Source organism: Schistocerca gregaria, chromosome 5 (genome assembly GCF_023897955.1).
Source record: "Schistocerca gregaria isolate iqSchGreg1 chromosome 5, iqSchGreg1.2, whole genome shotgun sequence".
Classification (NCBI taxonomy): Eukaryota; Metazoa; Arthropoda; class Insecta; order Orthoptera; family Acrididae; genus Schistocerca; species Schistocerca gregaria.
Window position 1 is genome coordinate 160,746,555 of NC_064924.1, and position 72,089 is coordinate 160,818,643.

Sequence of the window (72,089 nt, forward strand, 5' to 3'; positions counted from 1 at the left end):
GTCCCCTTAGAAAAATTATACATGAATGTCCTTAAACTGGCACACAATATTTTTTTAGCGCAACGCAATCTGACTTTCAATAATCTCTACAAGAGAATGGCCCTGACTAAATTAACCTATACGTTTCACAAATCACTTACCACACAAAAATCTTCGTTACTCGAGCTACTGCAATACAGTGAGCGCCAATACTGCCAGCTAAATAAAAGATTCAAACTACTGAAGGCACTAACTACTGATAGGCATAGTTAGCAAAAGAAAGATTTTAATAGAGAACAAACAATGTATCTATCTTAATAGTGTTCAAAAATGGTTCAAATGGCTCTGAGTACTATGCGACTTAACTTCTGAGGCCATCAGTGACCTAGAACTTAGAACTAATTAAACCTAACTTACCTAAGGACATCACACACATCCATGCCCGAGGCAGGATTCGAACCTGCGACCGTAGCGGTCGTTCGGCTCGAGCCTGTAGCGCCCACAACCGCACGGCCACTCTGGCCGGCTTTAATAGTGTTCAAAAGTTATAATATATATATATCAGTCCATGATATACAATGTTACAAATTTACTCTTTCTGATGGACACACGTCCAGATCGTCCGCTCTCAAAATTCCACCATCTCTCTCCCCACATCCACCACTGCTGGCGGCTCACCTCCAAATGCGCAACGCTACGCGCTGTTAACAGCCAACTGCCCATCACTACAATAGCGACTATTGCAACAATGCCACCCAGCCACAGACTGCACACAGCACAGCCAGTGATTTTTATCCAGAGCGCTACGTGGCGGTGGCGTTACAATTATAAGAACCTAAATAGCCTACTTACAAAATCACCGAGTATCAGAGTTAGGTAAGCTGCATGTTTGTACCCCAGCCTGTCCAGTTTGGGTGGCTCAACGACAGCTGATACTTCAAGCCAGAAACGTCAACTCATTCTGGCCACCGGCTACCTCTACCACGTACCCTGCAAACCAGATAGTATCGTCTTAGTAAACCAGACTCATATTTATCACTGTAATCAAAATTAAATGTTGCAACTTCAGCCCCAGTAGGGTAATATGACAATGAGCGAAGTATCTGAAATACCCCTTCTTGACGGCTGTGGCTCTGGAAATATCAGTATACATTTCCTCATTATGACTGGACATAAATTTCCACATAAAATCTTTGATTCTGCTTATGGCTGTCGCTGTGTCAAAATTGTATTTCTCCACATGTGATCCACAACTCCCTTATGATCATGTGTAGTCATTTTCTTTGCACATGTCAGAATACTGACTGCACTAATTTTACACCCCAATACACACTTTATAAGCCTGCTGATCACACACATCCCCTGCTGAGTATACGACTTCGCCAGTAACTGAATGCATGTGGCACCAAACAATACTGGGAGAAAATCCACGATGGATGGACATGTCTCATTTGTTTTTATTGTTAGTGCTACCAGTGTATCTTAGGAAGAGAGACATAATCGTTTTACATGCAAGCGGCTATTTAAATCACAAGTACAATGACTATGTTACTGTCATTCTGCACAAGAAGCAATCTACATCTACATTTATACTCCGCACGCCACCCAACGGTGTGTGGCGGAGGCCACTTTACGTGCCACTATCATTACCTCCCTTTCCTGTTCCAGTCTCGTATGGTTCGCGGGCAGAACGACTGTCTGAAAGCCTCAGTGCGCTCTCTAATCTCTCTAATTTTACATTCGTGATCTCCACGGGAGGTATAAGTAGGGGGAAGCAATATATTCGATACCTCATCCAGAAACGCACCCTCTTGAAACCTGGCGAGCAAGCTACACCGCGATGCAGAGCGCCTCTGTTGCAGAATCTGCCACTAGAGTTTGTCAAACATCTCCGTAACGCTATCACGGTTACCAAATAACCCTGTGACGAAACGCGCCGCTCTTCTTAGTATCGTCTTAGTAAACCAGACTCATATTTATCACTGTAAACTGCAAACTACGCAGACCCCTGGTGTGAGGCGAGGCGAGGAAGCTCACATCGCTACCAGTGGCGCCCTCCAGCACGACACTGCTACACTCCGCACGGGCCCTCCGCTGGACATCAGGGACAAGATGCGTCCTTCGCTAGTGTCGAAGGCTGCACGCGCCCAGCGAATGGCACGAGGTGCAACGAGCAGCAGTGCGTCTCACACTCGCGGCGGCGCGCCCGCTAATTCGACCATCGTTCTGGTACGGATCCCACACTGATGAGCAATACTCAAGTATAGGTCGAACGAGTGTTTTGTAAGCCACCTCCTTTGTTGATGGACTACATTTTCTAAGGACTCTCCCAATGAATCTCAACCTGGTACCCGCCTTACCAACAATTAATTTTATATGATCATTCCACTTCAAATTGTTCCGCACTCATATTCCCAGATATTTTACAGAAGTAACTGCTACCAGTTTTTGTTTCGCTATCATATAATCATACAATAAAGGATCCTTCTTTCCGTGTATTCGCAATACATTACATTTGTCTATGTTAAGGGTCAGTTGCCACTCCATGCACCAAGTGCCTATCCGCTGCAGATCTTCCTGCATTTCGCTACAATTTTCTAATGCTGCAACTTCTCTGTATACTACAGCATCATCCGCGAAAAGCCGCATGGAACTTCCGACACTATCTACTAGGTCATTTATATATATTGTGAAAAGCAGTGGTCCCATAACACTCCCCTGTGGCACGCCTGAGGTTACTTTAACGTCTGTAGACGTCTCTCCATTGATAACAACATGCTGTGTTCTGTTTGCTAAAAACTCTTCAATCCAGCCACACAGCTGGTCTGATATTCCGTAGGCTCTTACTTCGTTTATCAGGCGACAGTGCGGAACTGTATAGAACGCCTTCCGGAAGTCAAGAAAAATAGCATCTACCTGGGAGCCTGTATCTAATATTTTCTGGGTCTCATGAACAAATAAAGCGAGTTGGGTCTCACACGATCGCTGTTTCCGAAATCCATGTTGATTCCTACAGAGTAGATTCTGGGTTTCCAAAAACGACATGATACTCGAGCAAAAAACATGTTCTAAAATTCTACAACAGATCGACGTCAGACATATAGGTCAATAGTTTTGCGCATCTGCTCGACGACCCTTCTTGAAGACTGGGACTACCTGTGCTCTTTTCCAATCATTTGGAACCTTCCGTTCCTCTAGAGACTTGCTGTACACGGCTCTTAGAAGGGGGGCAAGTTCTTTCGAGTACTCTGTGTAGAATCGAATTGGTATCCCTTCAGGTCCAGTGGACTTTCCTCTGTTGAGTGATTCCAGTTGCTTTCCTATTCCTTGTACACTTATTTCGATGTCAGCCATTTTTTCGTTTGTGCGAGGATTTAGAGAAGGAACTGCAGTGCGGTCTTCCTGTGTAAAACAGCTTTGGAAAAAGGTGTTTAGTATTTCAGCTTGGTTCTACATGTGCACACAAGTATTGCTAACGATATCCATGTTAAAAACACAAGTTTTATAAATTGACGTATGGTATTGCTTCAAAATGAAGTGATCTCCCACACAAATACCGCAACATTGAATATAAACGGTGATTGCGGGGTGTGTATTAACTGACCAAAAGCGTGGGAGCATGTCGCCATTGGTGTAAGCTCGTAATAAAATCAGCCTTCTGACCGAATTCACAAAGTCATTCGCCTAAGGAACGTTGTATTGAGCCTATATTTGCAACTCCCTCACGCCACTGCTAGATATATCTCATACTGACGAACAGTGTTTGTAACGTATTCTAACTTGATAACATGTCTATGAAGACAAAGTAACAGATGTTCTGCGATATATCCACTGTGTTATAGGTGTGCTATGTGAGAAATCACTTAAAAAATGGAAGGCTGGATTGAAGTCATAAGAAATGTACAAAATCTTATGACCAATAAACTGGCTTTTCAGATTTATAGTGTCATGCTTTCTGGTAGAAGTGCTGTCTGATATATGGACTCAAGCCTCTCCATATAAGTACACAATTGCATTGGGTCGTACAGAGAAGCCTTTAACAAATACAGCCACTGGTGAATCATATTCGTGACACTCTCTTATGTCGAAATGAGTCGCCTTTTTCTAACCTGTCTGCTAAGGGCCTCAAACAGCAAAAATCTAGCGTCGTTTTAAACAGTCTCTCTGCATCATGTAGCTGTTCCACAGTATCTGCCCCACCCTTCCTGCAGGTTTGTCCATGTGATCATCCCAATTTAATTTGGAACTGAGCATAAGTCAGAGGGTGCTGTATCCACCACCTTCTGTACTCGGTGAAGAAACAGGGCGAGCTGAGTTATTGCAACAGACCATTCAGTGGAAATGGGAACATGTTGTTGCAGCTCACCCAACCATACACAGTGTGTAAGGCCAGCGCCAACTGAAGTTTTCTCCTGCAACATGAGGTAGTAGGAAAGACGGTATGAGCATTTATGGTGGTGTTTCTCATCAGGAAAACTAGGAAGGTTTCACATTATATGGGGACTGGAATAAGGATGAGGATTTGGCTACTGTGTTGCAGTGTTTCCAAAATACGTACAGGCACTGCACTCTGAAGGAGATCTGTGTCCCTCAAGATGCATTCATTTCGTGTCATACACATATTCTCTCCATTCTTGTTAACTTGTACCGTCCAACAGAACAAAACTATGATCTCAAAGATCTTTCCTGAAGTCACCTAGTAGGGAACTCGATAATATATTACCCCATCCCTCACTTCAGATATATCGTAAAGAAATCGTTGAGAAGATCCAACGGAGAGCAGCGTATTTCGTTACAGGATCATTTAGTAATCGCGAAAGCGTCACAGAGATGACAGATAAATTCCAGTGGAAGACTCTGCAGGAGAGACGCTCACTAGCTCGGTACGGGCTGTTGTTGAAGTTTCGAGAACATACCTTCACCGAGGAGTGAAGCAGTATATTCTTCCCTCCTACGTATATCTCGCGAAGAGATCATGGGGATAAAATCAGAGAGATTAGAGCCCAGACAGAGGCATACCGACAATCCTTCTTTCCACGAACAATATGAGACTGGAATAGAAGGAAGAACCGATACAGGTACTCAAGGTACCCTCCGCCACACACCGTCAGGTGGCTTGCGGAGTATGGATGTAGGTGTAGATGTAGAAATGCCATCTGCATGTTGACATCAAGCGTATGTGGCAACCCTATTAAATATACATGTATTGGCCCATTTGAGCAGATGGGCTGTGATCGGACTCGCTTGCACAGACCAGCATGAAGTTTCGTTGCCCATACTCTAGGAGGACCATATGCCACAGATTATCAGTCGCAGCCGGCCGCCGTGACCGAGCGGTTCTAGGGGCTTCAGTCCGGAACCGCACTGCTGCTATGATCGCAGGTTCAAATCCTGCTTCGGGCATGGATGTGTGTGATGTCTTCAGGTTAAGTCACATAGTGCTTAGAGCCTTCTGAACTATCAGTGGCAAGAAAGAATTCCTGTTTCATTGTCTGATACATTGTTTCTTCTCTGTAACATATCCAAGCAGTGCCTGACAGCAGTTTTGTACACTGCCATATATTTTGTTTTCCCATCACGACTTTAAGCTTTGTGTCAGGTGTTAAACGAACATTGGCTGGCTCTGAGCACTATGGGATTTAATATCTATGGTCATCAGTCCCCTAGAACGTAGAACTACTTGAACCTAACTAACCTAAGGACAACATACAACACCCAGCCATCACGAGGCAGAGAAAATCCCTGACCCGCTGGAATCGAACCCGGGAACGCGGGCGCGGGAAGCGAGAACGCTACCGCACGACCACGAGATGCGGGCGTTAAACGAACATTAACTAGTTTTGATCCATGAGCTTTCACAGAAAGCTGGACATTGCATGGTGTGAACTATGCTGCTCACGCAACACACTGGATGGTTGAAATAAGAGACAGAGGTGCTGTTTCTTACTGGAAAGAAATGGAGGACACTACAACAAATGGAAATTAGAAGAGTTTGCGACACTGTGATGCGTTTCCAAACAGCTGCCCAAAGGTGATGATTTCTCATCTTGCACGGTGACACAATAGCAAATGTCTCTGTGATCTGTTTGAAGAAGACCAAGAGCTTTGATTCCTGTACTGCACCCACATACGTGACCACTGTTTTGGCGCTGGACATCCCTGGAAGGAGTTGCTCTCACCAAAGCTCTCTCCATCTCAAACAAGTGGTAGCAGTCAGTCATTATGTGGTAACTAACAATGTACCAGTGGATGGATGGGTAAAAAAAAAAAAAAAAAAAAAAACACCGTCAATATGGGACAATGAACTACAGTAAGCACCACAGCTGACAGTATGATCAGTTTTAGAAATTATGTCAGTTTTTCCATAATTTCAACGCCACACAGTTACACTGTGGCATGCTTCCAAATTTCTGCACCATAGCTAATCAACACCTCCACTACTTTACATGTACCATATACTAGATTGTGAATGATGATCGATAACTGTGCAGTAGATCAATTCGTGATTAATTCTGGAACATATATGCGAAAACATACCAGACCGCGTCCTATAGCGATGCATTTACATTATCCACATATTTCTATCACTTTCATCATAGTGTGTAATTTATGATTAGGATTGCCCATCTTTCTCTACGTGGATGGGAATCAGAGAGCGTTTTCTCATTCTTAGAATGAAGTTCGAGATTGAAAGATCTCTCTGCATTGTCTTTGACCAACCCTCCCTACAACACTGTAACATATTTAATTTGTAGCTGACCAAAAGTAGGAGGGTACGATACCCGCTACAGTCCATGTCTCATGGAGGAGCAGAGTGAGTTGAGTCCATAACTGGCGTTCGGCAAAGACTGTTCCGCAACAATATTACTCACGGTGCGCTTCCAAGTGCACAAGATCATTCCAACTGTGCGCATGTCAAGGAGATTAGCATCCCTTTTCGACATCTAGTAGGCATGGGAGTGTTATGATCATAGAACAGATGGTTAAGAAGAAACGCATGGTTTATGCATGATGGAGCTCTATATTGATGGAGTTGGAAGTGTTTTACATAAATTAACTGCGCTATCAATTGTGAAGTATTGTTCTAATGTCTGGTGTCAGTACCAAGAAGGTACTGGAAGAGAGAAATCATTGTAAAACATAAACACATGCACTCCTAAGGCTACATGGTTCTGTAATTAAACACACTATAATATTAAAGCCAAGTGGTTTTTGATAAATTAGTCATAAGGATTGCAACGCTCTAAATACTGTAATGCAGCGTATGTATGTCCATGTGACATACGTCCACCCTGCAGATTTTCTATCCCAGTCACTTCAGTGACAGACTTGAAGAAGATAAAACTGCTTCCTTCTGCACCAAAGAAAAACAGAATCTTTGTGACACATCCACAGTATAGCTTTCTGGAGGTGTATAGCGCTCACTGTTCATATCCGAGGACAGTTCAGAAATTGTACTATGCTTGCATCAATCCTATAAAACGGTTGTCAGCAACAGACAATGCCTTTTACAAGGAAACAGGCAAACACATTGCAGTGGTGTTTGACATGTGAAATTAAACGCCACGCTGCACAAACTCCATAAACAAGACAACTATCAAGCAAATGCATACATTGGATTGGCAGTACATCACAAATACCAGCCACGAATTTAGAGTCACCATAGTTATAAAAGTGAAGATTCAATTTGTGTCCAAGGTGAGGCAGAGAAATGGAGTACTTCGATAAATCTTCGTTCACCTAGAGGAAGGTGCCGGAACAGGTTTTCCATCGATGGGCATATTTCATCACACCTGTATTGGAAGTCCTCTGCTGACTGTGGTATGGAGAGATTCGCTGTTAACAATCGTAGATGGATAGCGCTCCAAGTCACACACAGAATACGCAATTGTATACGCAGGTTATATCACACAACTGATACACCCTGAAAGAACAACCGAAAAAAGTGGTTAAATTCGTGATAAATAACCGTAATAATATTTCCCTCTCTCATGAATGAATCATTAGTCTGCCATTAAATCATACTTCGCTACTACCCCATCTCAGCCGATCACTCCATCCACTTTCTGTCATCCTTTAACCTAGGTCCAAGTCAGTTTAGAGGTAGATGGTTCTCTTTTTCTGGAAAGCGTCAAAGACAGCAGTCAACTTGCATCTATCACTATTACCTCAGTAGATTGTTGTTAAAAAACCGTACAGCAGCTGTTCTCTAATGTATTTGTAAGCTGAAACCACTTGATTGTGATTGGAGGAGAGTACAGAGAATCACATTGTAAATACTGTTCGTTAGGGCTTAAAACACCTAAAAAATTCTGCATAGGGTCAAACACGCAATCCATTCTGTAGTTGTATATTGCACTCCCCCCAGCTGGTAATACAACGTTCTTTAGCTAAGGACACTTTGTAATAATCTAATAAGTGGTTGCTGATAACTTTGGTGTCACACCTGCTCTTGTGACCCGACACATATATAACTACTCTACACGAAAAGAACCGCTCACCTCCCCCAAGCTGTTACTGTCTTCTTATTGACGGCACTATACTCCCCGCCTGCTTTTATACTATAAGTTCTGCCTCTCTTGGCACCTAGTGTTCAGTTTTGCATTTCATAGGAGTGTCCGAATCATCTTGGTCAGAAAGTGAAGAGTTATGTTTTCCATGCCCTCCATAAATTGAGGTGAATGCTACGATTTCCTTCCGTCATTCAGGCTTGTCTCTAATGATCTCATCCTCGACGGGAGCACAAACAATCTTCCTTCCTTACAAAACCGTAATGTTATTTGGTAAGGATCCCAGAGAGTCGAAACTCTAGAATTGATACTCACTGACCGTATATAACTATGCCAAACCGGCAATAGAGACAGATTCAACTAGGTATTTAGCTATTATCAGTGCTCCCTTTTATCGCGCACTCAAATTGCATCAGTTCTTTTAATTCATTACTGCGCATTAAACGTTGATATTCAGCAGCCAATATTTGTATCAAGTGCTAATCATCTTCAAACCGCCCTGCAGTTCGTAGTAATATCCTAATGATGTAACCTCCGTGTCTTGTCTGCAAAAATCACTATATACATGGTGCACAAAACAAAGCTGCTTTGTAGTGTGCAAATTAATTACAAGTTCATAATTTACGAGGAATTGGAGATGGTTAATTTTAACCAATTTTATCATCCCGCTTGTTGGACTCTTGGCAGACTGCTATTGCATTGACTACGAACAATTGTAGCTCCCCTCCATGACTATAAGAGACATTTCCTGTGTTGCTGGCGTGGTAAAATGTAGTGTTTCAAGACATATTAGGACATATAATTATAGTGCTTCATTGACTATGAAGAGTAGTAGGTCCCCTCCATGGCTATAGCAGATATTGCCTTTGTTGTTGGTGTGGTAAAATCTAGTGTTTCAAGACTTATTAGAACACGTAGTCACGTAGTGATACTGCCTCATATACTACAAAGAGAAAAGGCAAATGTTAACGAAAACGAAAAACTATTTCTACAACTGACAAAAATACAGTAGAATTCATCATCACAAGACAAGGAAGCACCTTCAGAGAGATTTATCGGTCAGTAGGGTTGAATCTGACTTTTCAAAGGTACAGTATAAACTTCTTGATTGTCAGCGGAAGGGACGAAAGCCAATACACAAGGAGCTGTTAAAACGTGAAATGAAGAAACACAGTTTTCATGGGTTAAAATATATAAATCTTGGACCTCCAATTATTGGGAACATGTAACTGTCAACGATTAGCATCGTTTTATTGTTGAAGGTTACAGAGCAAGGGTTGACAGGCGATGCACCCATGAGGCAGTGAGGGCTGAGAATAATGTTTTGGGGTTTATTCACTGTAAGTGGCCCTGTAACATTAGTTCCAGTTGACGGCATGGTGAATTCAACCACACATATGGAAATCCGTAGGCGCAGGATTGTGCCATTCCTGCAAACCTTTGCTGATGGTGGAGAAACGTTTCAACGTGATCTGGCCCGGTATAATACTTCTGAAGCATACGTTCACGGAAGCTTATAACATTAAATATTAATGTGCTTCAGTGGCCTGGTAGTTCATTAGACTCAAATACCTTCGAGAATTTGTGGAATACTGTGAAAAGGCGTCTTGGTAACATGAACTCTTCAACAGATGGCTCTCAGCACTATGGGACTTAACTGCTGAGGTCATCAGTCCCCTAGAACTTACAACTATTTAAACCTAAGTAACCTAAGGACATCACACACATCCATTCCCGAGGCAGGATTCGAATCTGCGACCGTAGCAGCAGCGCGGTTCCAGACTGAAGCGCCTAGAACCGCTCTGCCACAACTGCCGGCGAACTCTTTACCAAAAAACGCTTTTTGTAAATATGGTAAAAGTGTAGTTTCATGACGACAAACTACACAAATGGCAACGAACTACAAAATATTTGCTCTAACCTGTAGAATATATGCGATGAGGTGTTCTGAAGCTCATTAATGCTAAAGGAGAACCCATTAGTTATTAATATTCAGGAAGCTACTAACTGTATTGTGCATATAGTAATAAATGTGTACAATTAATGTTTGATCGTCTGATCCCAACTAATTTGCGCACTACTGCTTACAAGTAATGGAACTGTAGAACCGTCGCATCTGCTTATTTGAACTTGCTAACCTCCAAAACTATTAGATGAATTTTCGTGGCTTTTTCACAGTGAATATGGGCGTATCTTGTCGAACATGTAGGCTTTATTTCATCAAAATCAGAACTCGGAAAAAACTATGTTAAAATTTTGTGTACAGTTGTTTAGTTGTCATGGTATAGTACACCAAAGAAGCTATAGATGATGCTCTTATTATTGAAGTACACCAAAGAACGAATAGACGGTGCTGTTAATATTTTCGTAAATTTACGTCAGTGATAGAATTAAACACTGCAATCTTGTCTTTACAAATACAAATTAACAGCGAATTCACTTGGCTTGGACATATCGATTTACTGAGTTCACTTTGTGTAGTAAGATCTTGACATTGTTTAGCTTCTTTCGATAGGTTCTACTCTTTATTTTTTGCCGTAAAAAATCAGTTTGCTAAGTTTGCTTTGGGATTTTGTTGCGTACTCATTAAATTTTAATTTCGTTACGTTCAAGAATGCTTAGAAAACAGTAGAGTCTTTCTGAATACAACAGCATGGCTAAGAGACCGCTGAATACGCAGTCTCAAAAATGCAATAAAAATCGTGAGGCTAGATGTGCTGCGGCTCGAGAATATCTGACTTTAAGTCGCCCTTTGGAAATTCCTTCCAAAAGTGAGGTGCGACAGAAGTCTGATCAAGAGCATCATGCACTACCTCACTTCTCAGAACCCTCACTCACAGAGGTTCAAAATGGTTCAAATGGCTCTGAGCACTATGGGACTTAACTGCTGAGGTCATCAGTCCCCTAGGACTAAGAACTGTTTAAACCTAAGTAACGTAAGGACATCACACACATCCATGCCCGAGTCAGACTTCGAACGTGCGACCGTAGCGGTCGCGCGGTTCCAGACCGTAGCGCCTAGAACCGCTCGGCCACCGCGGCCGGCACTCACAGCGGCTTAACGTTATTATCTCCAGAATAATGCCATAGAAGAGGAAATTTTGACGGTAAGTGTCACAGGCGAGCGAGTTTTTGTACCCGGAATTCCCAGTGAGACCTGATACTACATATCGTGTTCGTGGATCTTACTGTCACTTCTCTTTCGCGCGGCCAGATGTAAGTGGCTCTTTACAGCTAGTTTACAATAAAACCGAGCCGGGGTTGTCCGTCACTAATGTGCATGTTGCGTGAATCCATGTACCCAGAAGGGCGAGACCAGGCCCCGTTCTAAGAAATGAGAAACAAAGGAGCCAATAGTCCTGATTCCACTTCACTCTGAAACCAGCAGCAGAAATCAACAGGCAGAAAGTTCCTCTGGACCCTTTAACTGACGCGCAACAGTACGTTTATGGGGACACAGATTCAGGTCCTTTTGGTAGTGTTTCGACACGACGATCTCTTTATTTCCACTGGAGCAAATAAATGGCGTTGAGGTTTCGTTGACCTTTGTTCCAGGTTTTCATTCACTCGACCATTGTTTTCTGGTGTTGGAATTCTTTTCGGATACTTACGGATTTTGTAAGTTTTCCATTGCGGATTACGCTGGATGATTTTTCGAAACACTTCCAATCTTAAATTCTCGCACAAACACTTCCGCACTCGTTCTGCACATACTGTGCTTCGCGCAACACTCGACAATGAACACGCGCTTTATCATGAGCACCAGTGAGTTCAACTGCTCCTCTCACTGAGTGAAACGTAATGATACAGCGAACTACTCGTCGCACATCATGTCTGAACGTTTGTGCACAGATGTACGACGGCAACTGAACGGCGCATCGAAGTTACGGTTTCCAGCATTTTCTGTGTTTGGCTGTTCCCCTGTTCATTAACAATGGTGAGTTCCACATCAGTCTCTTAACTGGTTTCGGTTCCAGATTTATTTTGTCCACCCCGGAGCACTGAAACCTGTTGGAGTGTCGATACAAACAGACGCAGGTGCTCCGTTGTTTCTCCAAATCCTTTGTGCACCTACGTCTCTTTCCCGCAAGATGCCGTGCGATGTGTGGTACTAAACTATTGAGTACTAAATTATTCAGCTTAAGTTAGTAAGAAAGTTGGGAAATTGTTTTTTGGTCAGAGGAAGTGTGACGAGTTAGATGCCGCTGTCTAATGTTTGATCAGCTAACAAGAAGCGGACATTGGAGCAACAAGAGGCTAGCAGGGAGCCAAGCAACTTGACCCTTGAACAGTACAGACACCAGCTCCGGAAAGTATACGACAGAAAAGTATCGCAATCGACACAATCACCATGAACACTCTAGAAGGGTGGTGCAGTGTGCATCGGCTCCTTATAGATAGGCCAACCACCTTGGAAGGGGAGAGAAGATATGTTGTTACCTGGGGCACTACCTCCAGGTCTCTCGAGGTCAAGGGTTGGACTTTTATTATTTGGAACAGGCAGTGCTTAGAAAGATTCACTAACCTCGGCCACAGTAGGCCTTGTACTTGGAAGACAACAATAGTACGATCTAATATGAGCACTTCTATACACTTGTAAATAATAACTTATACATAGAGAATGTGTCAGCGGTTCCTTCCAGGGAATGTATTCCTTCCTATATATGATATACATCCAACACCTACCGAGATCAGTGCCCTACACCACTCGGTTGTCTAGTTTCAGTCAAGGTCGGGGTAACAACAGGTGGTTCACAAGCAGTTGCTCATCGAAGTCTTCGAACGAGATGTGCCCGTGCCGCACTTTGAGCGTGTCTTTCTAACTCCCTCTCATCACACGACAGGTTGCAAGTTGGCGTTTTCTCTAACATTGCTCAAGCGGGTATTACTAGAGCGAGCCGTTGTATGTATTAGCTAATTTGTAGGACCATATTCATGTACCAACCCTTGGGTGTGGACCACCACACGCTACACGCTACATATCTATTATGATGAAATATTGAAGAAGAGTCTATGAATATGTATATGTGCAATAAAGCAAGGAATAATGAGTAGTGGTTAGGGACTCTGGTTTGTGAAAAAGGATGTTGGAAACCGAGAATCGTACGTTAAGAGTTATGAAATGTGTGTATATGCGTGAATGTATCACTATGCTGTCGAAAATTTTTTGGACACTGTTACATTTACAGGATTTTATTTCTACAGATTTGTAACACAAATTCTCCACCTGTGAAATTTTTTATATGAGACTGTCATTGTAGTGCAAACTGCTGTCGTAAATATTTCGGTAAGAAAGTTAACTGACCACTTGCACATAATGCGTTTTGGGCGCCCAGCTGAGAGATAGTCGTCTGACAAAAGAAAGCCAGGTGGAGAAAAAAAAAAGGCCATTATCCTCGCTATTGACATTTCTTTGTCGAAAGCATCGCAAATACGACACGCTGAAACTTGAAAACATAGGATTACATTGTGGAGCTCTTAATTTATGATATTTACTAAAATGCCTAATGAAATGATGAGAAACATATTTACATCTATTGTCTTTCTAGTTGAGAGATTGCTCAATTTGTTTAATATCTAGTTTCTAGCTGCCCTGCAGCATTGGTTAAGAGAAAATTTTATAGATGTGCTAATATAAATATTTTATGCCTACAGATCCAGACAATAATAAACTCATGATCTACTTCCAAGAAAATGTGGGAACATAAACAGACATTTCCCTTCACAGGAATTTCATAAATAATTTTTTTTACTATTTGGTAACTTCTCTGCTAGAGTAAGTTCTCGTGAAGCATCACTCTAGTGATAAGATGTGACATAGGTATTAAACATGGCCATTTTTTCTGTAATATTTTTTTCTGCTTGAGCTTTGTCATGTTTAGATATAAGTTATTGCATTTGCTGCTGCTTGCTTTGCCAATTTCGATTTTTTTGTCATTGCTGTTTGTGTTAATTGTTTTGTGCTGCTGCATTGCCTCGTGCCTTAATTTAGCATCTGAGCTCAGTAGATTTAAGTTAGCTTAAGAGGGAGTAGACTATATAAGAGAATGAGTTGCGATGAATTGGAAGGAATGCATTGAGAAGCTATAAGAAAATGGTTTGGCCAAAAAAGTATTTTGAAAGAGGATAGGAACAAAAATAGTATGGTTTAGGGACAACAGGTTTAGGTAGGATTTTCATGGAAAATAAATAATGAGGTAAGAAATATGTGAACATATAAATACAGAAAGCAAGCTTGGATTGGATTTTTTTGGTGGAAACAAATGTCGAAATATGAGGGACGATCTATGGAATGAAGTTTTGGGTTGGACCGCAATACCAAATGTTACACTGAAAACAAACCCTGTCCTTTCCTTTTGTGTTATCCCACTATGTGCTTGTGTACCCTTGTGTCTCATAGAATTTTTTCTCTTCTAATACAAAGCTAAATTCACTATGATGAGGAATACTGTTATCCTCAAAAATAATATGAATTAATAATTTGTTATTTACTTCGTAAACATGTTTAGCCTTTATTTGTTCTGTTTTGTTTTAATGCTCACGTGTGAAGTTGACGTTTCAAAAGTCATTAGCCTCTATTGCTATACATGTTATCTGTATTGTTACGTTCTTTAATGATGTATTTTGTACCTTTGTTATTGTATTCTTATGTTATAAAATGTAATTGACACTAGTTCATCAAATTAAGTAACTTGTAAGTTACATTTCACTGCACACGTTTCTGTTGGTCATAGTATATGGACACTGTGTGAGAAGTAGGGACTGATAGTGTTTGCACATGTGTTAATAATTCAGCAAGGGACTGGATAACAACATTGCTGGTTCTAAGGACATTTCAAAAAAAAGATTTGTAAGTGGTGGTTTATGGGCTTGCTGTATTCTTCGCGAGACTCTTTGATGGTGATTGTGCACCTGCACAGTCGCAACAGATGGCTGCTGGCCATCTCTACAAGGACTACAGTGGGTCTACACCTTTGACGACCCACCGATACCATTATTTCTACAAGGACTGCAGTGGGTCTGCACCTCTGGTGGCCCACCAATACCGTAATCTCTACCAGGACTACAGTGGGTCTGCTCTGTGATGACCTACCTACAAATATTCTTCAAAACGTCGACAGACTCTGCTGTGGGTTTGCTCTGTTGTGGCCCATTACCTGTCTGCATATCAAGAGTCAGCACTGTCTTTCCGTTGAAAGGACAACACTACTTCTTCAAGACTGCATGGAAATCCACTACTTCCGTGTGCATTTTCTTTTACTGCTCAGATTTTGAAAAAAAAAAAAACAATGCAATTTTACTGTGATGAATGGTCAGGACTGTGAGAAAATTTTAGCTTTTGACCAACATTGTATCAATAAGTGTGTGCATTTGATATCTTTGTTATTGTAATTATGAAAAAAATTTTCAAATCTGTATTGGCCAGTGCCCAAAACAATTTGTAAAAATTTTTGTGGAGAGCATGGGGGCTATGTAAGTAGGCTGTTTAGGTTTTTTTATTGGTAACGCTACGTAGCGCTCTGTTTAAAAATCACTGGCTGGGCTGTGGGCAGTCTGTGGCTGGTTGGCATTGTTGAAATACTCGCCATTGTAGCGTTGGACAGATGGATGGTAATAGCGCGTAGCGTTGCGCAGTTGGAGGTGAGCCGCCAGCAGTGGTGGATGTGGGGAGAGAAATGGCGGAGTTTTGAAATTTGTAAGCCTGGATGTCATGAACTGCTATATATATTATGACTTTTGAACACTATTAAGGTAAATACATTGTTTGTTCTCTATCAAAATCTTTCATTTGCTAACTATGCCTATCAGTAGTTAGTGCCTTAAGTAGTTTGAATCTTTTATTTAGCTGGCGTTAGTGGCGCTCGCTGTGTTGCTGTAGTTCGAGTAACGAAGATTTTTGTGAGGTAAGTGATTTGTGAAACGTATAGGTTAATGTTAGTCAGGGCCATTCTTTTGTAGGGATTTTTGAAAGTCAAATTGCGTTGCGCTAAAATTATTGTGTGTCAGTTTAAGCACAATCTTGTATAACTGTTCAAAGGGAACGTTTCATGACAGCACCCACTATGTGCAGTTTGCTTACATTACCACAGCTGTAACGATAAAAGCTACTAGTGGTCAATGATTCAGTGAGCTCGGGATTTTGACAATCTAGTACACCAATTGGACAGAATTTGGTACAATATTCTTCAGGAGGAAGTCCATGACTCTCTCAATCAACGCCAAGCCGAATAACTGCTGGCATTAGGGCCGGAGGTGGACCTACACGTCATTGGCTTTCTCACTTTGTGAATCTTTTGCTCCTGAATGCATCACCCAATTTTTCTGAAATTTTTAGCATTTGTTTATCTGTACATATACATCACATCTACCAGCTTCCGTCGCATTCGAATAATCCATCGTGGAGCGCCGGTTCCCTTTCTCTCTCTTTTTTTTTTTTTTTTTTTTTTTTTTTTTTTTTTTTTTTTTTTTTAGGGTATGTAACGACTCTTCCTTCGTATTACGCCTTATACTGCGTTACAGCATTGAGGAAACTACATACAAGGAAATTTTACAGAGTGCACCAACTCACATGTCAGGACTGGGATATGATTAGGTACGGCATACAGAAAACATAAAATAAACAATGGAAAAGGAAAAAAACATCTGCTGTACACTTAACTCGGACAAATATAACTATTAGTATAACAAAATAATCCACGGTTATACTACTCGTTAATGGTGTCCCATTCGCACAATATTTCGGTTCTCATGTTTGTCGCACTGGTGAGTTGACAGTGATGACTGGGTTATTTGCCGAAATATTGTGCCCACTGGATGCCAACTATTGGCAGTACACCCGTGGCTTACTTTGTCTAAAAACTCTACTAGGACTCCAACAGCAACAATTTAAGTATGTTTGGATTTCCAAAGAGAGGAAATAATTATATTAAAAACAGATCTTGTTGTAAGCAGGTCCTACAAAATAACGACTGTAATCTATTTAAATGCAAAATCCACAACAGTTTGTTGAAAAACTATGTGTTTTAATGGCAGTACTACTGTGTAACTATTCCAAAGTTGCATTTAAATAATTAAGTTTAATTATGCAGTCCCCTGATTATGTAAAATATCCAGCAAGTTCTGTTAATGTGACTAAATCGAGTCTACAGGTTTCGTCTACAGGTAAGATCAGCGCGAAAGAGGGAACAGCAGTCTGTTGCAATTACATATATTTAATGGTTATTATGCTGATGATAAAACAACTCCACGACAGCTTAGCTCCATTTAGAAAGACTGTCACCACTATTTACGTAACCATATTAGCATGCTTCTCGCCGTCAAGATTGTGAGGACTAATGCAACACAGCGTACTTAAGTTGTCAACAAATCGTGATACACATTTATTTTCTATAGTGTTTTCCTTGTTATCCTTTTATTATGTCTATCAACTGGGACATTTTATAGGAAATCGCTTAGCTCATTCAATTACGAAAGAGGTACTATAGGAATATCAACTGTTTGATATATTATGTAATGAAAGCGAAATTTGTACTTTCTTTCCAAATCTGAAGTATTATCAAGGGATGCAGCTTATGTTTCATCTCTGGGGGAAAAGACATGGCATGTATATGCTGAAATTTACTGTGGATTTTTTCCACTAATTTTTCTTCTCTTGTGAAGTATTATTACGGTATATTTATTTAACAGCTTCTCTTACTGCTAGTTAATTTCAATCCTTTCACTGTTTCTTACCAATATGCAATGATGACATATGTTCTAACTGTAAACAAAGCTTTTGAATTCGTATATCATCCCTTATGAGACGGACACACTTAACTTGCGTCGAATCTCGTTTCCAGAACCCGAATACAACTGACTGTCACCAGTCATGAATTTGTCATCGCTTTATTTTATTTCTCAATGTCGTATTTATTACCGCCGCATTGCGAGGCCACTGCACAAACGTCATCATCATCGGAAATGTTCTGGCAACAGGCAGATTATCGCGTGACAGCTCTCCGAGTCCTTCTGTCTTCTTTTCAGGTCTGTGTTCTTTTTGCTTCCCTTTATATCGTCTATCATCTTGTGTCTGTCACTTCTTCTCATTCTCCTCCCTCTAAATAGATAATCCAAAGCGTCTGTTAGCAGGCACTCTCTTCTCAACGAGTATCCCATCGAGTTCTTCTTCCTTTCTTTTATAACCTGCTGCAGTCTTCTCCTCTCACCGACGCTTTCCAACACTGTTTCGTTAATTACTCCTTCCATTCAGCTTATTCTCTTCATTCTCCTTCACATCCACATCTCGAATGCGTCGGGCCTTTTCTCATTCTCTAGTCTAAGTGTTCATGTTTCTGCCCCATAGAGTGCCATATTCCAGACGAAACACTTGCCAAGTCTTTCCCACAGTCCTTCATCTAACTAGACACATCACATTGTATTGAATACTCCGTTCGGTATAGCAATGCGAGGCCTGACCTCCTGATGTCCTCTTAAGTCTACCATCAATCGCACTTCAAAGATATTTAGATGTTTTTACTAGGTTAATGACAAACGTCTTCCTTTGACGATCACAATACTCCTTGTTTCTGCCGCACTGAGTCTCATACCGTATTCCACCCAAGCATCAATCAGATCTCTAAGCGTTTTATTTACAGTTAGTTCACTTTCTGCCATTAGTACCAGGTCATCAGCAAATCATATACATTCTGTTCTCATTCCACCAACACACACTCCTCTTTTTCCATCTAAGCTTTTCGCATTGATTTCTTCCAGGTATAAGTTGAACAATAAAGGGGAGAGGCACAACGTTGTTTAACGCCCCTTCCACTGCTGCTTCACTAAAATATTTCTTATCCAATCTGTATCTTACTTTCAGTTATAAATGTAGGATCTATACGAATTGTCTCTCCTTGCAATCTAGTCCTTTCCTTTTCAAAATTCCCATCAGCTTGTTCCGTTGTACTCTGTTGAAAGTTTTTTTCAAAGTCAATAAAAAAAGCCGGCTGGAGTGGCCGAGCGGTTCTGGGCACTTCAGTCTGGAAGCGCGCGACCGCTACGACCGCAGGATCCAATCTGCCTCCGGCATGGATGTATGCGATGTCCTTACGTTAGTTAGGTGTAAGTAGTTCTAAGTTCTAGGGGACTGATGACCTCAGATGTTAAGTCCTATAGTGCTCAGAGCCATTTGAACCATTTCATAAAAAGAAAACAAAGATTTCTCTACCTTTCTCAATATATCTTTCCCCTATGATTCTTGTTCCTTTTCCTCTTCTAAATCCGAACTCTCTCTCCCCATTCCATCTATCCAACTTGCCCTGTAGTCTTCTCTTCACCACTCTCAGCAATATGAGAAATTAGGCTGATACTCCTATGCTCTTCACATTTTTTGGTATTTCTCTTTCCCTCAATCGGTATCATTAGGGTGTCATTACTGTTACATCTTAAGCCAAGCGCGGGCACACAGTCGGGAATGACAGGGAAGAGAAGGCTGTGAGAAGAAGTCAGCCAATAGCACGCTGATCGACTTCTCTGCAGGATGACAACGCGACTGCAGCGGCCTCTAGATGAAGACGATACAAGCGCCGCGCCCAACTGGTGGGGCCCACTTGGATACAGCGTCACCGTTAAGCAGCTTCAAGGTTACCCACTTCGGTAAGAGTTCCCGACAGACTTTTGTCAGTTAGACATCAGCAGTCATTGTAAAGACTGATTGTTTCGTATGTCGCCCTTTGCTTGCGGCACATCTGTGTAATTGCCGAAGTTAAGTATTTTATTTGATTAATTGTAATAAGTCATTAACACGAGTTGTTTGACTGTTTGTCTAACGAACCGAATAGGCAGGATTGATAGACACAACGAGTTGGCAGACGAGGTGAACAACCTGTTATCGGAGCCACCCGCTGCCTCTGATTTTGTTTTGTCGTTGGCTTTTGTGTTTTGCTGGCGCCTTAATACTACATTCTCTTTTCTTTGCAGTGGTGTGTTTACATGTTTTAACAGTGTCTTTCCTATTCAGTGTTTTCAGGTGGGCGTTGCAGAAATTTTCTTTGTTTGTGTGATTCTTTTTCTTGCTTGCACTGTCTGCTTATTGCATTTGACTATTCCAAAACGAGCAACCCACTTCTCCTATCACCTGCTCAGATACCTCTGCTGCAAACGATGGGTGCAACGCACCTAAACCAAATGTTTCAGTTTCAGATCCAGGAGATTGCAACCCTTCTCAATACTGTGCAACTGTTACTCGGAAACCACGTAAACAATACTACGCAATATGCACAAACTGTAGCTCCCAGTGCCTTACCGCCTTTTCGCCAGTTTAACGGTAAAGAAGAGGAATAGCTCGAGTTGTTTGCAACCGTATGAAGCCCACATCATTTCTCACACAGTACCAGGTACTGTTAAACATCACTTTTTGTCAACAGTAGGAAGTGCAGTCTTTCGTCTCATTCAGAAATTGTTCGCTAACGCAACTCCGAGTGAACTTTCCTATGGTCAGCCGGCCGGGGTGGCCGAGCGGTTCCAGGCGCTTCAGTCTGGAACTGCGCGACCGCTACGAATCCTGCCTCGGGCATGGGTGTGTGTGATGTCCTTAGGTTAGTTCGGTTTAGGTAGGTCTAGGTTCAAGGGGCTGATGACCTCAGATGTTAAGTCCCACAGTGCTCAGAGCCAGTTTTTCCCATGGTCAGGCTGTAGAATTTCTAACTATTATGACCAGCAAGTGAATATGTTGGTATCTAGGTACCGTTTCTTTCATCGCAAGAAAGGGCTAGTACAAACTTACCGCGCGTGGGCAACAGATTTTCAGGGTATGATCAGGAAATGCAAGTTCAAATGTGCTTGTGGCGCTTTATATTCAGATATTATGTTGCCTGATGCGATCGTGTACAATGTAACTGATGTCAAACTTAGAGAACAGATTCTGAAACAGTTAGATACATCATTTCATCCCGCAGTGCAAATTCTATATCAGGATGATTCAGGTGCCGTGTCGGCGGATCAATTTGAGCAGCCACCAGTTGTAAGTAGGCTGTTTAGGTTTTTATGTTGGTAACGCCACTTAGTGCTATGTATGAAAATCACTGACTGCGCTGTCTGCAGTCTATGACTGGTTACTCATTGTTGGAATATTCGCTAGTGTAGCGATGGACAGTTGGATGAGAGCCGCCAGCAGTAATGGATGTTGGGAGAGAGATGCCAGAGTTTCAGAGGTTGCTATGAGCGGACGATATGGACGTGTGTCCGTCAGAAACAGAAAATTTGAAAGACTGGATGTCGTAAACTGATATATATATATATTATGACTTTTGAACATTATTAAGGTAAATACATTGTTTGTTCTCTATCAAAATCGTTCATTTGCTGACTATGCCTATCAGTAGTCAGTACCTTTTATTTAGCTGGCAGTATTGGCGCTCGCTGTATTGCAGTAGTTGGAGTAACATAGATTTTTGTGAGGTAAGTGATTCATGAAAGGTGTAAGTTATTGTTAGTCAGGGCTATTCTTTTGTAGGGATTATTGAAAATCAGATTGCGTTGCGCTAAAATATTGTGTGTCAATTTAGAAATGATTAGAATATGTAAAGAGAAAACACTCACTACTTTCAGTTTTACTGAGCTGTTTCAGTATCAAATAACGTATGAGTTTTTCCAGCACTGTCATTCTTAATTTTCGAAGGGGAAGTTTCACAATTTGTCAGGTTGAGTCGTCCCTCGCTCACAACCAGCCCATTAGGTAGCAACATCACGTGAGCGCTAAGTCCTGTAGACAGTTCTCTAAACAGGTGGCTACAGTGGTTAATAGAATTAAGCCATGCCCTCGGTCCCATTCACGGCACAAACGCCAAGATTCCTCGTCCAGACATGCGAAGTGCTATGCTTGTAGCAAGAAAGGTCACGCACAATCCATATGTTTTCAACAGGACAAGCATAAGAATTCTGCCCACACACAAAAATCTAGTCACAAGGCCCGTGTAATCAATGGAGTGTATTCAAAGCCTGCTGCAGGCATTAGCAAAACTAGCAAGCAAACAGTCTCTTCAATGCTGTGCCAGTACAACAAACATTTTGTTCATCTGCATCTTAGCGGAAAACGTGTGAAATTTCAGTTGGACACGGGTGCCTCTGTTACACTGCTGAATCGTAACACATATGAACTGTTTGGATCCCCACGCCTGTCTAAACCTAGCACGCATGTGACGGCTTGCAATGGAGAAGACATTCACGTTCTCGGAAAATGTACTTTGCCTGCCATGTATCGCTCGCATAGGCGAACTGTGACTTTCACTGTGCTACAATCAATTGATTGCGAGAACTTATTTGGCCTTGAATTGTTTGATTTGTTTGGCTTTCAAATTCAGGACAATGTGTTGTCAGTGACTGCATTCAATGCCAAAGACAGTGTTGCTGAAAGAATTCGATACACTCTTATCTGTAGGTTAGGCAAGGCTAACAATTTTATTGCACATATTTCCACGAAAGAAAATGCTCAGCCTAAATTTTGCCAGGCCAGGACTGTTCCCATTGTATTACGAGACCAAGTTCTCTTTCCCCGGTAGCTCAGTGGTCAGCGCGACAGAATGTCAATCCTAATGGCCCGGGTTCGATTCTCGGCTTGGACGGAGATTTTCTCCGGTCAGGGACTTGGTGTTGTATTGTCCTAATCATCATTATTTCATTCTCATTGACTCCCAAGCCGCCGAAGTGGCGTCAAATCGAAAGACCTGCACCCGGCGAACGGTCTATCCGACGGGAGGCCCTAATCACACGACATTAGAATTCTACGAGACAAAGTGACTGCTGAACTTCAAGAATTGCAAGATAGCGGAGCTATTGCACCCATACAAGCTAATCAATGGGCAAGTCCACTGGTTTTGCTCCCCAAATCTTCAGGTCGCATTAGCCTCTGTGTTGATTTAACGTCAACACACAAACTGTGACTGATACTTATCCATTGCCACACCCAGATGATCTCATGGACAGGTTAGGCACTGGACGCCAATTTTCAAAAATTGGTTTGCGCAACACATCTTTAAATGCCAGTAGATGGATAAACTCAAACCGTCTATGTTGTGAAGACTTATTTTGGGCTTGGTCATATATTTGCGTTGGCCTTTTGGTAATGGTTCCGCACAGGCCATTTTCCAACGGTATTCGAAAAAGCTCACTGCTCAAGTACCAAACTGTTCAAACTATTTGGACGATATTGCCGTAGCAAGTCGTATACCTGAAGATCTCATTGCAGATTTGCGTGCTTTGTTTCGTGTGTTCTCTGGTGCAGGACTAATGTGTCGACTGGACAAGTGTGATTTTTTTTTTTTAAATCTGTGTTGCAATATCTTGGTCATGTCATCAACAGTCAGTGTACCTCCTCTTCAGTTAAATTTGTTAGACATACGCGACCTGCCAGTTCCTCGCAATGCCACAGAATTTCTGTCAGTTTTAGGAAAAATGAACTATTATATTCGGTTCATAGTGAATGGTGCAAAAATCGCAGCTCCATTGCATCGCTTACGTCGCACCAGTGACCCCTTTGTTTGGACAGATGAGTGCCAAGTAGCTTTCCAAAAACTTAAAGATGCATTGCTCAGTAACCGATGCTTAATTCACTTTCATCCTGACAAGTCAGTTGTACTGCAAGTTAATGCATCCTCTTACGAATTGGTGCCGTGCTTTCGCACAGAATTGGTGATACAGACCTATTGCTTTAACATCAAAGGTGTTATCCAAAGCTCAGTGTAACAACTGACAAATCGAGAAAGGGCGTTTGGCTATTGTGTATGGTGTCACAAAATTCCACCATTATTTGTGTGGGAAAATTCTACTTACTAACGGATCACAAGCCTCTGCAGTCCTTGTTTCATCCGACGAAACCGGTTCCTGTGAGAACCGCCCAAAAATTGTAAAGATGGGCTTTGTTGTTGTCTCAATAGCAGTACGAGATTTTGTATCGTCCAACAACTCATCATTGTAATGCGGACGCACTTTCAAGCCTTCCGATTAGCCCTGACACAGACTTTGACGCTTCTGCTGCATCTTGTCACGCTCAGGAGTCTGAATTACTTCAATCGTTTCCTTTGAAATACGTGGAAATTGCACAAGCCGCGGAAGCTGATTCTGATTTGAACATTTTGCTAAAATACATTCGCACATCTTGGCCTCGCTCATTGCATAGCATAAAGAACTATGTAGTGCTCAGATACTTGGCACGTTGGCATATCCTCGCTGTACAGCCAGGTATAATTCTTGTTCAAAATGACAGTGGGCTGCCACGCGTCTCGATCTCCAAAGCTTTGCAAAAAGAAGTGCTGCAATTACTTCACCAAGGACACTGGAAGATTGTTCGTACGAAACAGTTAGCGCATCGACATTTTACTTGTCAGGATGTGGACACCCAAATACAACAGAAGACGTCAGTGTCACGCTTGTGCGGAAAATCAGTCCGCTCCGCCACCAAAATTCTCTGCTTGGCTTACGTCGCAATCTCCATGGCAACCTATGCACATTGACTTTGCACGACCTTTTTGGAACATTTGTTGCTTGATTGTGGTAGACTCTTATAGCAAGTTTCCTTTTGCTGTGCCAATGGATCCACAACGTGACGTAGCACACTTCAGGTGTTGTCCTCTATTATTCACATTCTGTGAACGCAGTGGCATACAGCATTTAACTAGTTCACCGTTCCATACACAGTACAACGGCGAAGCGGAACGTTTCGTCAGAACCTTGAAGCAGCAGATGGCCAGACTTCGTACCTCACACACCAGCGATCAATCACTGCAACTGTTTCTCGCATACTATCGTTCGCATCCACGAAATGGAGCATCGCCGGTGGAATTGCTTCACGGTCGCCACCATCGGACACTGCTCCATCTTCCTCAGCATGCAGTGCCGAAGGAAGGTCGCAAGGATCTCTTCGCCCCTCATGATATTGACTTTTTCATGATTTTTAGCAGCAGGAGACGGACGCAAGCAACGATCCTTAGCAGCTCTTGCATGTATCTCGTTTCAGTCCCAGACGGATTGCAGCGCCGACACCTCAATCAAATTCGCCACTGCCACGTGCGCGGTGATCCTTCTGTATCTCTTCCCTCAGATTCACGGATCCCGAGGACAGCGGGGCCACACAGAGACGGAGTCTTGGCTTTTTCTGCCTCTGCCCACGCCGCAGCGGCTGAAGCCTTCTACATCGTGGTATTGGCCTCAGGAGGTGGCCGCTTATCCTTTTGGGCATTTTCCGGGTGATGTTTCCACCAGAGCGAAAGCCGGATGGCAGGGTACGACCGGAAGTCTGACGTTCCCTGCAGCCACAGCTTCCGGTCCATCAGAGCGTCCATGCTCCTGCCTCTCCTCCGTTGTTGTGCCCATTATACGACGATGGTGTGTCGCTTTTGTTGGTGTGGAGGGGGAAGGGGGGAGGGGGGAGGGGGGAGGGGGAGAAGTGTTACGGCGCAGAGTCAAGCGCCGGCACTCCAGTTGGGAGAATAAATCAGCGAATCGTATGCTGACCGACCTCTCTCCAGAACGACAACGCGATAGCACGGGCCTCTAGATAAGCGCCGCGCCCGACTGGTGAGGCACACTTCTCCACAAGCCGCCTCGTTACTCCACAAGGCTCCTTCATGAGGAAGCTGCCGTCCCGTTGCTGCGGGATCTCTTCAGGCAGTCCGCCAGGGTGTTCTATGCCTCTGCAGAACACTCTGCCAGTCGTCTTATCCGCGGACTGGGACACCAAGTCCACCGCAGGCCATCCACGCGTTGGCCTGGTCTGCTGCGGTAGTAGTTTCTTCCGCAGCCTCTGTGACGCATTTGACGCAGCGTCCGCCCCCACGCGGCCACTCCCATAGGCCAATCCTAACCGTGAGGCCCCACAATAGTTCTTGAGGTCCACGCAGGAACAGCAGCTTCGCTGCTTAGCCTGTCTCCCTCCTGATAGATGTAACCAGAGATTTGCAGTGCAGTGGTGAGGCACACTTCGATTGCAGCGTCAACGTTAGGCACGTGCATAGCAGTGTAAGTAGCCTGTTTATAAGTTTGTATCTTGGCAGCGCTATAGACTGTAATTAATATCGCTGACAACGCTCTGTACCCTCGGTAAAAGACTCCGTGTTGGACTGACTAGAAGCTAGCAGTTACTGAGCGAACGGCTTGGACATGTGTCCTTCGTGAAGACTCAGTGGTGGTAGGACATGCGTTGTAAAATGATGGATGGAGTTGCTAATCTTTAGGTAGTGCAATTATTGACGATTATATAATTTTTGGAATTGGATATCACATGAGTAAGGTAAAATCTGCTAAGTACATGGTTTGTAACCATATGCCTCCAAGTAGTAGGCTACTGGTTAGAATCCTTTTATTTAGCTGGCTGTATTTGCTGCTTGCTGTAATTGCTGTAGTTCGTGTTATGAAGATTTCCTGTGAGGTAAGTGACTTATGTAAAGTATGGGTTATTGTTAGGATTTCTTCCAATTCAAGGCCATTCTTTTGAATTAATTATTTGAAGTCATGTTGTCGTTGTAGAGCAGTCAGATTGAGTTGGGCTTGTATACTGTGGGTAATAAATGAATAGGTTAAATTTGGGTTGTCACTGTCAGGGAAAATTCAATAGGTCAGTGCTTAAATGATAAACATAAGAAACGAGACCGTAGGTTCAGTTTTACTCAGCAGTTTAAGTAAACGCCAAGACGTTTCACAGACACTAAAAAGTTTCAGCAGCATCAAGATTAGCCACTTCGATAGCAGTTCACGGCAGACTTTTGTCAGTTAGAGATCAGCAGTCACTATAAAGACTGATTATTTCGTATGTCGCCCTTTGCTTGAGACACATCTGTCTAATATGAAAAAGTTAAGTATTGTTTTTTGATTACTTGTAATAAAACTCATTGATACGAGTTATTTTAGTGTTTCTCTGCCGCACCGAGTAGGCAAGATTCCTAGACACAACAATTACCGGTCCCAGAAAAGCATCAGGCCATTCCCCATTGTCGTATATCTCATTACAGAAGTAGACAATTCCCTTTCTTCCCCTGTTTACTAAACTCAACACTTCTGCTGGCAAGTTAATGATTAAATATGCCTTCCGATTCTTTCTCTTTCAGTGCCTTTTCTGCTTCCAAATGCTGTAACCCTTTCCATCTTCCGGCACAAACTCCTTATTTTCAAGCTTGATTTCACTTGGTATTTGATCCATCTTATGGAAGCATTCCATACATTTTTGGTTCAAATGGTTGAAATGGATCTGAGCACTATGGGACTTAACATATGAGGTCATCAGTCTCCTAGAACCTAGAACTACTTAAATCTAACTAACCTAAGGACATCACACACATCCATGCCCAGGCAGGATTCGAACCTGCGACCGTTGCAGTCGCGCGGTTACGGACTAAAGCGCCTAGAACCGCTCGGCCACCGCGGCCGGCTCCATGTATTCTTGCCAACAGCTTAAAACTTTCTGTGCTTCTCAAGCTAACGTGTTGTACACTCATTCTGTTTTCATGACAATCTTTAGCCATCTGAAAATCACTTCCTATTTACCCTTTCTCTCCATTTTCTCTAGTTCCTAGCATTTCACTTTCATCCATCTTTCTCTCGCCTCTTCGATTTATCTTCTTGCAGAGCTAACAAATAACATAACGTGGAAGCGACCCGAAGAGGTCAAAAGTGACCATTTTTTTAGGCTAAAGCGTCCTTTGAAAACAGCTGGAAGCTACGAAATTAGGGCACAAATTAATGTAAACCGTTTCAGAGATAAACTAATGATATTTAAGGACTTCATAAAGTAAATGACACTTCTTGCCCACGCTTAAGGCCTTACGGAGCAAATGTAGTGCAACATCAGAAGAGAATACATGTTACAGCTGTCTTCCTGTGACGATTCTAATACGATACAGATAATTCATTGAAACGCCAAAGAACCTGGTATAGGCATATTTATTCAAATACGGAGATATGTAAACAAGCAGAGTACGGCGCTGCCGTCGGCAACGCCTATGTAAGACAAAAGTGTCTGGCGCAGTTGTTAGATCGGTTACTGTTGCAACAATGGCAGGTTATCGGGGGTACACAAAGAGATAATTGAAATGCCTTTAATGTTTAAAATACGATTAACTTTCTGGTTACAGAAGGAGTTGCAGTCGAAAACACCGGCACGAGTAGTGTAACAAGTATTTAGCCTATACTTCAGGTGAGTCAAATGGTGGCTACCTCTTTAAGATTCGTTGTTGTCGTTGTCGTCTTCAGTCCTGACACTGCTTTGATGCAGCTCTCCATGCTACTCTATCCTGTGCAAGCTTCTTCAGCTCCCAGTACTTACTGCAACCGACATCCTTCTGAATCTGCTTAGTGTTTCATTCCTTGGTCTCCCTCTACGATTTTTACACTCCACGCTGCTCTCCAATGCTAAATTTGTGATCCCCTGATGCCGCAGAACATGTCCTACCAACCGGTCCCTTCTTCTTGTCAAGTTGTGCCACAAACTCCTCTTCTCCCCAATTCTATTCAATACCTCCTCATTAGTTATGTGATCTACACATCTAATCTACAACAAAAGAGAAATTCGGAGTAGACATTAAAATCCATGGAGAAGAAATAAAAATTTTGAGGTTCGCCGATGACATTGTAATGCTGTCAGAGACAGCAAAGGACATGGAAGAGCAGTTGAACAGAATGGACAGTGTCTTGAAAGGAGGCTATAAGATCAGCATCAACAAAAGAAAAACGAGGATAGTGGAATGTAGTCGAATTAAGTCGGGTGATGCTGAGGGAATTAGATTAGGAAATGAGACACTTAAACTAGTGAAGGAGTTGCTATTTGGGAGCAAAATAACTGATAATGGTCGAAGTAGAGAGGATATAAAATGTAGACTGGCAATGGCAAGGAAAGCGTTTCTGAAGAAGAGAAATTTGTTAACATCGAGTATAGATTTAAGTGGCAGGAATTCGTTTCTGAAGGTATTTGTATGGAGTGTAGCCATGTTTGGAAGTGAAACGTGGATGATAAATAGTTTAGACAAGAGAATATAAGCTTTCGAAATGTGGTGCTACAGAAGAATGCTGAAGATTAGATGGGTAGATCACATAACTAATGAGGTATTGAATAGAATTGGGGAGATGAGGAATTGGTGGCACAACTTGACTAGAAGAAAGGATCGGTTGGTAGGACATGTTCTAAGGCATGAAGGGGTCACCAATTTAGTACTGGAGGGCATAGTGGAGGGTAAACGTTGCAGAGGGAGACCAAGAGATGAATACACTAAGCAGATTCAGAAGGATGTAGGCTGCAGTAGGTACTGGGAGATGAAGAAGCTTGCACGGGATAGAGTAGCATGGAGAGCTGCATCAAACCAGTCTCAGGACTGAAGACAACAACAACATTACAAAATGTAAAATAGAAGTGTATAGTTATCAGTAACAGTATTTCATTTAAAACTAAAAACACGGGGCAGCACACTATGGCTAAGTGAGTCACACACTCTCTAGTCACATTAACGTGACCAGCTTTCAAATCATATTTCTCAGCGCGGACCACTGCTAGACGTGCAGGAAGAGTCAGTGGGTCTTAGATGTTACCGCCAGGGATGTGGAGCCATGCCGACTGCAGCGCTGTGGCCAGCTGCGCCATGTTTCTCGGCTGAGGATCCATGCCGAGTACTGCCCAACCGAGGTGGTCCCACAGGTTCTCAGGTTCCAAATTCGGAGAGTATGATGGTCAGGGGAGCATGTTGAACTGATCCCGGTACTCTTCGAACCACGCACGCGCGCTGGGAACTGTACGATGCGTTGTATTTTCCTGCTGGTAGATGTCAGAACGGACTGCATGTAGCAGTGGATAGATGCATACTTGTGTTCAGCCATTGTGCCTTCAGAACTACGAGATCACCCAGGAAAAGCCACAAAAACATTGCACAGACAATGATGCTCTCTCCTCCGACGTGGACGCTTCTGACGACCGTTGCAGGGTGTTTTCTTTCAGACGTTTCACGCCCTACTCGCCAACGGCCATCTGTTCGATGCAGCATAAAAGGCTATTCATCTGAAAAGGGCACCTGTAGCCAATTTGCGGACGTCCATTTGCAGTACTCTCATGCAAATTGCAATCTTCGTCGCCAGTGAACATCACTCAGCATGTGTGCACGATCAAGGCACCTGCTGCGGAAGTCCACACGCAGCAACGGTCGTCGGACCGTTATTGAGAAGACACTGTTTTTGACCTCTTGATTCATCTGGGCTCTCAGTCGGTCACCAAGTAAGTGTACGTCTATTCGCCCGTACATCTTTCCATTGGCGTCGTTAAACCTGTCTTGTATGGTCCGAAGTGCACCGCAGTTGCCTCGGCGCCGGTTTTGGATAGTGCCGTTTTGCCGTGCACGATATAATGTAACTTCGCCGGCACACGCTAAGTTTACAAACTTAGCCGTTTCCGAAATGCTTCCACCCCTGGCCTGAAAGCCAAATATCGTGCCCTTCTGGACATCAGATAATTTACTCCGTTCCCGAATTACGACAACGAAGGCACTACTTCCCGCGCCCCCTTGACATACGAGGATGGGTCAAATGAAAACCTTAAATATTATTTATTGTGCAGAAGTGGTACAAAGCTGTACCAGTTTTCAACATAATCTCTCCAACGCTCAATGCAAGTCCCCCAGTGCTTACAAAGAGCATAAATTCCTTTAGAAAAAAATTCTTTTCGTAGTCCACGCACCCACTCATGCGCTGCGTGGCGTACCTCTTCATCAGAACGGAACTTCTTTCCTTCCATTGCGTCTTTGAGTGATCCAGACATATGGAAATCACCTGGGGAAAGGTCTGGTGGATGATGAAGACACTCAAAATGCAGGTCTGTGATCGTTGCAACTGTTGTACTCACACTGTGGGCCTTGCATTGTCATGTTGCAAAAAGGGCACCTGCTGACAGCAATCCATGTCTCTTTGATTGGATTGCAGGCCTCAGATGATTTTTTAGGAGATCAGTGTATGATGCACTGGTGATTGTGGTCCCTCTAGGCATGTAATGCTCCAAAATGACGCCTTTTTCGTCCCGATAAGAGTGTCAGCATAACCTTCCCTGCTGATGGTTCTGTTCTGAACTTCTTTCGTTTTGGTGAGGAGGAATGGCGCCATTCCTTGCTCGCTCTCTTCATTTCCGGTTGGTGGAAGTGAACCCAGGTTTCGTTCCCAGTAACGATTCTTGCAAGGAAGCTATCACCTTCTCGTTCAAAGGGCCAAAGAAGCTCTTCACAAGCATCAACACATCGTTCTCTTATTTCAGGAGTCAGCTGACGTGGCACCCTTCTTGCAGACACTTTGTGAAACTTGAGCACATCATGCACAATGTGGTGTGCTGACCCATAACTAGTCTGTAAACATGCTACAATGTCACTCGGTGGTTCTCCTTCACTATGGCTTCAACTGCTGTAATGTTCTATGGAGTCACAACTCGTTTCGCCTGCACGAGGAGCATCGTCCACTGAAGTCACACGATTTGCGAACTTCCTTTTCCATTTGTAGACTTGCTGCCATCACAGGCATGCATCACCGTACTGAACCTTCATTCGTGGATGAATTTCAATAGGTTTCACATCCTCACTACGGAAAAATCGAATAACAGAACGCTGTTCTTCCCTGGTGCAAGTCGGAAGAGGGCGGCCATCTTGATACTGATACTGCGACGGTATGTGTGCATCTGCACTATGCTGCCTCCTACAGGCGCACGCTGTTTGTAGCACGTTTATCAACTTAAAAGGCAACGGTGCGAAATTTCGATTTGTTATTACAACTTTAAGGTTTTCATTTGGCTCACCCTTGTACTTTGTATAATCTGCACTGCTAGTGCTGCCAGATGTTGCCTGCGAGTGGTTATTGCCTGTTGACGTCGAACATAGGCAGTGATCACATAGATGTGACTGGTCTGTCTAGGAAGGATGCTGTTTATTTCAGTGGTTTCCACCTACGATCTGGAAGGACAATCTCTGCCTTGTCTTGGTGAAACGTCTCTCTGTTTTGCATTATTAAACCTCCTGTGATTTGCCAGTTTTCCCACTGGCCTCACGAATGAGAAGGATTTGTTGTTGGCAGCAGGCACAGTCAGATTATGTCCATGCACCGTGATCTGGTTGGAACGTTATCTGGATGTAGCTGGGCCAGAAGCCCAACCTCTTGTGCAACTTCTCAAGAAAATACTGAAAGGTATTTCGTATTAAGCACAGCTTGTCATTTTCCTGCTTTGACATTTCACATCCCATAGTTTTCATGCCTCTTTATTTTCCTAAACTTAGCCTGGAAATTTGGAAATTAATGTATGTAAGAATATATAAAAACGTTTTGAGGGAGAGGTTGGTTGTGACAAACAGGACGACTACTCTTCCTTGTCTCCTGCGTCTGCACCTGAACGACTGAAAACTGTAAAGCATTCCGCTCGTCCATCCACATCTTTATAATGACGAAAGGTGCATACCAGATATGGATCAGAATCGAGGAGCGTAAATGGAATTCGGGTTACAAACAAAATCTTTGAACATACAAGACGAATGAGTTCAATATCCGTCTCTTTTTTAAGAATTTCTGAATTCTGAATATAACAGATCGTTGAGACATACCTATAAACTCAGATACGGAAATGACAACAATTCTATTTGAGAAACACACATATCTTCAATAACAATCAAATACTCAACTTCAAAAGGTCGTTGTGCAATCTTCCTAGACACTGTGCAGAACGATAACGTCACAGGGAGAACAGCAAGGTGGGGGGTGCACCAGCTTACATTTATTATTAGGTCGTCTAATCGTTGAAAAGTTGTAGACAATGCAAATGATCTTGGAATCTAGACCAAGACTGAGATTAACAGATGTTTATTTGCTCTAATCGCTGACAAAAGTCACAACGAAAACATCAACGGCGAACAAAGTTCTTTAAAACTCAAATTTAATTACAACATGACTCTAACACTGGAGAAGGGTACCAAAAACTGTGGAAGATTGTATGGGAAAGCACAACAAGATCTCCTCATTTAGCGAGCTCGCAAAATCAAAGTTAGTTTTACAACAGCATGGCGAAAATTGTAACCAAATTAAGCAACGTAACTTGCACGACGAAGTAAGCAAGCACTGAAATACAGCAGTTGCGATACTTAAAATTTACCAAAATCTGCCAACTCTGCGCTCATCAGCACCTAACGGTAGCTAAGACACAAGTGATCATCAAGGCAGGCGAAACTCGAATGATCTGGAAAAAGATAGAGGGAACAACGCAATACTGTTTCCAATGTGATGGACTAGAATATTGCTTATTTCAGGAAAAAATGGTAGAATGTTGCAGAAACTTCCCACTCTTGACGTACAAAACGACCTTAACAATAAGAGATTTGTATTTGGATGGAGCAGTGTTCCATCGATGGGTTGATTCTTCTTCGCGCCAAGCGTCATGGCAGCGTGGTTGAAATCGACTGGATACACCAACCCTTGGATCAAAAGCAATGGACCTTCCCTTGCTCGTAGACTTGCACCTCGGTGTATCTTTCCGTAATGCCCGAACAGAAACGGCAAAAATATCGTGCTGAGTTATTCCCTGGTGAGTGTGGTGCCATGGCATATTCCACTCTGGGCTAGGAGGCGCGCCGGCTCTACCGACGAAAGCTCGATACAGGCTGAATCCTTACTTTGAGAAAAGTGTCCAACCTCAGTAGATCTCCCCTGATTGCCTCCTGCCGACTAAGAGGAACGAGAGACTCACCAGGAGCACACCTGTCCAGTAAGGAAAAGCAAAGCTTTCCTCTTGGTAGGCGTCCCCAGTACACTCTAAGTAAAAAATAACCACATAATGGTTGCAAAAATGAATCAGTATCTCGCAACAATCTGTGACGGTATTGTCACAATAGGCTAACATCAGATGAGGATACCACACGCCAATTGTTAGGTAACGTAGATATTGGGTTCATGAGGAGTGGAAACACGTAGAGTACGGAATTTATTCACGAATATAAGTTACAATGACATGTATGCTGCAGCCAGCCCGACATCAGTGTGTCTGTCACCCCAATCCGAATAATTATAGACTTACTGAGACTCGGCAGTGTGAAGTCGAGTACGACTCATACTTGGTCCGATCCTCGAGTGCTTAAACAACTGTCTGATGACAGTTTACCGTGTGCGGGTGGCCAGCGATCCAGACAACCACAACGCGGCGGGCGTCCACTTGTACTGATACAAGTAGTAGGACAGGGTTTCCGAGAAGGCTACTCGTGCGTGTGCATACGAGTTGCTGCTTGCGTAAAGATTGCCCTTACATCTAAATCTACGCATATACTACGCAAACCACTATACCGTGCATGGCGCAGGTTAACTTGTACCTCTGGGCCATATTCTTCAAGTATCAGAATGCGAACTATTCAACGACATATCGTTGATATGAGCTTTCGGAACCGAAGGCCCACTCGTCTATCCTTGATGACTGCACGACCGGAACCTTTACGCCTCGCCTGGGCCAATCAACACCGAAATTGGACTGTTGCTGACTGGAGACATGTTGCATGGTCGGACGAGTTCCGTTTCAAATTGTACGGGTTTAGATGCAACCTTATGAATCCATGGACCCTTCATGTGAGCAGAGAAATGTTGAGGCTGGTGGAGGCTCTGTAATGGTGTGGGGTGTGTGCAGTTCGAGTGATATATGACCCCTGACACGTGCAGTTCGACTCTCACAGGTGACACATACGTAAGCATCCTGTCTGATCACCTGCATTCATTCATGTCCATAGTGCATCCCGACGGACTTGTCCAATTGCAGCGGAACAATGCGACACCCCACACATTCAGAATTGCTGGAGATTGGCGCCAGGAACACTCTTCTGTGTTTAAACACTTCCGCTGGCCACCAAACTCAACAGACACGAACATTATTGAGCATATCTGGCATGCCTTGCAACGTGCTATTCAGAGGCGATCTCAACCCCCACGTACTCCGATGATACAGTTGCGGAACAGTTCAGAGAAAGTTTGAGTCTCGTAACAAATAAATATCCCACTCATACGGTTATAGTTGGAGGGGACTTCAACCTACCCTCGGTATGTTGCCAAAAATACTTGTTCAAAACCGGTGGTAGGCAGAAAACGTCTTCCGAGATTGTCCTAAATGCTTTTTCTTAAATTCATTTCGAGCAGTTAGTCCACGAACCCACGCGAATTGTAAATGGTTGCGAAAACACACTTGACCTCTTAGCCACAAACAGTCCAGAGCTGATAGAGAGCATCATGACTGATATAAGGATTAATGATCACAAGGTCATTGTAGCTAGGTTCAATACCATTTCTTCCAAATCCATCAGAAACAAACGCAAAATAATTTTATTTAAAAAAGCGGATAAAGTGCCACTAGAAGCCTTCCTAAAAGTCAACTTCCATTCCTTCCGAACGGACTATGCGAATGTAGACGAGATGTGGCTCAAATTCAAAGATATAGTAGCAACAGCAATTGAGATATTCATACCTCATAAATTGGTAAGAGATGGAACGGATCCCCCGTGGTACACAAAAAAGGTCCGAACGCTGTTGCAGAGGCAACGGAAAAAGCATGCGAAGTTCAGAAGAACGCGAAATCCCGAAGATGGGCTAAAATTTACAGACGCGCGAAATTTGGCACGTACTTCGATGCGAGGTGCCTTTAATAGGTTCCACAACGAAACGTTGTCTCGAAATTTGGTAGAAAATCCGAAGAAATTCTGGTCGTATGTAAAGTACACAAGCGGCAAGACGCAGTCAATACCTTCGCTGCGCAGTGCCGATGGTACTGTTATCGACGAATCTGCCGCTAAAGCGGAGTTATTGAACGCAGTTTTCCGAAATTCCTTCACCAGGGAAGACGAATGGAATATTCCAGAATTTGAAACACGAACATCTGCTAGCATGAGTTTCTTAGAAGTAGATACCTTAGGGGTTGCGAAGCAACTCAAATCGCTTGATACGGGCAAGTCTTCAGGTCCAGATTGTATACCGATTAGGTTCCTTCCAGATTACGCTGATACTATAGCTCCCTACTTAGCACTCATATACAACCGCTCGCTCACCGATAGATATGTACCTACAGATTGGAAAATTGCGCAGGTCGCACCAGTGTTCAAGAAGGGTAGTAGGAGTAATCCATTTAACTACAGACCTATATCATTGACGTCGGTTTGCAGTAGGGTTTTGGAGCATATACTGCATTCAAACATTATGAATCACCTCGAAGGGAACGATCTATTGACACGTAATCAGCATGGCTTCAGAAAACATCGCTCTTGTGCAACGCAGCTAGCTCTTTATTTGCACGAAGTAATGGCCGCTATCGACAGGGGATCTCAAGTTGATTCCGTATTTCTAGATTTCCGGAAAGCTTTTGACACCGTTCCTCACAAGCGACTTCTAATCAAGCTGCAGAGCTATGGGGTATCCTCTCAGTTGTGCGGCTGGATTCGTGATTTCCTGTCAGGAAGGTCGCAGTTCGTAGTAATAGACGGCAAATCATCGAGTAAAACGGAAGTGATATCAGGTGTTCCCCAGGGAAGCGTCCTGGGACCTCTACTGTTCCTGATCTATATAAATGACCTGGGTGATAATCTGAGCAGTTCTCTTAGGTTGTTCGCAGATGATGCTGTAATTTACCGTCTGGTAAGGTCATCCGAAGACCAGTATCAGTTGCAAAGTGATTTAGAAAAGATTGCTGTATGGTGTGTCAGGTGGCAGTTGACGCTAAACAACGAAAAGTGTGAGATGATCCACATGAGTTCCAAAAGAAATCCGTTGGAATTCGATTACTCGATAAATAGTACAATTCTCAAGGCTGTCAATTCAACTAAGTACCTGGGTGTTAAAATTACGAACAACTTCAGTTGGAAGGACCACATAGATAATATTGGCGGGAAGGCGAGCCAAAGGTTGCGTTTCATTGACAGGACACTTAGAAGACGCAACAAGTCCACTAAAGAGACAGCTTACACTACACTCGTTCGTCCTCTGTTAGAATATTGCTGCGCGGTGTGGGATCGTTACCAGGTGGGATTGACGGAGGACATCGAAAGGGTGCAAAAAAGGGCAGCTCGTTTTGTATTATCACGTTATAGGGGAGAGAGTGTGGCAGATATGATACACGAGTTGGGATGGAAGTCATTACAGCATAGACGTTTTTCGTCGCGGCGAGACCTATTTACGAAATTTCAGTCACCAACTTTCTCTTCCGAATGCGAAAATATTTTGTTGAGCCCAACCTACATAGATAGGAATGATCATCAAAATAAAATAAGAGAAATCAGAGCTCGAACAGAAAGGTTTAGGTGTTTGATTTTCCCGCTCGGTGTTCGGGAGTGGAATAGTAGAGAGATAGTATGATTGTGGTTCGATGAACCCTCTGCCGAGCACTTAAATGTGAATTGCAGAGTAGTCATGTAGATGTAGATGGACTCTTACGGGTGTATGGACAGCCCTGCAGGATTCATGGTTCAGTTCTCTCCAGTACTACTTCAGACGTTACTGGAGTTCATTCCACGCCGTGTTGCGGAACTTCCTCGTGCTCGCGGTGGCCCCACTCGATATTACGCAGGTGTACCGGTTTCTTCGGCTCTTCACTGTATATTCGAACATTACAGGATTGTTTTGTCCACTTATTTGTACACGAATGGCCATTAAAATTGCTACACCAAGAAGAAATGCAGATGATGAATGGATATTCATTGGACAAATATATTATACTGTAACTGACATGTGATTACATTTTCACGCAATTTGGGTGCATAGAATCTGAGAAATCAGTACCCAGAACAACCACCTCTGGCCGTCATAACGGCCTTGATACGCCTGGGGATTGAGTCAAACAGAGCTTGGATGGCGTGTACAGGTACAGCTCCCCATGCAGCTTCACCACGATACCACAGTTCATCAAGAGTAAATACTTGCGTATTGTGACGAGCCGATTGCTCGGCCACCGTTGACCAGACATTTTCAGATGGTGAGAGATCGGGAGAATGTGCTGGCCAGGGCAGCAGTCGAACATTTTCTGTATACAGAAAGGCCCGAACAGGACCTGCAACATCCGGTCGTGCATTATGCTGCTGCAATGTAGGTTTTCGCAGGGATCGAATGAAGGGTTGAGCCACGGGTCGTAACACATCTCAAATGTAACGTCCACTGTTCAAAGTGCCGTCAATGCGAACAAGAGGTGACCGAGACGTGTAACCAGTGGCACCCCAAACCATCACCTCTGGTGATACGCCAGTATGGCGATGACAAATACACGGTTCTAATGTGCGATCACAGCCATGTCGCCAATCACGGATACGACCATCATGATGCTGTAAACAGAACCTGGATTCATCCGAAAAAATTACGTTTTGCCATTCGTGCACCCAGGTTCGTCGTTGAGTACACCGTCGCAGGCGCTCCTGTCTGTGGTGCAGTGTCAAGGGTAACCGCAGCCATGGTCTCCGAGCTGATAGTCCATGCTGCTGCAAACGTCGTCGAACTGTTCCTGCAGATGTTGTCTTGCGAACTTCTCCATATGTTGACTCAGGGATCGAGATGTGGCTGCACGATCCGTTACAGCCATGCGGATAAGATGCCTGTCATTTCGACTGCTAGTGATACGAGGCCGTTGAGATCAAGTGCGGAGTTTGTATTACCCTCCTGAACCCACAGATTCCACATTTTCTGCTAACTGTCATTGAATCTCGACCAACGCGAGCAACAGTGGCCCGATACGATAAACCGCAATCGCGATAGGATACAATCCGACCTTACACGAGGCATCACAACGTTTCACCAGGCAACGCCGGGTAACTGCTGTTTTTGTATGAGAAATCGGCTTTAAACTTTCCTCATGTTGTAGGTGTCGCCGCCGGCGCCAACCTTGTGTGAATGCTCTGAAAAGCTAATCATTTGCATATCACAGCATCTTCTTCCTGTTGGTTAAATTTAGCGTCTGTAGCACATCATCTTCTTATAATGGCCAGTAGTGTATTAACCTACATTTTTCTACATTTAGAACGAGCTGCCATTCATTACACCAAATATGACTTACGCCGATGTCATCCTGTACGCTTGTAGTCGACCAATCATGAAAGTTCCAAAGCGTCAGTCATGAGAAGCGACGAAATGTGTTGCAGTACGCGAGATACCTATTTATGGCGGTCGAGTGAGCTCGTAAATAGAACGACGTGCTGCCTAGTCTAGCGAGGTAGCCCCTCCGCCAGCCCACGACGACTATTGGAAGCAAATAGGCTGACGTCTGGCGCGCCGAGCGTCGAGTTAAGGCCTGGTAGCCGCTGCCTGTCGACGCGGGTAACGGGCAGCGACAAATGAAAAGCGCCGGGGCGGCCTGCATTAATGAGGGAGCGCGGGGCGCTCGTGTTGCGCGGATGCCGCGCCGGCCGGGCGCGAACGCCGCCGCGAATTATTTAGAGTCGTGTCAGGGGGGCGACCGGCCCCCGACGACGACGGCGTCGGCTCTTCCTTTTTTCAATTACGCGGCCACCCCGGGAATTTAAACCGACAGGACCGCACATCTCATGCAGCGTTCCCTTTCCCGCTGTTCCTTTTCTTTCAGTCTGCTGCGGAGTCGAGAGCGTGGCGCCGCCGAAAAAAGAAATAAAGCGAAGGGAACGAAATGTGTGCACCAAACCGCGACGCAGCTACCTGCCTGCCACTGGACAGCTCGGGATTTAGGGATTACAGCCTCGCGAGGATCGCGTGATGACACTACTCTGTCTCTCTTAAAGAGTCCGACGTTACGAGAATTTGTCCAGAAGAGAGCGTCCTGCAATTGCGCTCAAATCCTATCGCTTCTTACGAAGAGAAGCCACCTTGAAAAATACCAGTTGCGACATTAATCACGATTTTAGGTTCAAAATGGTTCAAATGGCTCTGAGCACTATGTGACTTAACTTCTAAGGTCATCACCGAGCGAGGTGGCGCAGTGGTTAGCACACTGGACTCGCATTCGGGAGGACGACGGTTCAATCCCGTCTCCGGCCATCCTGATTTAGGTTTTCCGTGATTTCCCTAAATCGCTTCAGGCAAATGCCGGGATGGTTCCTTCGAAAGGGCACGGCCGATTTCCTTCCCCATCCTTCCCTCACCCGAGCTTGCGCTCCGTCTCTAATGACCTCGTTGTCGACGGGACGTTAAACACTAAGATCCTCCTCCTCATCCTCTCTAAGGTCATCAGTCCCCTAGAACTTAGAATTACTTCAACCTAACTAACCTAAGGACATCACACACATCCATGCCCGAAGCAGGATTCGGGCCTGCGACCGTAGCGGTCGCACGGTTCCAGACTGTAGCTCCTAGAACCGCTCGGCCACCCCGGCTGGCCGATGATTTTACTTCTTGTCTGTGTAGTCGCTGGTCCGCCACGATAGCTGTGTGGTCAGCGCGGTGATCTATCACGCGGAGGGGCCCGAGTTCGATTATCTATAGTGTTATCCGAGGCTTAAGTGCACCCATGGATGCACTTATAGTTACGGCACATTCTGAAGAGTAGCGAGGCACATCACGTTCGACTAACGACTATGAAATCAATGCTCTCTGATGCCATTATGTAGCTCATTATATACTATCGATGCGGACGGCAAACGTAACACGTGCAGTTAGAACGCCTCCAGCGTCTGTAGCCACTCTATGACTGGTTGATTCGTTCCCTGCAGGTTTTTCGGTATCTGTGATCGGAGACGAGACAGATTGGACTTCAGACAGAAGTTACTGATCCGCGGAAGAGTCGACTTGCTGTACAGGAGAGAACGACGTCTGTATTTAAAAGAGAATTAGATTATGGAAGAGAACTTTGTTTAACTTTAAAAGTATTTTTAGAAGCACTACGGGGTTCTCACGAGGGATAATTTTGCTGTCATTCAACTAAATATATGTGGGGCAGAACTTGCTCTTAAACCGATCACGATTCACTTCATGCATCGTTATGGTTATTACGTTTCGTGTTTTTGTTGCGTCTGTGCGACCATTGCTCGTTATCTACTGACAGGCGATTCCAGGGGCTCTATCGTTGACTTTGCTTGCCTTGTTAAGTCTTACTGCAACTTGTGGGAAAACCTTGGAGCAGGTTCGTGTCGATATTGTATGGATGTTGTTTCTTTTATTGCCTAGTTTTTGGTTTTTATTGCAATACCCTTTCGTATCTATATTTAGCTACGCTAAAGGATTTATATAAGCGTACTATCTGATGTTGTTTGTAATATTGGATGACAAATCTGCGTGTAAGGTGGAAGGCTGTAAAGGTGTCAATTAATATAATAATGTGGCAAACCCAGAATTGTGCTGTGCGTTTTTGGTTACTAAATATTCTATTTAATCTTTGTAGTTTACGTTTTACGCGTAAGAGAATCTTATGCCTCTTAGGTTAAAGTTTTTACCTTTGATTTTTGATTTATTCTCTGTTTAATGGTTTCTTGTATAGTTCAACCAGAACTCAATTATAAAGTGTGAGATTTGTTAAGATACGAGAAACAGTGATTTTTTTACCTTTGGTAAATTACTGATTATTTCGTTTCACTCACTGACCATTATTTGTATTATTGTTATTAATGTTGTTATTGCTAAATGCGAACTAGTACGTTTTTTGTAATTATTGCCTCCTTTTAGTTATTGTTTAGGAATCGTTTTCCTTATTATTTAATGATTGTGTTACGTAGTAGTGTTGTAATATTGTACAGGATAATAAAAATAATAATAGTGAGTGCAGTGTTGTACAAAACATATATAAATTAGAGTGTAAGGCACTACCGGCCATTAAAATTGCTACACCACGAAAATGACGTGCTACAGACCCGAAATTTAACCGACAGGAAGAAGATGCTCTGATATGCAAATGATTAGGTTTTCAGAGCATTAACACAAGGTTGGCGCCGATGGCGACACCTACAACGTGCTGACATGAGGAAAGTTTCCAACCGATTTCTAATACACAAACAACAGTTGACGGGCGTTGTCTGGTGAAACGTTGTTGTGATGCTTCGTGTAAGGAGGAGAAATGCGTACCATCACGTTTCCGACTTTGATAAAGGTCGGATTGTAGCCTATCGCGATTGCGGTTTATCGTATCGCGACATTGCTGCTCGCATTGGTCGAGTTCCAATGACTGTTAGCAGGATATGGAATCGTTGGGTTCAGAAGGGTAATACGGAACGCCGTTCTGGATCCCAACTGCCTCGTATCACTAGCAGTCGAGATGGCAGGCATCTTATCCGCTGGGCTGTAACGGATCGTGCAGCCACGTCTCGACGCTTGCAAGACAACAACCATCTGCAGGAACAGTTCGACGACGTTTGCAGCAGCATGGACTATCAGCTCGGAGACCATGGCTGCGGTTACCCTTGACACTGCACCACAGACAGGAGCGCCTGCGATGGTGTACTCACCGACTAACCTGTTGTGCACGAATGGCAAAACGTGATTTTTTCGGAAGAATCCAGGTTCTGTTTACAGCATCATGATGGTCGCATCCGTGTTTGGCGACATCGCGGTGAACGCACATTGGAAACGTGTATTCGTCATCGCCGTACTGGCGTATCACCCAGCGTGATGGTATGGGGTGCCATTGGTTAACCGTCTCGGTCACCTCTTGTTCGCATTGACGGCACTTTGAACTGTGGACGTTACATTTCAGATGTGTTACGACCTGTGGTTCTACCCTTCATTCGATACCTGCGAAACCCTACATTTCAGCAGGATAATGCACGACCGCTTATTGCAGGTCTTGTACGGACCTCTCTGCATACAGAAAATGTTAGACTGCTGAACTGTGGTATCGTGTTGAAGCTGCATGGGCAGCTGTACCTTTACCCGCCATCCAAGCTCTGTTTGTCCAGGCTTATCAAGGCCGTTATTACGGCCAGATGTGGTTGTTCTGGGTTGTGATTTCTCGGGATCTATGCACCCAAATTGCGTGAAAATGTAATCACATGTCAGTTCCAGTATTATATATTTGTCCAGTGAATACCCATTTATCATCTGCATTTCTTGGTGTAACAATTTTAATGGCCAGTTGTGTATATTTAAAACGTACTAAAATTTTTTGTAGGTAGGAAGGTTAAGTAACTTAACGAAGTAGTTATAGAAGTTAGGAAACTCTGTATGTGCTTTCATTGCAGCCATGGCGTACCCCCTTATAGCCATGGTGAGCTGAAGGGTAGCACAGACAAAGCCGAAAGTGGGACATTGTCCATTGACAAATGGATTTCTCTTAAACCGCGAAGAGTCACCAGTATTTCACATTCGTGGAACACAGCTGTCGACATGACCTATTTTAATTTTTGTTAAATACCAACCTGACGGCATACCTGGATCTACCACACGACAGGACCTCTGTTTTAACTGATATTGAGGCGAGTATTGTTCGTGACTTAACGTTTTGTGAGATGTCAGGATACCTTCTCAAAATACTGCCTGTGCGATTTTAGTGTATCAAAGAGTTATCTGGTCATCCATAACTTCTGACACCCGGCCATACTAAGCTGGTCCCCTTCTAAATGTGTCTACACGGGTATTTCATACCTTATTTTATCTATTTACCCTGCTTTGTTCCTTCTACATTTCTTGCATACTGTTCTATGAATCTCCTGATGACAATGTTCTGTTTTAACACCTGTTGCTTGAGACAGCTTTATTTTAAGATACATTATTTTTTTAAATAGATTTTCACCACCTTCATCTCTGTATCATACAACGGCGCTGATGACTTCAGAGCGATCTAAGACATTAATCACACTAAATCACACCTCTTGCTAGAAATAAGAATATATGGAGACAGAGAGAAATAAGAATTCATGCTTTCTCAAGAAAGACCATGAGTGCAGCTTATAATAAGTTCCAAAGTCAGATTCTGGAGGAAGATCTCTCAGTAAACATTAGTAATTTGTAATCCTAGATAAGGCCAATGAACCAATCCCACGTACAGGTCTTAGTGAAAAATATATCTTTAGTCTTGGACATTGCTGTTAAGAAGTACAGACAATGAAGGGATCCAAACCTTTCCTTCAGTCTTTCGTGCATCAGTCTCGCGTTGAAATTTAATGCAGCACTGAGAGTGAAAGACGAAACACTAAATTTCGTAGCTGAAAACGCATTCAGGCTAGTTGACTAGAGGATACTTCTTTCAAACCAATATCCGACAACCACATGTACAAATGATATTGTAATAAGAACTGTGGGTACCGAAAAAGATTTGACTCTACTCGAAAGAAACAATGCTTCAAACCCTAACGGAATTCCTTTAGAAATTAAACTTAATATGGTGAGGATTTTGCAAATGGAATTCGGTCACTGCGTACCTCATTTCGTCGGGCTTGGTGGTCTACTTTGAAAGCGTGTGCCTGAAACCCAAGAGGTGGCGTCATCGAATCCTGAGCGGACCACGGAAATTTTCAGTCCAGCTTTAATCTAGACTTTATCTTCCGACGACATGAGAAGTCCCTAGGAACGCCTACGTGATTCCGGTTCCACTGTAGGTCTCCTTTCCCCAACTGGATAACAGGGGAGGTTAGGGACATGTAGTCGTCGAAACGGCGTCCTAATGACATACTTGCGCTAGGCCTTTGAGCCATACGAAATTATTTATATGGCTCCTTTTTATAATCTAACAAGCAAAAAACTTCCCTTGTGATTCGAAAAGAGCGCAGATGACTTCCATGAATAAATGAACAGATGTATAGTATTGCAGAAAAAACCAATTGCACACAAAATTCTAGAACACTATTCCTATGACGTTCTTGGTGGGAGACGAAACTTCTTTCCAAGAATCAGCATGTATTCCGAAAAAATGACTGTTGTGGAACACAGTTCGTGAAACACTGGAAAGCATTTACAGAAGAGGTGAATAGATTACAAAAAGTTGTTAGAATTGTCGGAAGTTCAGTGAATTTGTAAAGCGAAGGGCATTTAGTAAGACAGCGCTACTAATTCTAGATTACTGGTCCGCTGGCCGCAATCCCCATGAAATAGTCTGGGGGCAGATACTGAACAATGCAATGCTACGGGAGAGGTCATTACTGTGCACATGAACGTGTAATTGCGACGTAAACGACTGTCTGTGGACGACAGATGACGTCCCTCTCTCGAAACCCAAATGGGCAAATGTATAGTTTTGGAGGGAAAGTGTGCAATAATTCTGCTGTCTCTATCATGTATGGCACGTATAGACCAAGCAAATAGTTTAAGGTGCCTACTGAGGAACACAGACAGTTATTATTCCTTTGTTCGTGTGGCTCAAATGGCTCTGAGCACTATGGAACTTAACATCTGTGGTCATCAGCCCCCTAGAACTTAGAACTACTTAAACCTAACTAACCTAAGGACATCACACAACACCCAGTCATCACGAGGCAGAGAAAATCCCTGAACCCGCCGAGAATCGAACCCGGGAACCCGGGCGCGGGTAGCGACAACGCTACCGCACGACCACGAGCTGCGGACTTTGTTCGTGTGACGTGAGCGTGTAGCTGCCAGTTGGCGTCAGTTCGATATCGATATTCCGCGCACGTACTCCTTGATTTGGACGGTGAATTAAGCCGTGAGAGGGAGTGGTCATCGGTCACAAACATATTCGGACGAACACTGTTCTGGTTCCGGAACAAGTCGACTCGGGGAAATAAGAATTGCGTAGCTCATGGATGGAGCATGTTGCAGAATGATGCAGACACGAAGCAGGCCGGGTTTGGTGAAGAACATGCGATGCCGCTACGAGTTGTCCGTGCGACCGGGGCCCGTGGGCAGTTGGCGTTGATACGACGCGTGGCCAGCGCAGCAACAACAGTTGCGGAACCTGCACTCCGTTCGGCATCGAGAGAGACTACTGTCGATTGAAGATGTATTTGTTCGTGTAAGAGAGTCCCTTATGTTTTGGGTCTGACTATGTGCCGCTCAAATACGTTACGGGTTTAGTAGTGAAGGCATCTGTCCAGTGTATTTCGATTAAGATTAAGCTGAAGTCATTTGAGTGCCTGAATCGACCTTTGCGTATTCAAGAGAAGTGTTACTTACAAATCAGTACGGATTGTTACTCCTTAAATGTCTGCCTGCGGGATTATTTTGGCACTTGCGTTTACATTTTGTGAGCCTATCCCTTCCATTCGATATCGGATCCTGAATACACATGTGTTTACCGAGTTTGCATGTTGAGTTTCTTAAATTACATGTTTTAATAGTTTCATTGTAAAGTTTTTTTTGTTTTCACAATTTTGAACATTCACAAAATTACAGCTTCCTGCTTGGTTTATGCATTCTTATTGCTACGGAATATTATTACGAGGTGTGGTTTTCTTGACGATAACAAAATTGGATGAAACATATTCCTTCAAATTTTAAGGCAAGTCCTGCTAATAACGAATTAAAATTTCTGCATCCTGTAGCAAATAAAACTGCGAGCTCTAAGCAGAATGGGACTTAACAACGGAGGTTATCAGTCCCCTACGCCGGCCGCTGTGGCGGAGCGGTTCTAGGCGCTACAGTCTGAAACATCGAGTTCTTCTTCCTTTCTTTTATAACCTGCTGCAGTCTTCTCCTCTCACCGACGCTTTCCAACACTGTTTCGTTAATTACTCTTTCCATCCAGCTTATTCTCTTCATTCTCCTTCACATCCACATCTCGAATGCTTCAGGCCTTTTCTCATCCTCTAGTCTAAGTGTTAACTTTTCTGCCCCATAGAGTGCCATATTCCAGACGAAACACTTGCCAAGACTTTCCCACAGACCTTCATCTAACTAGACACATCACATTGTATTGAATACTTCCTTCGCTATAGCAATGCGAGGACTGTCCTCCTGATGTCCTCTTAAGTCTACCATTAATCGCACTTCACAGAGATTTAGATGCTTTTACTAGGTTCATAACAATTTTCCCCGTCTTCCTTTGACGATCACAATACTCTCTGTTTCTGCCGCACTGAGTCTCATACCGTATTCCACCCAAGCATCAATCAGATCTTTAAGCGTTTTATTTACAGTTAGTTCACTTTCTGCCATTAGTACCAGGTCATCAGCAAATCATATAATTCTATTCTCATTCCACCAACACACACTCCTTTTTTTCCATCTAAGCTTTTCGCATTGATTTCTTCCAGATATAAGTTGAACAATAAAGGGGAGAGGCACAACGTTGTTCAAAGCCCCTTCCAATGCTGCTTCAATAAAATATTTCTTATCCAATCCGTATCTTACTTTCAGTTATAAATGCAGGATCTATACAAATTGTCTCTCCTTGCAATCTACTCCTTTCCTTTTCAAAATTCCCATCAGCTTGTTCCGTTGTACTCTGTTGAAAGTTTTTTTCAAAGTCCATAAAAAATGCCGGCCGGAGTGACCGAGCGGTTCTGGGCACTTCAGTCTGGAACCGCGCGACCGCAGGTACGAATCCTGCCTCGGGCATGGCTGTGTGGGATGTCGTGATGACCTCAGATGTTAAGTCCCATAATGCTCAGAGCCATTTGAACAATCAGTCCCCTACAGTTAGAACTACTTAAGCCTAACTAACATACGAACATCACACAGATCCATGCCCGAGGCAGGATTCGAACCTGCGACCGTAGCAGCAGCGCGGTTCCGGACTGAAGCGCCTAGAACCGCTCGGCCACGCCGACCGGTGATCGTAAGAGTTCAAAAATGGCTCTGAGCACTATGGGACTTAACATCTATGGTCATCAGTCCTCTAGAACTTAGAACTACTTAAACCTAACTAATGTAAGGACATCACACAACTCCCAGTCATCACGAGGCATAGAAAATCCCTGACCCCGCCGGGAATCGAACCCGGGAAACCGGGTGAAGGAAACGAGAACGCTACCGCACGACCACGAGCTCCGGACGATCATACGAGTAACACAGGGTAAGAACAGTGTGTGTCAATAATCGAGCCCTGTCGAAACACCACCATTATAATGTCTCCTCATACAGGATGTAACTGTGTGAGCTCCTATCGTAGTGCAGCTTTGTATACCCCTCTTTTTTAGTTCAGTAAACCAGGAAATGATGACCCATGTCGTCTCTAAAAACTTGGCATCCCTATTGGATGTCTGTGATCAACACAGTCAAATACACGTAGTGGAAAACCTCATCTCGTTAAGTGCTTAGTGAATGCCTTGTTCATTAGAGTGGTTTTTTTTAAAATTCCAGACTGTGATTAAGGCGTGTGTCAAAAGTTTAGTGAGCTACACTTTGTGATCAAAAGTATCCGGACACCTGGCTAAAAATGACTTACAAGTTCATGGCCCGCTCCATTCGTAATGCTGGAAATCAATACGGTGTTAGCCCGCGTTGATAACAGCTTCCACTCTCGAAACGCATACGTTTAATCAGGTGCTGAAAGGTTTCTTGGAGAATCGCAGCCCATTCTTCACGGCGCGCTGCACTGAGCAGAGGTACCGACGTCGGTCGTTGAGGTCTGGCACAAAGTCGGCGTCCCAAAACATCACAAACGAGTTCGATAGGACTCAGGTCAGGACTCTGTTCAGGCCAGTCAATTACAGGGATGTTATTGTCGTGTAACCACTCCGCCATAGGCAGTACATTATGAACAGGTGCTCGATCGTGTTGAAAGATGCAATCGCCATCACCGAATTGCTCTTCAATAGTGGGAAGCAAGAAGTTGCTTAAAATATCAATGTAGGCCTGTGCTGTGATAGTGCCACGCTAAACAAGAAGAGGTGCAGACCCCCTCCATGAAAAACACGACCACACCTTGACACCACCGCCTCCGAATTTTACTATTGACACTACACTCGCTGGCAGATGACTTTCACCGGGCATTCGTCATACCCACACCCTGCCATCGGATCGCCACATTGTGTACCGTGATTCGTCTCTCCACATAACGTTTTTCCACTGTTCAGTCGTCCAATGTTTACGCTCCTTACACCAAGTGGTGCGTCGTTTGGCATTTACAGGCGTGATGTGTGGCTTATGAGCAGCCGCTCGACCAGGAAATCCAAGTTTTCACACCTACCGCCTAACTGTGATAGTACCTGCAGTGGATCTTGATGCGGTTTGGAATTCCTGTGTGATAGTCGGAATAGGAGTCTGCCTATAACACATTACGACCCTCTTCAACTGTCGGCTATCTCTGTCAGTGAACAGATGAGTTCGGCCTGTACGCTTTAGTGCCGTATGTGTCCCTTCATGTTTCCACTTCATTATCACGTCAGAAGTATTGGATCTAGTAATGTTTAGGATTTTGGATATCTCGCGTACAGACGTATGAACAAGTGACACACAATCACCTGACCATGTTCAAAGTCCTTGCGTACCGCGGAGCGCCCCATTTTGCTTTCTCAGAATGTCTAATGACTACTGAGGTCGCTGATATGGAGTACCTGGCAGTAGGTGGCGTGGCAGCACAATACACCTAATATGAAATATGTGTGTTTTAGGGGTGTCCGGATGCTTTTGCGAAGAGAGAGAGTGCCTAATGGTTACTGACGACTGTGGAACAACTTTTCTTATTGACAGACCTAACCACGCCATAATTTAATTTACCGGCTAAATGAAATGAAATGAAATGAACGTTTGGCATCGTTGGTCGGTAGCCCACATACGGGGAATTTCGGCTATCAAGTGCATGTCTTATCTTAGTCAACGCCACACTGGGCGACTTGCGCGGCGGCGATGAGGATATAACAATGATGAGGACAACACAACGCCCACTGCCGGAGCGGAGAAAATCTCCAACCCGGCCGGGAATCGAACCCAGGTCCGCTTGCATGGGAGGCGAGTACGTTACCACCCAGATAAGCAGGCGAACGGTTTACCGGCATTAGCATGGTACGGCAAAATATTAATTTATTTGATGGTGAAGTCAGTCCATCGAATCCATCGAACATGTAAATACGACAGGGTCATCAGCGTATCTTGTGTTGTTGAGATTGTCATCAGTTTTATTGATGGGGAATTCATCTGGACACCACAACCAGTAGAAACGATGCGCATTCAAGTTTTCAAATAGCTTTATTGCAAGAGTGTCTTCGGGATCCTTCTGAAGTAGTTTTGTGACCTCGGTAATGTCAATGCTGAGATTGGTAATTTATCCTGTACTCAGTTACTTGGACAGGGATGGCTACCGGTAAGGCTACCGTTCTTCCATTCTGGAAAAGTGGAGTTTCCAATTTCCCATTCACATTCCAGCGAAAATTTTCGTGGCTATTCCAAATCAAGAATAGGCGTAATTGACTTTAAGATCGCACTGCCACTGCTTTCACCTTGTCGAGATGTAATCTTCACTGCACTCATACGATTTGCAGCCGTCTGGACACACAAACTCTGCGATACAATCGACGTAAGGCTTACTGAGCGCACTTAGTAGTGACGTCGGTGGAAACACTTTTTGGTCACATTAGGCTGTTGTCCAATGTGTATTCATCGAGCGAGGTTGCGCAGTGGTTAGCACACTGGACTCGCATTCGCAGGGACGACGGTTCAAACCCACGTCTGGCCATCCTGATTTAGGCTTTCCGTGATTTCCGTAAATCGCTTCATACAAATATGCAATTACCGGGATGGTTCCTTTGAAATGGCACGGCCGATGTCCTTCCCCCATCCTTCCTTAATCCAATGGGACCGATGACCTCCCTGTTAGCCGTCGCCTCCCCCCCCCCCCCCTTCCCCCGAAATCATCCAACCAACCAATGTATGTTACTGTCAGATATGCTCTCTTTACTGGTTTCGCAAAGGGATTCTTCCCAATTCGAGGAAATCAGTGATCAGTAAATACCCATCAAACTAGAGGTAAAGTTACGAAAAGTGCATCAGTGACAAAGAGACTGAGACAATAAGACAACAGGTCGCAGAGGATATGACGTATTTCCAAACATCTGGGAGAGGATGCTTATGAGCTATATAAATTCATGTAGAGGCGTGATTCACTGCCTGAAAGGCCATGGACAGCATCCTGAACATTTATATCCGACAAATTATGTGTGAATATGGTGCTAATGGTAAACATACCATATGTACTGGGTCCTGTTTATGAAGATCTTAGAACACAAATGGGCGGTCAAGTACTTGCAGTAGCGGTCTTAATTTTCAATATGAATTTTTTTATTTGTCTAGAGCGCAGATTAATACAACGATGTGACCAGTTTCAGTTGCGCTAGCAATCATCTGCTGGTTATAAAATTATCGTTACTGCGCGTAACTCGTTACTTGTTGTACAAACAAGTACTGAGTGATTAAAAATATTATATTGAAACACTAAGTTATTTTATTAGAGGGAGGAAACTTTGAAACTATAGGCAGTATAGGAGACCATCCAACTGTACGTCACAGTGCTGAACTGAAAATAGGGCGCGCAGTGAATATCACCCCGAACACACTGACGCTGGAATTAACTCACACACAGAACACGACGGGAACAGAGCACATGTGGCCAACAAGACGACAGCTATTGCAGAACCAACAGAATTAATGAGAAGTTGTGACGTGTGAAGAGCGACGAGAGGGGGGGGGGGGGGCTAGGGGATGTTGTGGATCCTCTAGGTCCAATTGGTTGACCCCATTAGGACTGCAGAGGATGGCAGTCTCATCTCTGCTTTCATCTCTGGGCTGACGTGCGGTCGTGCTGGATTCTCTGAGGATGGTATGTGTTACCTGCATCTCTGGTTCTAAAGATTTAACATGTCCCCTGCAGTCTCAGACTCACTTGCATAAACATAAGTAATGTTAGCATAGGTCATAGATATAGAATTCCACACCAGGGGCTTCCTGAAGAACGTAACTTTCTTAACTCTGAGGCGTCCCAGTTATTAAAATCAGAGACTGTCAGTAAGGCATGAGTTCCGGTGGTAGAGCATCAGATAAAAAAAAGTTCCATAGTTTAAGAATTTCCGGTGATTTTACCTTTTTAACTTTGTATTGAATTTCAGCAATTGTTGTATATTTTTAAACTGCATTACAAACTAGGAAGATAATGTTTAATTAAATTTGCATACAGTGGAACACAACCTTGTTTAAACTACTTTACAAATCAGGAAGCTAATGTTTAATTACGTTTGTATACAGTGGTAGACAACTTCTGTAGCTATGCGTAAATACGACACGCATTTGCTTCTAAATGGCTTGTGTCGAGATCGCAGGTAATAATACATAAATTAATATTCCAAATCAGTAAAAATTTATGCACAAATTTGATTACAACTAATTTGCTGCTGTAGATTATAAATTAAGTTGCTTACAAGACAAAATTAGCTTAGGAACATTTACATCTGAGGAATCGGGGTGATACGGTGCAGTTAACGAGAGCAATTCAGCAGGATTGTATTTTGAACATAAGTTTCTCATTTTGCTGATATCAGGAACCACTACAAGTAGGAATTATAATTTTCAGTAGCAGATTATCAGGATTTACATGTAACCTTTTAACATTTTCTCGTAGAAGAGAAAACACACATATTTAACTAGTTCATCGAAATAATGTTATAATTCAAGTAACAGTAGGGATCGTATGGCAAAATGTTAGTATATTTTCATTTTCTATAGCAGTGAGGTTGGTTTGACAGAGTACATCAGAAACTAATTTAATGCCAAATACATAAAAAAGTGGCATAAAACAATTTAGCCCCCCATTCTTGTCCAGTTATAACTGGTGTTTCGTTTATTATCATTACAATTTTTACAGGACATTGGCCAATAACATTCCATCGGTTCAATAGCAGAGTTGTCAAACTGAACCGTTTTATTCGATTCATAAAACAGCTACCACCTAATACATTAAATATCGAAATAATTATATTCCTCACTAACTTTGTTAGCTCTGTACTGAGAGAGTTCATCTTCAGCAACTGCTTGAATGTAAGTACACCATTCATACACTTACAAACACTTCTGTTGTTAGCGATACTGAACCTCTGTCTCGTTATAAAATTTCATCACTTAAAACTGCGTTTCATTGAAAGTGGTGATCGTATAAGAAACAGTCAATCGATGATTTCACGTTCATAAACGTACTGCAAGCCAATATAATGCGAAAACTCTTACATCTAAATCATTAATGGGGATGCTCAACGAAAGGATTTAAGCATTAATTCTTTTCAATGGCTGTACGCCCATTTCACCAATTTCTTACCTTAATATGCAGCCTCGGTCATTAAAATACGTCAGCTATTAACGAAGTAGTTTTAATGGTAAATAAATAAAGAAATGAAGGCTTTTTCGCTGATTCGGAAGCCTCTTAATTTGTAACTAGAAAATGTCTTTGTTGTAATACTTTCCTACCTCCTTTGTAATTGCTTCTGTTCCCACTGCAGAAAGACAATATATCTTCACAACGTAATATTTAGGAACGAATGTGTTGTGTGTGTTTGGGGGGGGGGGGGGCGAAGGGGGAGCGGAGAGGGGAGGGAGCGGGGTCGAGCGAAGGACGGAAACCACAGGGGAGAATTAGATGAATCACTCCGAGAAGTCGAACAAAAGAAGCGGCGGGTCGCAGCAGCTGCCGGGCGAACTTGGTTGCAGAGGACGCAGAAATGTGACGAAAGGCAAAAACGGCAAGAACGCCGATCGTGCACTTCGCCTTTTTTTTTTTCCTTTGCTTCACGATGTGCACGCGAGGCGCAGCCCGGAATGGTGAGCAGGAAATGCGAGTCCCTTTTGTCTTCTGCCTGCCCCCTTTTTACTTCTTCCTTGCCGTTTGTGAAACAGAGAGCGTCCAGTCGGAGAAGGAATGCACGTTGCGCTTCTCCGACACCAAAAGCCTCCAGACGGCTCTGAATGGCCAGTTCTATACTTACTGCAGTCGAATGAGCAAGCCTGGTAGGCTTCTAAGGAATGATGGGAATCTTTGCTAAACTGGTCTGCTGATGGTAGGATTGATTATTAGAGCGTATGATTCCTTGACCCACACGACTGTCCATTGTTTGTTGGTAATTATTGTATTGTGACTGATGTCAAAGTTGTAGTACAAGTTATTAAAAACGATCACAGTGCGGCGGTAATATATACTTACTTCTTAAAAAAAATATATAGATTGCGACCCAGATGGAACGTGCGTTGACAGTGCCTCATCGGTGCTCTGTATCAGTCGTTTACTATCACGGAAAGGATTAAACTCGTTCATGCAGACTTGGCATGTTAAGTTCACCCTACGGTTCGTCTGAAGAGACGGTTAACAAAATAAATTATATCGAGATACAAGATGGCCCCATAACGATTCGTCAGATTATTCAGATTCTAACACTATACTAACGGTAACATAGTCCCCATTACCATAATCAGCCACTTGCTATCCGCTACTGCATAAAAGACCGCTTCAGTCTTTTCTCTTCACTGAAGTCTCAACATGTGCGTATCCGTGTTGACGCCTAATTTTTTTTAATGTCATCTACCCACCTTACATCTAGTTCCCTTCCTCGTCTTTTCTTGCCACTTTCAACCTATCTAAGACTTTTATGGACCTCTTATCCATTCACCTGGCAAGCATTACAATCGTAATTACACCTTCCATCTAGAGTCTAGCATGTAGGTTTTTCTGTTGCTCCAAGTAATCTCTAACTACTATTGTCTGCTGATCAACCCTCAGCTCATAACTGGTCTTTAAACTGAAAGTTTATGTGTTGTTGCCTAAGTCAACACTAGTAATACAGTCTCACTGTTAGTCTTCCGTTTCAGAATCATTACAGGTTTAGTTTCTAAATCCCTCTTTCGTTTACCAGGAATATGACATGTCACTTCTTTTCCTCTGTTCCTTTCTTTCTTTTCGTGTCGATCCCATTGCTGGCTTCTGCTGATTTAAATATGAGAAATCAATTCAGTCTCAATTCGTAATATTTGCTCTTCGAATTGTTGATTCTATTCTGTTTGAGAAAGTCGAAGTGCAGAACTGAGGACAGAGTCATTAGGAAGGTCAGTTGAACGGATGGATGATGTTTTGAATAGAAGTTTTGAGATGAACATCAACAAAAGTAGAATATGCATAATGGACTGTAGTTAAGTTAAACCAGACGATGCTCAGGCAATTAGAATAGGAAATGAGACACTAAATGTACTAGATGTGTTTTAGTGTTTCGGCAGCGAGTAATAGCGGATATAAAATGCATGCTTACATTAACAAAGAAAAGCATATCTGAGGAAGAGAAATTTGTTAACTTCGGCAATAAACTGAAATGTTTGGACGTCTTTCGAGAAAGTATTTGCTGGAGTGTAGCCTTGTATGGAAGGGAAACGTGGACGATAAACAGTTCAGAAAAGAAAAGAGTCGAAGCTCTGCAAATTTGGTGCTACGGAATATTAGACGGAGAATTTGAATAACTAGTGAACGGGTTCTGAATCGATTTGGAGAAAAAAATTAAGGAGTTAAGTTGAATGAAAGACAGGATAGGTTGAGCGGACACGTCCCGAGGCATCACGGAATCGTAAATATCTTAATGGAAGGAATGTGGGATGTATAAATTGTTGAGGGAATCAAAAGCTTGAATACGGTAAGCAGGTATAAATGGATGCAGTAGTTACAACACTTGCCCGCAGATGAAAAGGCGTGCGCAACTTCGCCTTGTGTAAATAGCTGCATCAAACCACTCATCGACTGAAGACCGCAACATCTCTCTATAGGCGTAAAGGTATTGCGCCTTTAAGATAAAAGTGTATTACAGAGGATATATTGACGAAGGTGGAAGTCCACCGACAGTCAGTATTTTTTATTTTTATTCCTCCTCCTACAAAGACCCGGTGACATGATTCGGACTTACACGGTATCACATAAATTTGATACATGTAAAAGGTAAAACCACGGTAGTCTGTTATCACACAGTGCACATAGACCGTTTGCAAATTAAATACACTCCTGGAAATTGAAATAAGAACACCTTGAATTCATTGTCCCAGGAAGGGGAAACTTTATTGACACATTCCTGGGGTCAGATACATTACATGATCACACTGACAGAACCATAGGCACATAGACACAGGCAACAGAGCATGCACAATGTCGGCACTAGTACAGTGTATATCCACCTTTCGCAGCAATGCAGGCTGCTATTCTCCCATGGAGACGATCGTAGAGATGCTGGATGTAGTCCTGTGGAACGGCTTGCCATACCATTTCCACCTGCGGACGTGCATTGTCCTGTTGGAACAGCAAGTTCCCTTGCCGGTCTAGGAATGGTAGAACGATGGGTTCGATGACGGTTTGGATGTACCGTACACTATTCAGTATCCCCTCCACGATCACCAGAGGTGTACGGCCAGTGTAGGAGATCGCTCCCCACACCATGATGCCGGGTGTTGGCCCTGTGTGCCTCGGTCGTATGCAGTCCTGATTGTGGCGCTCACCTGCACGGCGCCTAACACGCATACGACCATCATTGGCACCAAGGCAGAAGCGACTCTCATCGCTGAAGACGACACGTCTCCATTCGTCCCTCCATTCACGCCTGTCGCGACACCACTGGAGGCGGGCTGCACGATGTTGGGGCGTGAGCGGAAGACGGCCTAATGGTGTGCGGGACCGTAGCCCAGCTTCATGGAGACGGTTGCGAATGGTCCTCGCCGATACCCCAGGAGCAACAGTGTCCCTAATTTCCTGGGAAGTGGCGGTGCGGTCCCCTACGGCACTGCGTAGGATCCTACGGTCTTGGCGTGCATCCGTGCGTCGCTGCGGTCCGGTCCCAGGTCGACGGGCACGTGCACCTTCCGCCGACCACTGGCGACAACATCGATGTACTATGGAGACCTCACGCCCCACGTGTTGAGCAATGCGGCGGTACGTCCACCCGGCCTCCCGCATGCCCACTATATGCCCTCGCTCAAAGTCCGTCAACTGCACATACGGTTCACGTCCAGGCTGTCGCGGCATGCTACCAGTGTTAAAGACTGCGATGGAGCTCCGTATGCCACGGCAAACTGGCTGACACTGACGGCGGCGGTGCACAAATGCTGCGCAGCTAGCGCCATTCGACGACCAACACCGCGGTTCCTGGTGTGTCCGCTGTGCCGTGCGTGTGATCATTGCTTGTACAGCCCTCTCGCAGTGTCCGGAGCAAGTATGGTGGGTCTGACACACCGGTGTCAATGTGTTCTTTTTTCCATTTCCAGGAGTGTACAAAAGGTTTCATGCTTAACATTCATATATAACACGATGCATCACAAATTCTTATGAGTTGGAAAATAACTGTAGACTCCACATATGTCCAGAGATATTAACTGTAATACACACCCGGCGGCCAGAGTGGCCGTGCGGTTCTAGGCGCTACAGTCTGGAACCGAGCGACCGCTACGGTCGCAGATTCGAGTCCTGCCTCTGGCATGAATGTGTGTGATGTCCTTTGTTTAGTTAGGTTTAATTAGTTCAAAGTTCTACTCGACTGATGACCTCAGAAATTAAGTTGCATAGTGCTCAGAGCCCATTTGTAATACACACTGTTCAGAACTTAGATTGCTGGCATATTTATAGTAACAGTAAGCATAACAAAGATGACAGTGGCACATTGTGGCAAAGACTCGAACTGATAGCAGACAGATCCCGGACCGAGACGACCACTAACAACTGACGTGGAGTGGTGCGAACTGTATGCTTGGCTCTCACCTCTCATTCGAAGGCGTCCAATACATCACCCATAGACAGAGATCAAGTGAGCCGAGAATCTGCACTAGCATCCCTGAGTCCGTGGACTCGTCGTCAATCCAAACCATCAGGAATCGGCAGGATTGTATTGTTACATTGCCTTCCTGAAAGTTCAGTTCGATAAAAAGCATCCGTTTACTCCTATTTAATGCGATATTAATCACCAACACAAAACGGAGATTGCTGTGTTGTCAGTAGAGAAGCAGTAACAATGGAATGGGGCAGTCAAACGATCTCATTGACGTCTGACGCCGACTGATCATTTCTAGTCGCCCGAATAACAACTCCACCAGGAGTATTTCAACCCTTTTACACCTGCCAAAATCGACTGTTGGTAATGTAATTGTGAGCTGGAAATGCAAAGAAGTGAGCAATCTAAACCAAGACCAGGCAGACGCCTTGCACTGACAAAAAGGGACTGTTGAGCTTAGACGAGGTTTGTTGTAGAGAATCGCATGCAGTCAACGGAAGGAATCACACTCGAGTTCCTAAGAGCTACAAGTAGTGCAGATGACGCAACGGCTGTGCGCAGGAATTAGAAGCAATGGGGTTTGAGGTGGACAGTGGATGAATGGATATAAGTGATTTGGAATGATGAATCACGTCATAGACTGTGGCATTTAGGCGGAAGGTTTCCGCTACCATGTGTCGTACCAATACCAGTACGAAAGAAGTGATCTTACAGTTTGGGATTGTTTTTCGTAGTAGCGTGTGGTCGCTTATTGGGATTAAAAACCGCTAAATGCAGAAGGAAACCATTACACTTTACAACACTGTGTACTGCATACAGTTGAGGAATATGAAACCTCCTGGCAGATTAAAACTGTGTGGTGAGCTGAGACTCGAACTCGGACCTTTGCCTTCACTCCTGCTGCAGAGTGAAAATTTCCTTCTGGAAACATCTCCCCAGGCTGTGGCTAAGCCATGTCTCCACAATATCATTTCTTCCAGAAGTGCTAATCTTGCAAGGTTCGGAGGAGATCTTCTGTAAAGTTTGGAAGACAGGAGACGAGGTACTGGCGGAAGTACAGCTGTGAGGACGGGTCGTGAGTCCTGCTTGGGTAGATCAGTTGGTAGAGCACTTGCCCGCGAAAAGCACAGATCCCGAGTTCGAGTCTCGGTCCGGCACACAGTTTTAATGTAGCAGGGAGTTCCATATCAGCGCAAACTCCGCTGCAGAGTGAAAATATCATTCAGTAGAGGAATAGTTTACCGACGATGGCTGTATCAGCTTGACGGTGCACCCTGCCATAAGGCATTATACGAGGGTTGGAACTCAAACAGTGGCAACTATGTATTCACAACCGATACAAAACAGTCCCACCGACCGAACAGAGCAGCCACAGCTTTCGCTGTATGCGCCCGCGCATTGTCGTGTAAAATGATGGGTCGGTTGCTCAGAAAGTGTCGCTGCTTCTTTTGCAAAGTTGGTCGCAGATGATGCTCCAAAAACGAATACTGTGCATTGACGATCTGCCGTGGAGGAACGTAATGCGTTAGGATAACACCATCACAGTCGTACACGAGAATCACCATAACGTTCCAGTTTTGGCTCGTACGATGTGGCCCATGTCTCGTCCAGTGTTATGATACGGCGTAAAAAGCCTCTCTTTCGCGCTCGTAGCGCTCCAAGTGCGTCTGAGCAGCGTTGTGACGTTTCCATTTCCGCATTTCCTTCAAGTCTTCCGGAACCCATCGTGATGCAATTTTTCGCATGCCCGGGCGTTTATTCAGGATGCGGAGCGAAGTCGTATACGCTAATCCGGTTTCGTCGGAGAGCTCATTCATCGCCATTGTCCACTAACGCGGCAACAGCATGCACTTCTTCTTCAGAGACGCTAGGACGAGCTGCCCGACGCATGTCTGCCACAGTTTGCCGACCAGCGCTTAAGGCTTTTACCCACAGCTCTGTACGGCAATACCGATTCTCCGCACCCCTCTTGAAGATCTTGATGACACTGTTGTTCTGTACGACTTCTGGCATTTTCGATCTTGATCAAACTCCGTTGTTTCTCTTTCTAAAACATAGTGACACCGTTACGTTAGACCGCTCTCTCACAAGTGACTGTGTTTCCTTCGATTGTGCGCACGCCGGTGACATGGTACGGGCGAGTCCATTTGCTCGGGGGTAAGGTAGGTATGTCAACAACGTGTGCTATCAGCGACAATAGTAGATTCCGTTGCATAGTGTCTCCACAGCAGTGTTGCCACTATTTAAGTTCCAACCAACGAATGTAAGACAATGGTGTACGGACAATAACATTCATGAAATAGACTGGCCTGCCCAGAGCATCAATCTGAACACTCTGCATCACCTTTGGGATGAATTAGAACTTCGACTTCGTTGCGGACCTCAGTGTACAACTGCCTTCTGTGGTTTCGGCTCTTGAGGAAGAATGAGCTACCATTCCTCCATAGGCATTCGGACACCTCATTGAAAGTCTTCCAAACACATTCTAAGCCGTCGTGAAGGGGAAGGGTGGACACAAAAAATGGTTCAAATGGCTCTGAGCAATGTAGGACTCAACTGCTGTGGTCATCAGTCCCCTAGAACTTAGAACTACTTAAACCTAACTTACCTAAGGACATCACACACATCCATGCCCGAGGCAGGATTCGAACCTGCGACCGTAGCAGTCGCACGGTTCCGGACTGATCGCCTAGAACCGCGAGACCATCGCGGCCGGCAAGGGTGGACACACCCCATAATAATGTCTACTAATAGCTGTCCGGATACTTTTGATCAGATGGTGTATAAGTAATCCAAAATTGTAAAAATGTTTGATTGCAGACCACTGACGATGTTTTAAATCACTAAAACTAAACACGTATAGTAAAATAAACACACACTTTTTAGGAGTAGCAGAGACGGATATCAAACATCTAAGAAGATTTTATTAAACCGACACTGGTGCGAGAAATTAAATTTTCTTAACTGTGAGATCATTCACGGTATCACTGTACACAGCGAGATGAATGTCGTACCTGAAACAGCTCGGAGTTCAATCTCCAAGTGTTACTGCGCGAAGAGGGAAAGAGCGTCTTCTTCATTTAGAAAAGCTCTTACGTATGGCTGTTGACTCGGTTTCACAGTGCAAGTTTTCTTTATCCCCAGCTATCGTCACTTTGTTGTGTTTTGTGTTCACTTTAATACGAATGAATCTGAATAGATATTGGAAACGTTGTCTACCTGAATCTGTGTTGGATTATAAAACGGTAACTAACAGCGTGGAGTGCTGAACGGATTAGACAGCACAATATGGAACCTGCGAACTAACATTGTTAAAGGCTAGTCATCCTAAAAGGTCAGTTGAATCATCCAGCATTAACTATACTAATATATGCTTACCAGCATTACTCAGAGAACGAATTTAGGAAGGAATACGAGAGAGATGCAAACGTTTGTATAAAAGATCAAGCATCAAGTTGTTCTAAAAGAAATGAATAGCTTGAGATCAGGAAAAAAAGTTAGAAGAAAAGGAGTGTTGTGGATGAAACAAAAAATGAAATATGTCCGTATAAAGTAGGGGAGGGGGGGCTGCTCTATCTCGCAACACCTTTCAGACTTCCGTTTCTAGCCATCTCTGTAGTAGGAATTTAATGTATTTCCCTACTTGCTTTTGAAAGCATAGCATTCACTTAATGCGTGCTGAAGAGTTTTTCTAAAATTACAAAAATTACTCCGGAAAAGTGAGGTTTCTCCAAAAATTAAAAAGTTTACCAAGAAACAGCATTATCGTGTACCCAAGAATGAATGTTCTATTCAAATTAAAAGGTGTTGCAGTAGAGAAAATGTAGTCAATACTGTATCTAATAGTCTCTGTGTTACATTATTACTCTACTATATATCAATAACACTATCCAATATTGAATATGTAACTGGAATTAAATAAATGTTTGATGACTATGTCGACCACGTTGATAAAGAAAGCACAGTGAAAAACTCGAATTAGCTCACGTTTCCAAGTTAAAGGGGTGCTTGCATTTCATTATAACTGTATTCTATTAGCATTTATTGTCAAGCCCTTACCGTATACGCTTCAATATCCCGCTGATGGTAGAGTGATGGAGGTTGTGGCAAAAATACCTGTGTGTATTTTGTCGCTATATTTAGGCCGAGCTTGTAGCAACAAGATGAGGGGGAAGAGGAAGTATATTTCATTTTAAAATAGCTTCAGTCTATTTCAGGCTGTGTTCTGTTCGCGTGCTGGAAGAACGTGTTACTGAAATGTTGTTATTGCGTGCGGTCATTGTAATTCCTAGGATTGAGTATGCTTCGCGAATGTGTAAACACTGCTAACAATTTTTGTCACATTACATTTGTGACGGGCAACAATTAAACCGCAGAGGAGGCCAATAACGCCACACATCTACATTTAAATCTAGAAAAATACTTCCCAAGCCACCGTACAGTGCATGGCGGAGGGTACCGTGATTCACTGCTTGTCATTTCCCCTCCTTTTCCACTCACAAACAGAGCGAGGGAAAAACGACTGTCTGTACACCTCCGTATGAGCCCTAACTTCTCGTATCTTACGTTCGTGGTCTTTACGCGCGATGTATGTTGGGGGCAGTAGAATCACTCGGCAGTCAGCTTCAGACGCGGTTGTCTAAATTTTCTCAGGAGCGTTCCTCGGAAAGAACATCGACTAAACTCCTTCCCTCACCACCTCCCCCCCCCCCCCCCCCCCCACCCAGGAATTCCCACTTGAACTCCCGAAGCAACTACATAACACGTGTTGTTCGAACCTAACGATAACAAATCTAGCAGCTCGCCTCTGAATTGCTTCGATGTCTTCCTTCAATCTAACCTGGTACAGATCCCAACCACACGAGCAGTACTCAAGAATAGATCGCACTAGCGTCCTGTACGCGGTCTCCTTTACAGGTGAACCGCTCTTTCCTAAAGGTCTCCCAATAAACCGAAGTCGACCATTCGTCTTCACTACCACAGTTCTCACATGAGCGTTCCACATCATATCGCTTTGCAACCTTACGCCCTGTTATTTCAGTGGCTCAAGCACTATGACACTTAACATCTGAGGTCATCAGTCCCTTAGACTTTGAACTATTTAAATCTAACTAACCTAAGGACACAACACACATCCATGCCCGAGGCAGGATTCGAACCTGCGACCATAGCAGCAGCGTGGTTCGGGACTGTAGCGCCTAGAACCACTCGGCCACAACGGCCGGCTTATTCAAACGACCTGATTGTGTCAAGCAGAACAGTATCAATACTGCATCCGAACATTACAGATTTGTTGTCCCTACTCATTCGCATTCACTTACATTTTTCCACATTTAGTTGGCGTACTCCACGGCATCATCAGCAAACAAACGCAGATTGCTGCCCACCCTGTCAGACAAACCATTTATGTATATAGAGTACAAAAGCGGTCCTATGACACTTCCCTGGGCACTCCTGACGATACCATTCTCTCTGATGAACACTCACCGTCGAGGACCAGATATTGATTCTGTTATTTAAGAATTCTTCGAGGCTCTCACATATCTGTGAACCTATTCGATAAGTTCGTACCTTCGTTTATAGCTTTCAATGTGGCGCCTTGTCAAATGATTTCCGGAAATCTAGAAATATGGAATCTGCCTGTTACTCTTCATCCGCGGTTCTCAATATAGTATGTGAGAAAAGGGCAACCTGAGTTTCGCATGAGCGATGCTTTCTAAAACCATGCTGATTGGTAGACATAAGATTCTTAGCCTTCGAACTGAGAATATGTTCAAGGATTCTGCACCAAACAGGAATTACGGATATTGGTCTCTAATTTTGTGGGTCCGTTCTTTTAGCTTTCCTGTGTAGTGGACTCACCTGCGCCGTTTCACGTTAGGAAGGCAAATAGATTGCACTTTGGCTGTGAAACAGGGGACCAGAACAAGCCCTGGGCTCCTCATGTATGTAGCATATCTTCTGTCTCGAGTCTTCATTCGTGGTTGAGTCGCAAAAGATGATCCACGCGCTTTGTTATAACCATGATCTGGCGAGAACCATTAAACCATGTGAATGATTTTTAGTTTTATAGACAACTCCATTAATACAGATGAAACATGCGAAATGCCCTCACACTTCAAGAAGAATGTAGTAATCCAAATTCCAAAAAAAACAGATGCTGAAAGGTATGAAAATTACCGAGCTTTCAGTTGAGTAACTTATGGTTGCAAAATACTAATATAAATTCTATACAGAAGAATGCGAAACCTAATAGAAGTGGGGCTCGGGAAAGATCTGTTTGGATTCCGGAGAAATGTAGGAACACGCGAGCCAATACTGACCTTACGACTTATGTTAGAAGGTAGTTTAAGGAAAGCAAACCCACATTTATAACATTTGTACGCTTAGAGAAAGCTTTTGACTGTGTTGACTGGAATACTCTCTTCGGAATTCTGAAGGTAGCAGGTGTAAAATAAGGAAGCGAAAGGCTATTTGCAATTTGTACAGAAATCAGACGGCAGTAATAAGATTCGAGGAGCATGAAAGGGAGAGAGTGGTTGAGAAAGGAGTGGGACAAGGTTGTTGTCTGTCTCCGACGTTATTCAATCTGTACACTGTAAGGGCAGTAAAGGAAACCGAGGAAAAATTGGGAGTAGGAATTATAGTTCAGGGAAAAGAAATAAAAATGTTGAGGTTTTCCGATGACATTGTAGTTTGTCAGAGACAGAAATTGGAAGAGCAGTTGAACGGAATGAACATCAACAAAAGTAAAACAAGGATAATTGAATGTAGTGGAATTAGATCAGTTAATACTGTGGGAAACAGGTTAGCAAACCAGAAACTTAAAAGTAGTTAATGAGTTTCCCTATTTGAGCAGAAAAATAACTGATGATGGCCTAAGTAGAGAAGATATAATATGTGGACTGGCAATGGCAAGGAACGCATTTCTGAAGAAGAGAAATTTGTGAACATCGAATATAAATTTAAGTGTTAGAAAGTCTTTTCTGAAAGTATTCGTCTTGAGTCTAGCCATGTATGGACGTGAAACATGGACGATAAAAAGTGTAGACAAAAAGAGAATAGTAGCTTTCGGAAAGCGATACTGCAAAAAGATGTTGAGGATTAGATGCGTAGATCACGTGACTAATGAGAAGATACTGAATAGAATTGGGGAGACAAGAAATTGTTGCACAATTCGATCAAAAGAATGAACCGGTAAATAGGACAAATACTGAGACATCAAGAGATCACCAACTTAGTGCTGGAGGGAATTGTACGGGATAAAAATTGTAGATGGAAATCAAGAGATGAATACAGTAAGTAGGTACAGAACTGTGTAAAATGCCGTAGTTACTTGGAGGTGAAGAAGCTCGCAAACAATGGAATAGCATGAGAGCTGCATAAAACTAGTCTTCGGAATGAAGACAACAACAACAACAGCAGTGGCAATAACAACAGCATTTCCATGAAGAAAACAATCTTCCTTGTCGTATCCTAACATGTCGTCGTCCGTACGAGCGGTGCCTGACGGAGAGGGACTGCTTGTTCCTGTCCCACCTGAGTGTGATAGTGACGATGTTGGTAGTGAAACTGGTGCTGTACTATCACCTTCAGAATCCACTTTTTCGAAAGATCCTGGTTTCTTGTCTAGCGATGAGTGTACTCAGTTTCACAAAATAATACGGTGTGTACTTAATGACCTAGTGAGGGATCTGGAATTATCCAAAATAAAACTGAACAGTTGGCATCAAGAGTACAATGGAATTGTGTTGATAAGAGGTAAGTACGACGGTGCTCCGCAACCGCCACATTCCATTCCTTACATTTTTCGAAAGTGAGAAGAAATTAGTATTTTGTACTGATATACATGGACTAATGGTAGGTATGGTCATTGACTATAAAAGTGGCCTGTGGACATTGTTCATCGACCCATCCAAAGTAAGTCTCAGATGTGTACTACTGCATAATGGCAACGTGTAACCATCGATTCCGACTGGGTATGCACCTTGTATGAACGAAGCATATGATAGCAGTTGTTATTGCGATTGAAGTACGACAGGTTTAAATGACAGATTTTCGGGGATCTGAAAGTAATAGGCGTATTTCTTAGGCTGCTAAACAGCTACACCAAATTCTATTGCTTCTTGTGCCTCTGGACAGACGCGCGAAAGCACTTCATTAGAAAAGGAAAGATTGGTGTCAGCGTCGAACACTTGAAGCAGGATATCACAACTTTATGCACAAAGCACTTGTCGATACGACGAACATTATTCTTCCCGCTCTTCACAAAAAAATTGAGCCTAATGAAAAACTTCGTTAAGGCTATGGACAAAACTGAGGAAGCACTTCTCTATTTGCGAGAAATTTCTGCGTCTTAGTGAGACAAATAAAAGCGGGGATTTTCGTGGGTCACCAGATACGCAAACTGTACAAAGATGAGCATTTCAACCCCATGCGGACAGGTGATGAAAAGTTGGCTTTAGATGCCTTCGTTCAAGTTTCAACAAACTTTCCAGGAAAGAAGAGGGCGGTGAACTATAAGGATCTTGTCATAGACCTAGTGCACTGCTACAGCAGACTGGGCTGCAACATGTCTTTAAAGTTACATTTCCTAGATTCACAGTTGGACTTCTTTCCTGACTACTACGGTGCAGTAACCGACAAGCACGAAGAGCGCTTCCACCAGCGAAATTTCGGACAGAGAAATGAGATACCAGGGAAAGTGGAGTGCATCAATTTTAGCTGATTACTGCTAAAGTCTAATCAGGGAATCACCAGCACAAATCTCCCAAAGCCAGGCAAAGCCGTAGCGCCTTCAGTGACTGTCCCCCGAGGGACAACACCAGGTTAATGGGGGCTGTAACGTAATGTTATCATAACTCCAAAGCAAGAGCTAACCTTGCATTTTCATTAACATTTGTGTTATCAGCACACCCAAATATATAAAGATTAGCTGTTTGGTGCCAGTCACAAAAGAAAAGTAAGATTTTATAGGCTAGTGTAATTAGAAAGTGAAATCAAATTAAGAAGAAATAGTATCAGAACCAGTTGCAAGTTATAAATATTTTGAAATGGAAGCAGGTAACAAAAGTTTCCAGTTTAGAGACAGGAAAAACTATTGAGACTTTAAAGGAACTCAGTTGAAGCTCAGATATCACATGTTTCAAGGCACAAGATGTTGCACGACTGACGTAGTATAGCTTAACCGTCCACACGTTAGATAAGTAGTTTTAAAAATACTCCGAATGCTACTCACCATAAAACTCTGCAATTGAACTATCAACAATATCCTCCAAGTAGGATGTATATATTTTACAGCCCTTAAATGTGTATACACCCCTCGTAATATTTACAAACGCCGACCAAAAGACAGTCTGAAGTCTCACAGCAACAAAAACAGTAGAAAATTCCAGAAACTGCTTGTGCCGGTGTCTAGTGGATTTTTCTACATGTGATTTGAAAAATAGTCGCTAGAGTGAAACACCGATCAAGAAAGGCCCTAGGACAAAAGCCCATTGTTTCCATGATTGCCTCAATCACTGTCGTTCTACTAAGAAAGATTACAAATTTATTTCTTGCATGCGTAGTTGCAAAGTTTCGGCCACGAAAATAAATTACCTCCCACATGCCATCACGGTTAAATATACTTGCGCGAAACATGCTTGACAACCAACATCTACACAAGTTCTTTACTTGTGATAAAGAATCGTCCTTTAGACACAAAATAATGAAAGTTCAAATTTGTTGCCCGGTCCTTCAAGTTACAGTACGCAAACGACAGGAGCAGCTGTATGGCTGTCCTATTGGTGAGAGATCGGCGCACTCCAATGATTTTTCACAGAAGTGCTTTCAGTGTGTACTCACCTTTACAGAAGACAGCCGTGGATCTCTCTGCTCGGTAAACTTCGATGCACTGCGCAGGCATACGCCACTGCAGAACGACGCCACAAGCTTTTAACGAGGCAGCTGCATCACCCGTATCGACCAACCCTGTTTTCCCGTTTTGGGAAATGCGTAAGGGTAGTCAGAGCGTTAACCGTCACTCATTACTTTGACGTGCTATCCGCTTAACGATGTAGCATCGAAATAACCACCATAATTCTTCCAACTTCACCTGTACGTTACGCCTACGGAATACGATTAAGAACATACTGACTCTCTTTATTTTCAGAAGCGGGGGTGGGGGATAGGAGGAAATTTTGTTTGATGCTTACCTGTTTTTCCTCCTTAATGGTGAGAGTTACTTCCTGTCTTAGCAAGATCCCAAAGATACGTTTACTTTTTCTCAGTGATTGTGAACATAAATGTAAGTCCTCCCTCCCTTCCTTTTTCAAAATACTACAGCTCACTTAATTTGCAGATATTCAGGTCTTTTGAAGGTAGGAAATTTACAAGCAGATCATGGCCAGCAAATGAAACCGTTTGTCTGCTGTCACGACGTGTCATTAATTAACTGCCATAAAAATTAATAACTATAGCATTGACAAGAATTTTTCGCAATAAAAAACTGTAAAACTGTGTCCATTGACTTAGCTTGTTAAACAACAGAACATGTCTATCTCTTCGTCATTTATACTTACATAAGTTACAAATCAAAACCCGTTTTTCCAGAGAAGCAACAGTTTGTTCATGTTAGAGCAGTATAAATCTGATTGTTATTAGTATAGCAAAGTCATCTATAAATATATTCCGCGCCCCGGTATCAGTGCTAAGGTTGGATATTCACACGAACCACGTAAGTTGAGATATGGTTGAAACGTCTGTCCCCTTAGAAAAATTTTACAAGACTGTCCTTAAACTGACACACAATATTTCTTTTGCGCAACGCAATATGACTTAAAAAAATCCCTGCAAAAGAATGGCCCTGACTAACATTAACCTATACGTTTCACATATCACTTACCTCACAAAAATCTTGGTTACTCAAACTACTGCAATACAGCGAGCGCCACTACTGCCAGCTAAATAAAAGATTCAAACTACGGAAGGCACTAACTACTGATAGGTATAGTTAGCAAATGAAAGATTTTAATAGAGAACAAACAATGTATTTACCTTAATAGTCATAATATATATGGTAGTTCATGACATCCAGTCTTACAAATTACAAAACTCCGCCATCTCTCTCCCTACATCCACCACTGCTGGCGGCTCACCTCCAACTGCGCAACGCTACTCCGATGTTCACATCCATCTGCCCAACACTACAATGGCAAACAACAATGCAAACTAGCCAAAGACTGCGCACAGCACAGCCAGTGATTTTTCATACAGAGCGCTATGTGGCGTTACCAATAAGAAAACCTAAACAGCCTACTTACATGGTCACATAAATTCACTCTTACGTAACGCGAAACTTCTTACAATTCGTGTATTCTAATTAACGTTTATATATCAAAATTAGCAACACGCCCTGGCCTCGGGTGGGTAACAGACTAATCTATAGCCGAACGACCTCGTTGGTGTAAAAGTAATAAATTATATGCAGGAACCCTCCTCGTAAATCAGCCAAAACCATATGAAAATCCGTGCAGCAATTCTTGAGATTAGCCATAATAAACAGAGAAAAAAATTCTCTCGGGGACATTAATTTATAAAAAGTGCAGATGAAATACCCCTCGATATAACAGCTTAAATACCTCCTACCTTAACATTCTCCGCGACTCTGCCTCTAGACATTAACTCAGTCGACCTCGATCTGTAGTTCCAAAACTACTGTTGACTACACGCTACTGCAAACATTGTCGACACTACACGATCAAGTCCCATCCGCCAGAATAGATGCGTAACAACGGATAATACTTTTAGGTAAGATTCAGTGGCAAGCGAATGCTTACATCTACATATACATCTAAATCGATACTCAGCAAATCACATTTAATTGCCTGGCAGATGGTTCATGGAACCACCTTCACAATTCTGTATTATTCCAATCTCGTATAGCGCGTGGAAAGCACAAACTCCTATATCTTTCCGTACATGCTCTGGTTTCCCATATTTTATAGTCGTGATCGTTTCTCCCTATGTAGGTTGGTGTCAACAAAATATCTTCGCATTCGGAGGAGGAAGTTGGTAATTGGAATTTCGTGAAAAGATTCCGTCGCATGCAAAACGCCTTTCTTTTAATGATGTCCAGCATAAATCCTGTATCATTTCAGCGACACTCTCTCCAATATGTGGCGATAATACAAAACGTGCTGCCCTTCTTTGAACTTTTTCGATGTGCTCCGTCAGTCCTACCTGGTAAGGATCCCATACCGCGCAGCAGTATTCTAATAGAGGACGGACAAGCGTAGTGTACGCAGTCTCTTTAGTAGATCTGTTACATTTTCTAAGTGTTCTGCCAATAAAACACAGTCTTTGGTTACCTTCCCCATAATATTTTCAATATGTTCCTTCCAATTTAAGCTGTTTGTAATTGTAATTCCTAAGTATTAAATTGAATTTACGGCCTTTAGATTTGACTGATTTATCGAGGAACCGAAGTTTAACGAATTCCTTTTAGCACTCGTGTGGATGACTTCACACTTTTCGTTATTTAGGGTCAACTACCAGTTTTCGCACCATTCGAATATCTTTTCTGGATCGTTTTACAATTTGTTTTGATCTTCTGATGACTTTATTAGTCGATAAATGACAGCGTCATCTGCAAACAACTAAGGCAACTGATAGATTGTGTCTCAAATCGTTTGTATAGATAGGGAACAGCAAAGGGCCTGTAACACTACCATCGGGAACGCCAGAAATCATTTCACTTTAACTCTATGACTTTCCGTCAATTTCAACGAACTGTGACCTGTCTGACAGGAAACCACAAATTCAGTCACATAACTGAGACGATATTCCATAACCACCCAATTTCGCAACAAGCCGCTTGTGTGGTACAGTGTCAAAAGCCTTCCGGAAATCTACAAATACGGAATCAATCTGAAATCTCTTGTCAGTAGCACTCAACACTTCATGGGAGTAAAGAGCTAGTTGTGTTTCACAAGAACCACATTTTCTAAATCCATGTTGAGTGTGTGTCAATAGACCGTTTGATTCTAGGTAATTCATAATGTTCGAACATAATATATGTTCCAAAATCCTCCTGCATATCCACGTTAATGATATAGGCCTGTAATTTAGTGAATTACTCCTACTACCTTTCTTGAATATCGGTGTGACCTGTGCAACCTTGAATTCTTTGGGAACGGATCCTTCGTCAAGTGAACGGTTTTTTATGATGGTTAAGTATGGAGCTAAAGCATCAGCATACTCTGAAAGGCATCTAATTGGTATACAGTCTGGACCAGAAGACTTGCATTTAGTAAGTGATTTAAGTTGCATCACTACTCCGAGGATATCCATTTCTACCTTACTCATGTGGGCAGCTGTACTTGATTCAGATTCTGGAATATTTACTTCGTCTTCTTTGGGGAAGGCATTTCGGAAGGCTGGGTTTAGTAACTTCGATAGTATCTCCATTGCTATCGTGCAGAGAAGACAATGATTGTTTCTTGCTGCTAACATACTTCACATACGACCAGAATCTCTTTGGTTTCGAGACAAAGTTTTGTTGTGGAAACTGTTATAAGCATCTCGCATGGAAGTGCGTGCTGAATTTCGAGCCAATCTCGGGGATTTTGCGTCTGTTTAAATTTGGCATTTTTGTTTCATTGTTTCTGCAACAGTGTTCTGGCCCGTTTTGTGCACCAAGGAGGATCAGCCTTATCGTTTGTTAACTTGTATGGTATAAATCCCTCTATTCCTGCCGATACAGTTTCTTTGGTTTCAAGCTACTCGTACATGTGGTCTACATTTATATTATTAATTTGGAAGGAGTGGAGATTATCTCTCAGGAAGGCGTCAAGTGAATTTTTATCTGCTTTCTTGAATAGGTATATTTTTCGTTTATTTTTGGAGGATTTGGTGGTTACAATAGTCAGTCTCGCCATGACAGCCCTGTGTTGACTAATCCCTGTATCCGTTTTGATGCTCGTTATTAACTCAGGCTTATTTGTTGCTAACAAATGGTTCAAATGGCTCTGAGCACTATGGGACTTAACGTCTGAGGTCATCAGTCTCCTAGAACTTAGAACTATTTAAACCTAACTAACCT